The following is a 70312-nucleotide window of genomic DNA, read 5'->3' on the forward strand; positions in this document are numbered from 1 at the left end:
TTCTTTTAATCACTGCCTGGCCCATTAGTTTCAGCCTCTTATTGGCTAGCTCTTACATATTGATCTAGCCCATTTTTAATATTTTGTGTAGCACCATGAGCTGGCTTACCAGGAAAGATCTTAACCAGCGTCTGTCTGGAGTGGGAGAATCATGGCGACTCCCTCACTCGGCTTCTTTCTCTCAGCATTCTCTTCTGTTTACTCCACCCACCTAAGGGTTGGCCTATCAAATGGGCCTAGGCAGTTTTTTTATTAATTAACCAATGAAAGCAACAGATTAATACAAGACCCACCTCCATCAGGAAGGCCTCCAGCTTTGCTTCTTTCCAAAGTGAACTCAGGAGCTGTTGATGCCCTAGAAGCCCACAGGGCCCAAAAGAGGCACAATCCCTGTTGTCCCAGACTTACCCCAAGTCCCTGACTAAGATGTCTTTCCTCAAGAGATGTCCTCAGGTCCTACATCGGGGAACCTGACCCAGAGCCCTGCCCCAAGCTCAGGCAACCCACGGTGTCAACAGGAATCAGACCGGCCCACACTCTTAGCCAGTCCCTGTGCTGCCTCCAAAGCTGAAAGACTTCACGCTGGAGACTGAGAGTGGTCTGGGTGCCACCTGGTACAGGAGCTGGCTGGCCAGTGGGGCAGCTGCATAGGTCCCATGCCCGTGCCCTTACCCTGCAGAGACCCTGGAGCAGCTGTACCCCTGGGAATGCTTCGTCTTCTGCCTGATCATCTTTGGCACCTTCACCAACCAGATCCACAAATGGTCACACACGTATTTGGGGCTGCCCTGCTGGGTCACCGTCCTACAGGACTGGCACGTGATCCTGCCACGGAAACACCATCGCATCCACCACGTGGCGCCCCACGAGACATACTTCTGTATCACCACAGGTGCGTGGTACCATCCCGAGAGTCAGGAGGGTGGGGGCATGTAGCCCTGGCCTAACCCGTGTTCTCAGCATGCACATTTATTGAGCACTTGCTGTGTCCCAGGTGCTCTTCTAGGTGCTGAGGACAGGGCCATAAGCACCCCAGAGCTCCTTCCCTACTTCAGGCTATGGTGACTCCAGATACTCACCCAGCCCGCAGACAATTGACTTGGGGCCTAGTTACTGCCCTGGGCTTAGGATCTAGCAGCTCTGCCTTTGCAAGTGCTGGGTGGAATGGCACGCACCTTTAACCCCAGCACAGAGGCAGGCAGAACTCGGATTTTGAGGCCATCCTAGTCTACATAGTGAGTTCCAGATCATCCAGGGCTATACAAAGAAACCCTGTCTCGAAAGAAAAAAAACAGTGGTTGAGGGAGGGCCCTAAGCCCCTGTTATGGGGTGTCCCTGTGCCCCACCTTCTTCAGCTTGTCTCCTAAGGACCCCACCCCAGGCAGGCTGGCTCTCTTCACATAACCCCCTGACTGTGTCTGCCGCAGGCTGGCTCAACTACCCCCTAGAGATGATAGGCTTCTGGCGTCGCTTGGAGGACCTCATCCAGGGTCTGACGGGTGAGAAGCCGCGGGCGGACGACATGAAGTGGGCCCAGAAGATCAAGTAGCGTGTCCAGCTGCCTGGTCGCCAACCTTCCCCAGCCTGAACTGAAGCCATCTGCCAAATTCCAGCCTCTTTGAGCTGCCCTTCCAGTGAAGAGGAGTCCCCTGGGCTGGGCCCGGGTACCCCTAGCCCACCCCCAGTGACACAGAATACTTGAGCCACCGAGTTTTCATTTCCTCGTCTTTTCTTTCCTTGGGCCTTCCTGGGCCATTGAGCTGCTCCAGGGCCAAGCCTGACTGCAGAAAGGGAGCCCCATCCTGCTGGCCAGCCCCACCCTGCATACCTGCCCTGCACGCCTGCCCCCTGCCGTGGCCCTCACCAGTATGGGGGTCACTGACTCACTTGGTCTGTCCCCAGTGATCCAGAGAGCCCCCAGGACATTTAAATGTCCTGCATCATGGTCCCCCCTCAGCCTCGCAAACCGACTCCAGAGGCCTAGATGGGCAGACCACCCCAGCTGCCACCCAAGGGAGGCAGAGCTGGCCAGTGGTCAGAGGGCAGCTGGCAAGGAGAGGCCAGAATCCCCTGCACCCGTATGGGTGCCCCCCTCCAACCCCCCCCCTGTTCTTCTGCCCACGTGTCCACCCACATCTGAGGTCTTCAGTATGAAGACATCTTCATGGGGCACAGCTCTTGTGAAGGGCTTGGTCATTTGGGGAGGGGACACTGTCCCTTATGGCCAGTGTGTCAGAGGAGGAAGGAAGATTAGGGCTTTTTTATTTTGGGGTTTGTTTTTTTTTTAAAGGTGCTTGCTTGTCAATGTAAATAATAGAACGCCTTAATACCTTTCTGTAACATGGAGTAATATTTTAATGTCATGTTTTGGATGTATATAATATATTTATAACAAAGGAAGAGTCTCCTTAACCCTGGCTGCCTCGTGATGTTTCCAGATGGCTGCATAGAGGGGCTTAGCTCTGACACAGTGACTTTTGGTTTTCTATGTTTTCTGTGTTTTGCCTGCATGTATGTATGTGTACCACATGTGTGCCTGGTGCCCACAGAGATCACAAGAGGGCATTGGATTCCTGGAACTTGAGTTACTGATAATTGGAAAACAGTGGTGCTGGGAACTGAACCAGTTCCTCTTAATGCTCTTAACTGTGGAGCCATCACTCCAGTCCTGAATCTTTGTGTTTTGAGGTAATGTGTTATTTATATACTCAGGGTGACCTCACACTTTTTATATAACCAGGTGGCCTTGAATTCCTGATCCCCCTACCCTCACAAGTGCTGGGGCTACAGGTGTGTGCCACCATGCACAAGGCAGTGACCTTTTACCAAGGCCTTGCTAGAGCAGTGCTGGCTGGCCCGTCCCAGACTCCTTTAGGGGTCATTACCACCCGATGTATGTCTTGACTCTGACCAGGACCCAGACCAGCAAAGATTGGGCCTTCATGGTGGGAACTGACCTAGAAAAAGAGGCAATAAATGCAAAGGAACACAGTAAAGTATCTTTATTATTTATTTATTTATTTTTGCTCTTTTTTGTTGTTGTTTCTTTTTTTTGAGATTTATTTATTAATTATGCGTATGGCATTCTGCCTGCATGTATCCCTGCAGGCCAGAAGAGGGCACCAGATCTCATTACAGACGGTTGTGAGTCACCATGTGGTTGCTGGGAATTGAACTCAGGACCTCTGAAAGAACAGTCAGTACTCTTAACCTCTGAGCCATCTCTCCAGCCCTATTTTTGCTTTTTTTAAGGCAGGGTTTCTCTGTGTAACAGCCCCAGCTGTCCTGGAACTCTTTGTAGACCAAGCTGACCTCAGACTCACAAAGATCCTCCTGCCTCTTCCTCCTGAGTGTTGGGAGTAAAGGTGTGTACCACCACTACCACCTGGCTTTATTATTTTATTTTTGATCTTTATTAGCAGGGTCTCACTATGAAGACCTGGATGTTCTGGAGCTTGCTGTATAGACCAGGCTAGTGCTCACAGAGATCCGCCTGTCCCTGCCTCCTGAGTGCTAGGATCAGAGGCTTGTGCCGGTCCCCCCCACCCCCACCCACACACAGTAATGTTTCATGCGATCTTCTAAAAAGGAACTAGCTGGAGCTGCCTTGGAGAAGCAGAGTGGAGGCTGCTGGGGAAGGAGGAAGTGAGCAGAGCTGGAGGAGGGGCACAGACAGCCAAGGCTGAACAGCAAAGGCCTCTGGGACAGCAGGTTAGGAGCCACTGAGACTGGTGGCACTGATCCCTGGACAAAGGGGAGGTGAGAGCTGAAACTGTCACGCGGCCTGTGCTACCCCGAGGACATTTGAGCACGTTGTCCTTTGAACAGACACTTCCCAGCCACCAGAATTCAGTGGCAAATGTACGTTATGGTGTGTTGTCAGGCTTTCTTTGGACTGCTAGCTTCCAAGTAATGACACAGAGAGACTTACTATGAAAGCTTGGTCTTAGGCTTGTTCCCAACTAGCTCTTATAACTTAGATTAACCCGTGTATGTTGATCTACTTTCTGCCACATGGCTAGTCACCTCTCCTCCATACCATACATCTGACCTCCTCCTCTCACTGACTTAAGCCTGCTCGTAGGCCCCAGATTCTTCCCAGAGTCCTCTCTCCCCGGAAGTCCCGCCTACCTTCTGCTGCCTAATTATTGGCCATTTAGCTCTTTATTTAAAAAAAAATCAGAAGATGCCTTAAGCAAGACACATCTTCACAGTTGTACAGAGAGATTGTCTCACCGCGGTGTCTATCTAGTCAAGCTGTTCTGTGACTCCCAGATTAGAGGTTCAAGGTCATCTTTGGCTACATGGCATGTTTGATACCAGCCTAGCCTATATAAGAACCTGTCTAAAAAAAAAAAAATCCCTAGGGTGATTTCTGTAATATTAACAAAGGAGGAGAAAAGGGGGGCCTGTTGACACAAAATGAGAATATTCTGAAAAACAGCATTTGTGTGAGTGTATGCACACGTGTGAAGGTACACCACGGGGCCAGAAGGGGCCACCACATGTCCACTAGTCCTTTGAGGTGGGTTATTTCCTGAATCTGGGGCTCATGTCTTTGCTGGGCTGTATCCCAGCAGGCCCCAACAATCCTCTTGTGCGTCTTCCTGCTCTCAGACCTGAGGTTACAGGCATGCATGGGACACCCAGCTTGTTAATGGGTGCCACACATGAGTTCTGCCTCATGACTGCTCAGTGAGTGATTTGTGCGTGGGGGAGGGGGGATCCTGAGACAGTGTTTCTCTGTAGCTTTGAGGCCTGCACTGAAACTCGCTCTGTAGACCAGACTGGTCTTGAACTCGGAGATCCACCTGCCTCTGCCTCCCCAGTGCTAGGATTAAAGGTGTGCGCCCAGCCCAGTGAGTGATTTTTTAACTGCTGAGCCACCTCTGTACCCCCGCATTTATTTGTCAGATGTGACCCATCTCTCCATTGTCCCTAAAGTTTGCCCACATTGGCGACTACATCACAGGAAGGGGTGTTAGCATGTTAGCATGTATCAGTGCATGAGTGAGAGTAAATGAGGCCACGCCTGGCGGCATGAACCTGACTGGCTATTCTAGAGGCCCAGGGGGAGGATTTCAAGCTCTGGATAGAAGGAGTTCAAGGCTAGCCTGATCATTTATCAAGTGTCCAAAAGTGAAAAGCGACTGGAAATAAGCTCAGTAGAAATGAAATCCTAGGTGCCTTGGTGGTGAGTGGAGGGAAGCCTGGATTTAGGTGGCTTGTGCTGCCATCTGGAGGCAGAGCCGGGTTGGTGACGTTCAGGGCAAGCATGCAGGGGTCTGGGTATGTGCTTCCCACCTAGAACTCCCACCACCTCCGATGAAGTCCGAACTTCCAAGACCACCTTTAGGATGGTGAAGACCATGAGCTGAAGGGTAGGAAGGCTAGCACAATCAGCTAGCTGTGGCCAAGGGCCCATCCAGACCACCTGGTTGTCTGAGGCTCAAGAGCATTCCTTAAATGACAGCAGGTGACAGGGTATATCTCACAACTGACCATGGTGAAGTGCAGCTGTCAGCCATTCCTTCCCACACCCTCCCAGCTTCAAGTGGATGCATGCAGCAGAGACCACACAGCTTCCAATGCCTACGCTACTGTGGCCTTTTCAGAAAAGACTTTGAGCTCTCATGTAGCCTAAGAATAGTGTTTCCCAAGCCCTCAGTTTCTCTCCCCAAGGCACACATGCCCAGGGTGTGGATGTGAGTATTGGGGGTTCTTTTGGTTTTTGTTTTGTTTTGTTTTGTTTTTTTGAGGCAGGGTTTCTCTCTATCCTGGAATTCACTCTGAGGACCAAGCTAGCCTCAAACTCAGAGATCCACCTGCTTCTGCCTCCCAAGTGTTGAGATTAAAGGCGTGCGCCGCCACTGCCCATCTTGGTTTTGTTTGTTTTGAAACAAGGTCCCAGTCTGCAGCCTGTTTTTAGGGAAATTTAGGGAAAGGTGCCTGACTCTGCAGAGTACTGGAGTTAAAGGTGTGTACCACCACACCTGGCCACTGTGTGTGTATGTGTGTGTGTGTATGTGTGTGTGTGTATGTGTGTGTGTACATGTGTGTTGGGGGAAGGGGGAAACCAAACTTTGATGCTCTGAAAGCAAGGCCGTCACTTTGGTTTTTTGTTTTGTTTTAAGGCCATTACTTTGACAAGACTTTGGAGTCTGGTATATAGGCACAGAAGTCTGCCTACTCCCCCATCCCCCCCACCAAGGAAGTCATTACAAATGAACAACTTGTTGAGAGACAGAGGCAGGCAGATATTCAAGTTCAAGGTTAGCCTGGTCAATGTAGTGAGTTCCTAGGACAGCTAGGGCTACATAGAGAAACCCTGTCTCGAACAAAAACAACAAAACAACCGACTGATCTCTACCTTCCCTTTTCTCATAGAACATGTTTTAGAGACTATTGCGTTTGGTGATTGGAAAGGTTTCTTCTGTTTAGAGCTGTGTAAAATTTCAGTTTTAGAAAGGGCTGACCTTGGGGGCTGGAGAGATGACTCAGAGGTTAAGAGCACTGACTGCTCTTCCGGAGGTCCTGAGTTCAATTCCCATCAACCACATGGTGGCTCACAACCATCTGTAATGAGGTCTGGTGCCCTCTTCTGGCCTGCAAGCATACATGGAGGCTGAACACTGTGTACATAATAAATAAATATATCTTTAAAAAAAAAAAGGGCTGATCTTGGGGACTGGGGAGGTGGCTCAGCAGTTAAAAGCACTGGCTGCTTTTCTTGAAGAGCTGTGATTCCCTATACCACAGGATGCCTCACAAGCGTCTGCAACTCCAGTCCCAGGAAATCTCTCTGTAGGCCAGGCTGGCCTCGAACTCCCAGAGATCCATTTGCCTCTGTCTCCCGAGTGCTGGAATTAAAAGCATGTGCCGCCACCACCTGAACATGGCAGACTGACTGGTCAGCAAGCCCCAGGGATGTCCCTCTGTCTGTCCCCCAGCACTAGAAGTATAGGGATGCTGGCTTTGTGTGTGGGTGCTGGGGATCATCCTCAGTCAGGTCCTTGTGTTTGCACAGCAGGCCAAGCACTTTCTGAACTGAACCATCTCCCCAGATCCCGCCTCCATTCTTCAGATCCGGCTGTCCTGGGATGAGATCGTTTTCAGGCCCAGGAAGTACAGATATTCCGGTGCGGCAAAGAACCTTGCCTTTGCTCCTGAGTGCCGGGGGCATGCGGGATCAGTTCCCAGGAAAAAGGTCAAGGGTGTTTGTGCTTTCCATTTTAATTGCTCTCAGCAAAAAGTCCTCCTCCCGGCTGTGCCGTGTCTCAGCTGCCTGTTTCCCCACAGCCCTGCCAGCTCGGTGTTATCAGATGCTCGGTTCTCTGCCCATCTGATAGGTGCTCCAATTTGCATTTCCCCTACTGTATTTCTCTGAATCTGGTATGTCCTGAGTCCTAAAAGATGTCCTGATTCCCAGATGCTCTTTCCAGTGTAAAATACGCATTTCAGAGTCCCAGAAATAGATACACCAGCCTCTGAATTTATGAAGTGTTCAAATTCCTTGTGGTCGTTTCTGATTTTCTGGAAGACAGTGCAGCAGCGGTGTGGTGATGGTCAATCCTCTGGGGGGGGGGGGCTTGAGAAAGTCTTAATTGGTGAAGGGAGAGGCCAGCCCAGGCTACATAGTAAGGAGAGATGTGGGAGGGGAGGGAAGAGGAACTGGGAGAGAGGGAAGAGAGAGGAGAGGGCTTGGGGTTCAGGTCACAGCTCTGCTGCTTACAGGCTGTGGCTCAGGTCTCTGTCAATCCGTGACGGCTCGAGGGACGTCTTCTCCATTCCACCACAGCCGGCCCTGGTGTGGCCGAGGATGACCTCACGTTTGTGATCCTCTGACCCCTGTCTCTTCAGTGTATGCTCCTGCAAAACACAACCACAACCAGCTCACTTTCTTCTCACTTATATCTCTCAATGTGCTGCAAGGGCAGTCTCCCATCCTGTGCCTCAGACGCCTGACTGACTTTCCCTTCCTTCCTTCCTTCCTTCCTTCCTTCCTTCCTTCCTTCCTTCCTTCCATCCTCCTCCCTCCCTCCCCCGCTCCCTCCCCCACTCCCTCTCTCTCTCTTTTTTCTTTCTTTCCTTTTTATATTTTGTTTTATGAGTGTTCTGCCTGCACATCGGTCTGACCATGTGCATATCCAATGCCCACAGAGGCCTTAAGAGGGCATTGAAGCCCCTGGAAGCAGAGTTACAGACCATGTGGGTGTTGGGAAGTGAACCAGGGTCCCCTGGAAAAGCAGCCAGTGCTCTTAAGTGTCAAACCTTCTCTCCAGCCCTTCCTTCCTTCTCTCTTTCTCCCTCTCTTCCTTCCTCTCTTCCCTCCCACTCATTCACTCTCTCTCCTCTCTCACTCTCTCTCTCATAGCGGAACTTGAACCTTGGGCCCTACCACACATACGAGGCAAATGCTCTAAAGTGCTCTACAACCATGGCTCTCGACTCCCGATTGCCTTTCCTAATCCCCCAACCACAAAAATAGGACAAACATAACCCAGACACTGCACAGACTGATGTGTACCAAGAAACCACAGGCTGGGCCTCAGGGTGTGGCTCTGCAGCAGAGTGCTGAGCTGGGGCTCAATCCCAGCACCAAGAAATAGCTAGAAAAAGCCCCAAATGTTCATCAGTGGAGATGTGGATGGACGGTTCCATGGTCCACCCTGCCCCACCCTCTCTTACTTCTACAGGGCTGTGTAGCAATGAAATCACTTATTAAAATGTCTTCCAGACACACTCAGACAGCCCCCAGGGAGAATCCGAAGCCATTAAGGAACTGTCACATACACTACTAACCACAAACCTCTTTCATCTCCTTGGTGTCTGTGGCCTTCCTGTAAATAGCTTGCTCGCTTTCCTGTCTGGAGTATTCAGAAGCTGGGGCATGAGGTTGTGGCTATCAACATAAGCTTTGTTACCACTTTAGGAACTGATTTTAAGAGATGCGTGCTTTCCTGTCCAGAGAGTCCCCCGGACTCCACTGGTTTCCCACCTTGGTAGAACGGAAGAGAATTTATTTTATTCCCCTCCCCCCCTTTTTTAGACAGGATCTCACTCTGTAACCTTGGCTGGTCTCAGGCTAGATATGCAGACCAGACTGGCCTGGAGCTTGCTGTGTAGACCAGGCTGGTCTTGAACTCACAGTGCTCTGCCTGCCTTGGCCTCCCAAGCATTAGTATTAAAGGCATGTGACTTATGTCCAACCTGTTTTTCCTTTAATAAAAACATATGTATTCTTTATTTGTGTCTGTGTGAATGTTGTCTGCCATGTGTGTGCTTGTGCCCACAGAGATCAGATAAGAAAGTCATGTTTCCTGGAGCTAGTGTTCCAGGTGTTGAGTGGTGTTGGTGGGTGCTGGGAATGGATATTGGGTCCTCTGAAAGAGCAGGAAACCAGCAACTTTCTTAACCACCGAGCCATCTCTCCAGCCTCTCATTTTAAATACAACATTTTATTATTATTATTATTATTATTATTAATTATTATTATTATTATTATTGTAGGGGGACACATTAAACCGTCTTGGTGGTCTTCCTTTATTTTTATTTTTGAGATTTTTTTATGAGTTTTGCCTACATGTATATATGTACCATGAGTGCCCGATGCCCGTGGAAGCCAGAAGACGGCCTTGGTTGCCCTGGGACTGGAGTTATGGATGGTTGTGAGCTGCCATGAGATACTAGGAATCAAATCCAGGTCCTCTGCCACATGCGCTCTCGACAGCTGAGCCATATCTCCCTGTTTGTTTATCGTTTGTTTCGTTGGGTTTCCTTTCTTTCTTTTTGGCTGTTTGTTGTTTGTTTGTTGAGAAGGGGTTTCTCTGTGTAGTCCTGGCTGGCTTGGAATTCAGAGATCTACCTGCCTCTGCCTCCTGAGTGCTGGGATTAAAGGTAAGGGTACAGGCCACCGCTGCCCAGCTTGCTTTTTTCTTTTCTTTTTTTCTTTTCCCTTCCTTCCTTCCTTCCTTCCTTCCTTCCTTCCTTCCTTCCTTCCTTCCTTCCTTCCTTCCTTCCTTCCTTCCTCCCTCCCTCCCTCCCTCCCTCCCTCCCTCCCTCCCTCCCTCCCTCCCTCCTTCCTTCCTTCCTTCCTTTCTTTCTTTCTTGAGACAGGGATTTCATATTTCACAGTCTTGAACTCCTTGTATAGCCAAAACGTCAAAACTCACCTTGAACTTTGTCCTACCTGACCCCATTGCTGAGATTACAGGTGTGCACCACCATATCTGACTGATGCGGTTCTGGATTTATGGGGGGGGGGGCGGCTTCATGTATGCTGGGAGAGCTGTCTACCAACCAGCCACATCCTCAGTTGTTGGGAGGAACCTTGTTAGCCAATCATCTTTAAGAGGCGGGTCATAGTTAAGGCGGGGTTTCGCTGGGACCCAGGGAAAAGTCTGTGCACCGGTCAGGTGCTCTCTGCACCTTTTCCTGCGGGACATTACTGTGCTTGGATTTCTCATTTCCTGTTTCGTGAGTTTTCCCCTTATACTAAATAAAATATAATTGTTTTATCCTTAGCTAGCCTGGTTATTTTCAACACTCAGTCCCTTTACTTCTTCCTTTCCTCTGTGTGTGTGTGTGTGCGCGCGCGCGCGCGCGCACGTGTGTGTTCATGTGGAGGCTTGTACATATGTAGGAGTGCATATGGAAGCCAGAGGTCAGTATCAGGTCTTCTCTTCACTTGCTCTCCGCTTTGTTTGAGACAGGGTCCTCTGGCTGTCCTGGAACGCACTCTGTAGACCAGACTGGCTTCAAACTTACAGCAATCAGCTTGCCTCTGCCTCCCAGGTGCTGGCATTAAAGGTGTGCACCACGCTCAGCCTGTGCCTGCCTCTGCCTCCCAGGTGCTGGCATTAAAGGTGTGCACCACCATGCTCAGCTCCACTTTCTATTTAGAGATGGTTGGGAAGCCCCCAGGATTCTCCCTTTTTTGTCCCCAGAGCTCAGATGGCAGGTCCCATCACTAGTTTGTGAGTGGTGTGGGCAGTATATAGAATTCTCTGCAGACAGAAACATCCCCTCCTGGAGGGAGGCAGGGTAATATTGGGGAACTTAAAGCAATTTTTGTATTTTGTTTTTGAGATAGGTCTATGATGTAGCTCTAGCTGTCCTGGAACTCTATGTAGACCAGACTGGCCTCACAGAGATCCACCTGCCTCTGCCTCCCCACGCTGAGATTTAAAGGTGTGCACCACCACACCTGGCTAAATGCAGTGTCTAAGGCTCTGGCATTCAACAGTTTACAAGAAGTTTCTGAAACTGACAAGGTTCCCAAGCCTCCACCCTACCACCAGCAGCTACTGATCAGTGGAGTTTGCTGAAGCCTTGCAGAGAGCGCCAGGGTTGGGATGATCTTTTGTGCACTTGGACACATACATGGACACACATACAGTAAGTTAATAAGCACAAGGGGCTGGAGAGACGGCTCAGTGGTTAAAAGGGGGCCCAGGTTCTGTGCCCGCCGCCTGCTTGTGGCAGCTCACGACCATCTGTGACTCCAGTTCCAGAGGATCTGATGTCTTCTCCTAACTTCCATAGCCACTGGGCACAAGAGTGGGTACACAAACATACTATACAGAAAAAGCACCCATACACATAGGAAAAATTTAAACTTTTAAAAATTAGAAACACTTAAAATTAAGTACACAATCTGATTTCACTCCTTGATGTGTGACGCAGAAAAATATATCCCTTCTGGGCCTCAGTGTCCTTATCTGACAAATGTAGACGGTAAGCGCTACTTCGCGAAGCTTCCCTACTAAGGTCATCGAGGATTAAATAACTAACACTTGGATAGCACTTAGTGCCGAGCACTCGTCTAAATTCGGTAGTTAACAACTTTAATCTTCCCACCAATCCGATAAACAGGATTCTCTCATGCCCATCAGCTGAGCTCAAACGCACTGAGCACGGGTAAGTGGCAGGAGGAATCCCATTCAGGGACCTCACTGTGACGTCAGAAAAGGGGCGGGGTCTCCCGAGGGAACGTGTGCCCTGAGTACTACAACTCCCAGCAGGCCACCACTGAACTACAATAACCAGCATGCCCTGGGGCGTCCACTTTAACCTCTTCCCCTTGCGTCATTCTCGTGGGAATTTGCATGATCACTTTTGCTTGCAAAATGTGTCTGCTGGCAGAGGATTTGTGAGCGTAGGGGGTAGAAGGCTGTTTTAGCCGTCACTCCAGCAACTGGCTCTGAGTACCCGTTTTCTCATCTTTCTTTTGCTCTCTTTTCTGAGACAGGATTCTTCTGTCGTCCTGGAGGGCTGGCCTGGAACTTCCTATCGGATCCTTATTTTAAAAGATTTTTTTACTGCTTTTGTTTATGAATATTTGCTGCATTTATGAATATTTGCTACATGCATGCCTGATGCCTAAGAGGCCAGAAGAGGGCTCGGAGTTTCTGCTGCTGACAGTTGTGAGCTGCTGTGTGGGTGCTGGTCATGGAACCCTGATCCTCTGCAAGAGCAGCAAATGCATTTAACAGCTGAACCACCTCTCCAGCCTCGTCTTTAAAATGGGACTATTCTTAAGAGTGCCTGGGATTTGTATGTGACTTAATGAATGCCAGCCTTCCCGGTGTGCCTAGCAGGCCTTAACTCTATCCTCCTGCCTCAGCCTCCCTACTGCTGGGACTACAGAGGTGTACCATGTCCAGCTGTCTTTACAAACCTCTTAGCAGAAGCCACCCAAAAAGGTAAACAATGCAGGCTCAAACCCTGAGACTCTCACTTCTGAAGTGAGTCAACCCTGGGAGCTAAATGCTCACTTTTGGTCCCAATGCTTTTCGGTTTTTTTTGTTTTTTTTTTTTTTAATATTTATTATGTATACAATATTCTATCTGTGTGTATGTCTGCAGACCAGAAGAGGGCAACAGACCTCGTTGTGAGCCACCATGTGGTTGCCGGGAATCGAACTCATGACCTTTGGAAGAGCAGGCAATGCTCTTAACCACTGAGCCATCTCTCCAGCCCCGGTCCCAATGCTTTTCAGTGACCCAGAGACCAGAACAAATACTGCCTGTGCTTCCACAGATTTGTGTCACGCGATATGTAAAGCAAAGGCGAATTGCATGGCATGTAGCTGGAAAGCTTGGCAGTCTGAGAACCAGTTATAGCTAAAGTGCTCTGGCTGGAGAGTCTGGAAAGTCTTTCCAAAGAGATTGGCGGGAGTAACTGGAGGGCTAGATGGCCCTGAAGAGGAGACCAGGTGAGGCTCCGCAGCCTTGAAAAGTGTGGGTGGAAGCTTTACTCCAGCCCCTGGCATCCATATACCCAGAGAGTCTGGAGTGTTCCACCCCAAACTCGCTTCCCTGGAGTGGCCTCTGTCTAGACTCTGCCCCTGAAAAAGCCATTGTTGACTCCACCCCTGGGAGGCATTAAAAAGCCCCCACTTCATGGGTTTTCCTCGTGGTTTTTTGTTTGTTTTGTTTTTAAAGCTTTTCCTGTGACCACCCAGGAATGTTTTGCTCAGAATAAACCTGGATTTATCAATTTGGTTTGACTGACTTACATCAGCGGCAGCAGATTCCCAGTAACCAGGGGTTCAAAGTAACAAAAAGAGCCAATACCACACTATGGAGGTGCTGCATGTGTTCAGCATATGTAAGGACAAGACTAGAGAGAGGCTAGTGTGGTATTGTGGATGCAAACCTGGAGCCACATCTCAGTAAGCAAATACAGCATTGGGACAGAAGGACAGCCTCCTCCGTAAAAACAATGCCACCGACACCTAATGAGCACCCCCCATTCCAGAGCAAAGTTTTGTGCATTGTGTAGTCATCCATCCGAATTTGTCTAGAGACTTGGTTCGCTCTGTGTTCTGAAGAAATGGGAACAAACTCCTTTTCATCTGGTGTGCGTCTGTCTTCTGCATGGATGGTAACCCTGAGCTTACCACTTACTTTCTCGAGAGGGAATGCAGTGGAGATGCTTAGTAAACACCAAGCAGGTAACTACTGTGTGAGTTTCCAGCACCTGGAACCGGCTACTTCCCCTTTCTCAGTCTCGGTTTCTACATCCACATAGGTGCTTCCCAGCAAGGATGGCCTCGGGATGCGGATATGTGTCTCTAAGACCTTTGCATATGCAAGTCTGTTGAAATGGGATTGCCAAAGAGGCCTTTCCTGATTGTTTCCTACTGCTCCTTCTATCCTATTATAGGTAAAATGTTTGTTTATTTATATTCATTAACTTGTTCTCTGTCCAACTAGAACGCAAGCAAGCCCCTGAGAACAGAATCTTGGCTCTTTGGGGATGTTGCCATCTCCAACACCTTCCACCATTCTCCTACATAATAGGTGCTTAGTAAGCATCTGAATGAGTGAGTTTAATTTATTAATTAAATTAAGAATGAAAAGATGCAGAACTGGGGATGCATAGCAGGCACAAAGCCCCGAGTTCCACCCCTAAACACTTCTAACACCAGGTGTAACACAGGTCTGCAACACAGGCATTTGGAGGTGGAAGCCGTAGAATCAGAAATTCAAGGTCATCCTCCTCTATAAAGTAAGCTCCAGGTCAGCCGGGCTACCTGAGATCCTGTAGCAAGCAAACAAAACCCCCTTAAAAAAGGCTGAGTGCATGCCTCAGGAAGGTTCTCAAGCCCCGAGCAGCGTCCAGGCCGGAAACAAGATTGTAGCGGCCTACAATTTGACATATTGAGGCCTCTCGGGTGTTTTTAGTTCTTAATTCAGGTACCCCATAACAAAGATCATCTACCCTGGGTTCATATTCTGACTCAGCACTTGAACTGAACTTCATCTCTGGGCGTCTTAATTTTCACATTAACGACCTGCTCGCTACGTGAGGACGCAGAGAGGGGAAGCCATCGAAGAAAGGCTCCGGGCTCCGCAGCCCTTCCCCATCTTAGCTCTCCCAGCACAGCATGGTCACCCCGTGCCCCGGCGCCGAACACCTGCACACCTCCCCCGCGCCCGGCTGGGAGGGACACGCAGGTTGTCCCGCCCTCGTGCTCGCTCACTGAAGACCAGGGCAAAGCCCTTCCCGCCCGGCTGGTGCGAACCCGAGCGGGCGTCAGCGGCATCGTCTGCGCCTGCGCTTGCGCCTGCGCACCAGCGCTCAGCAGAGCTCAAGGGGGGTGAAGAAGGGGCCGGCCTTCGAGCGACAGCGACGCAAGATGGCAGCCACCACAGGCTCGGGTGAGCGGAGGCGCCGGGCGTGCTAGCGGAAAGGGTGCGAGCTGGCTGGGCCGGGCCCGGGGCTTGCGGAGGCCATGATGACCCGGCCGGGGCTCCGCGCTCTGCCTACGGCTGCTCTTGGCGGCGCGGCCCGGCCCGGGACGAGCAGGCGGCGGCCGGAAGCCCGGGCGGGGGCAGTGGGGCCGTGGGCGGTGCGGCCAAACCGGAGGTTCCTTGGGCGCCTCCGGGGGGGTGGGGGTGGGGGAAGCCGGCCGAGGGGCCGAGCGAGCCCGGGAACGCCCGGACGAGGCCCGGCTAAGCCGGCCCGAGCTACGGGGATCCGGGGATGCTTGGTGGGGGACGCGGGCGCAACCCTAGGGAGCACGGGAGGAGACGGAGCCTCGCGGGCCGCAGGCGAGGCCACCTCAGGGCCCCGCGCCAATTTGGGGTCGGGGCTTCGAGATGGAGAGCTCATGGTGGTCGCTTCCTGGGGAAACCGGGACATCTGCACAGGCCGAGGCAGGGCGTCCGCAGCGGGAGCAGGCCTGGGTGGTGGAGACCAGGGTCTGCCCAGATAGGTTTCAGAGGGCGCGCTGGGAACGGTGCGCAGTGTGGGGTGGGCACGAGCAGGTGCCTCAGGAGCCCTGACGGGGGGGGGGGGTCTGTTGGGGCGTGTCATCGGTGGGAAGCCTCCTGCAGTGGGGAGCATGGGATGGGTGCAGTCCCGCAGATGTTTCTTTTAAAGAAGAAAAACCTCTTCCTTCACTGGGCGGATGGAGGAAATGCCTGTTTGGTGGAAGCGGTCACTTCGATAATTGGAAAAAAAACATATGGGTTCAACTCAGAACCTCCCCACTATCTGGATGGGTGGGAGAGGAACCTTTGGATGACACGGAACGACTAGCAAGAGGGGGGAAAGGGTGGTTCTTTAGGGGAGAAGCTCTGCCAGCCTCTGGTGGGCTAAGAGAAGCCTGCAGGGTCTGCCTCAGCGCTGAGAACTTACACTTGGGTATTGGAGCCTGAGCTCTGTCGGTCTAGGGGTGGGGTAGGCATTTGCGAAGGAGATCCCCTGGGGTCTGGGCAGGCAGGAGAGCCTGGCTCTTCCAAGTGAGGGATTCAGGAGAGACTGGGTGCCCCATTTTGATGAGGAGCTTCACCTTCAGGAGTCTGGCGGTGGAGGTGGGCAAAGGGTAAGGATGGGCCACCAGCCTGGACACTGGTTGGCTTCTTGGAGCTGTGGGCAGCCCCAACAGCAGCAGAGTTAGGGGTGGGTTTGTTGGAGGGAAGTTTGTAAGGGAGCCATCTTTGCAGGGTCCTTGCGATTGTATTCCAAGGAGCCCTCCTTGTGTGGGGCGGGGGAGGGGGGGTGTAAAGGAATGCAAAGCAGACAGCCTCTATCTGGGGTCTCCTGGAGAAGGCTGTGCCCAGTGCTAAATCAGTTCATTCATCACATGACAGTGGACACTCCAGGAAGACCAAGGCTGAGGCAGGCTGGACTGGGTTGAGGCAGGAGCAGTGTCCCTGCCAGGCCTGGGAGTGCAGTGCCTGGCATCTAGTATTGGGGTGGCACTGGCACTCGGCTTGTAGCTACTTGAGACCATCTCACAATCTGGTTTGACAGCTACTTCTGACTTCTGAGACCCTGCCAGTGCTTCATAAGCACAGGGGAGGGAAGACACAGACAGCAGCAGCTGCGGTTGACTGAAATCCGGTTGACTGGAATCTGAGCGCCTGGGCTGGAATGTGGCTCAGTGGTAGCATGTTCATCTAGCATGGTGGCGGTCCTGAATTCCATCCCTAGCATGGCAATGAAGCAGAGTGCCTAGCTGCTTAGACACCATAGGATAGGCTTTGAGGTGCAGCTCTCCTCTCTTCCACAGATAGCTGCTGGGCCCTGTTGTGTCCTGTTGTGGGCAGCAAACGAGGTAGAGGCAGTGCTATCCTTGAGTTTCTTTTATTTTATTTTTTTTAATAAACATTTATCTTTGTTTTATGTATGTTGGTGTTTTGCCTACTCGTATGTCTGTGTGAGGGCATCAGATCCCCTGGAACGGGAGTTATAAACAGCTGTGAGCTGCCGTGTGGGTGTTGGGACTTGAATCCAGGACCTCTGGGAGAGCAGCCAGTGAGTGCTCTTAACCACTGAGCCATCTCTCCAGCCTGCTATCCTCAGAGTTTCATTCAAACCAGACAGAAGGCCATTCAGGGTGTTAATAAAGTGACTCCAAAAAGCAGGAAGTACTGTGAAGAAAATTGTGTGCTTTGATAATCGGGCAGGCTTCTGGGGCAACATTTGAATAGACCAGTGGTGGGGAAGGACTGGTGCAGTGGCCATAGTGGGGACAACTTGTAGAGGTGAAAGATCAAATTAAAAGGCATGGAACCAATGAGATGGTTCAGCAGGTAAAGGTCTTTGCTGAGCCTTGGGCCATGAGCTTGATCCCCAGGACCCACATTGTTTGAGGAAAGAACCAGCTTCCACAAGTTGCACTCTGATCTCCATAGGTGCTCCTTCCCCCTGTAAATAAATGCCAGGGGAGAAGATTTAAATGCCTTAGTGTTGAGCTGGAGAGAGATGACATGACTTTGGGTTTTACTAAGTGCAGAGGGAAGCCATGGAACGGAACAAGTGTCTGGTATGAAGCAGGTGCTCGTTGTATGTTGAATGAATGCTTGCCTCAAAGAGAAGGAATGATGGGGTCTGACCTGTGCCCCAAGGCAACAGAAGGCTGAGTGTGGAGTGTTAGAGTGGAAGCAGGAACTTGGTTGGTTAAACTGGAGCTTAGCCTGTGCTCCCCTCTACATCCTTCAGGTACGCTCAGGCCTGTCCACCTTTAGACTGAGCCTTTTCATTAATCTGTGCTCTGGTTGCCAGGAAACCACTGTGTAGCCTTGTAGTTCCTGTAGGGGTTGAGCTCGGGTTTTGTGGTCACTGCTGCTGGCACCTTCCCACATGGTTTGCTGCTGTGATCTTGGCCTCGGTCTCAGAGAGAGGCTGAGACAAGCACACTGCAATCATCAAGATGTTTGCAGTGGCAGGTAACTTCTGTGGTTCCAGGACTGCAGGGTATCACACAATGGCCCTTGGCTGCCAGGCTCTTCCTCTCATCCAGCAGCCCACATACTGCCCTGCCCTGCCCTGCCCTGCCCTGACAGATAACCAGATACCAAATGCCAGAGTGACAAGCCTTGGCAGGGTGCCACTGTAAATATGCATGCAGGGGCGTGGCCTCATGCACACATCCAGCTTCTAGAAATGTCACCATCTGGGCAGTAGAGATTGTAGTCTTTCCTTCCATTCACGGGTGTCCCCAGGCAGCTGAAGATGGGAAAGGAGCCCCAGTTCCCTTGGGTCTCACTGTGAGCCATTTCAGGTCCCTCACAGCCAACATCTTTTCTCCTCCATGGCCTGCCCTCAGGATAGCTGCTTCCTAATATGTTCAGCGTGAGAAGCAGAAGCCTGCCCCAAAGTGGGGTCTGCTTGGTGAGCCAGTCCAAGGGGGATTTCTTTTCTTTTTTGATGTTATTTTATCCTTTTATTTTAAGACAGGATCTCATGTAGCCCAGGTTGGTCTTCAACCCCTGTGGAGTTGAGGATGACTTTGACACACCCCTGATCCTCCTGCCTCCATCTCCTGAGTGCTGGGGTAACAGATGTGTGCTACCCGCTACCATTGTATCAAGACTTACCACTTGAGGGCTGGCGGGGTTGCTGTGTGGTGGGAGCACTTGCTGTTCTTCCAGAGGACCAGAGCTCTGCTGTCAGCACCCACTTAGGGCAGCTCACAACTGCCTGACTCCAGCTTCAGGGGATCTACTGCTTCTCTTTTGGCCTGTGGGCACTTTGTACATATGTGTCGTATACACAGACATATACATATAAATAAAAAAGGCCAGGATAGAGCTTCAGAAGAGAATTGCCAAGTGAGTTTTCATGGAGCTTTTGTTCTTCATGTTAACTTACGGGGCTGAGAATTTAGCTCATGTAGCATACCTGCCTAGCACAGCCTTCAGTTTGGTTCCTCACATCAACAGAATGACAAAATCATATTTATCTTCCTCTACCTCTGCCTTCTCCCTCTCTCTCTTACTCTGTGTCCCGAGTTGAAACTGCAGAAGTTTGATGACAGTGGAATAAACACAAGCTAGGAGTCCTCAGCGTAATCATGAAAAGGCCACAACACCTAGAGATCCCTCCTCCCCAGAGGGTCTCACTATGTAGCCTCCTGGCTGTCCTGGAACTCACTCTGTAGACCAGGCTACCCTCAAACTCAGAGATCCACCCTGCCCCTGCCTCTGCCTCCCCAGTGGTGGGACTTACAGGTGTGCACCTTTGAGTAATCTGCGCCTGCTGAGCTGGGGGCAGCTGTGTGCCCACATAGAGAAGTAGGTCATTGTCCTCATCTGTGCGCAAGCCTTCAGGCTTCTTGATTTTGTTGGGGTTTGAGTGTAGTATTTTTGTTACTGTTGTTTTGCCTCATGATCTCACTATGTAGCCTAGACTGCTCTCATACTCAGGCGTTCCTTCCTGAGCCTGGGATTACAGGTGAAGCACTGCATGCCTGGCTCTAAGACTTGAACTTGCGCTTAGAGGGCTTACTGGGTGCCGGGTACTGGCTTGAGCACATCTTTTCATTTTGCCAAACCTGTTGAGGCAGATACCTCTTGGGATGGTGAGGGAACTGAGGCCTGGGTGACATAGCAGGTATTCAGTAAACACCATGGGCTATCGTAATGAGTTCTCTGACCAGACGCTTGCAAGGGAAACTGACAAGGTGGTGAGGAGGTGTAGAAATCAGGTGTGGGACTGTCCCTGAAGATAGGGACAGAATTCAGTGCTCCTTTTGAACTGGACTTCTGGCTCCTTCTACCCCATCAGAGAAAATCTGATCTTGGTCACTGAGCTACCAGCAGTCTTCTGTCCTGTCACACTAAGCTGTAAAGATTGGTAGACTGTGGGGACTGAAGAGATGGGCTCAGTGGTGAAGAACACTGACTGCTCTTGGAAACCACCCGGGTTGGACTCCCAGCACCCACAACCATCAGTTCCAGCAGATGCAATGCCCTCTCACTTCTTAGGGCACCAGGCACACACATGGTTCACTTACATACATGCAGGCAAAACATAAATAAATCTTAAAAAAAAAAAAATAACAGGCTGCCATGGAATCTTCCATAGAAGACTCTCTATCCTCAGACAGTCTAGAGGCCTGTCCTAGACATTGCTGGGCCACCCTATGAAGCTCTTCTCCTGGATTCCCGGAGGACATCCCAGGCCAGCTCTCAGGAAGACTGGCTATCAGAACAAAAGCCATCGTTTGGCCGCTGTGCAGCTTCAGTAATACTGCCTCCCAGGGCACCTTCCAGGCCTTGTCACTTCTGAGGCTAGAGCAGCTTTCTAGTCCTGGTCCCTGAACAAGCACCTAAATAATAGCCAACAACTGGTCTCTCAGGACCCAGAAGTCCACCCTCATAAACTGGGGCCTGAGCCAGGCAGTTTAATTCCAACACTTAGGCAGACAGATCTTTGTGAATTTGGAGCCAGATTGGTATACAAACTTAGTTCCAGAACAGCTAGAGCTGTTACACGGAGAAATCCTGTCTCAAAAAAAGAAAGAAAGAAAGGGGGGGGGGGGGCTGGAGAGATGGCTCAGAGGTTAAGAACACTGACTGTTCTTCCAGAGGTCCTGAGTTCAATTCCCAGCAACCACATGATGGCTCACAGCCATCTATAATGAGATCTGGTACCCTATTCTGGCCTGTAGGCAGACATGGAAACCAACACTGCATACTAAATAAATAAATAAATAAATAGTTTTTTTAGGGAAGAAAGAAAAGCTAAAAAAAGTTAAATTGAAAAACAAAAAAAGGGAGGGGCTTGGGTAGGACACACAGTCTGCCAGAACTAAGAACCATGGCTATATGGTCACCAATTCTCCAAAAATATTTGTATTGTAACTATTTGTTTGTTTATTTTTTTTTTTTAGGCAAAGTCTTACTCTTTAGTTCAGGCTGGCCTGGAACTTGTGATAATCCTCCTGCTTCAGCCTCTTTAGTGCTGCAGTTACATATATGAGCCACTGCATGAGGTTCCCAAAAGATATTTTTATTTTTTAGACAGAGTTTCACTGTACAGTTGTAGCTGACCTCAGACTCAGATACTGCCTCTGCCTCTCGGGTGCTGGGGTTAAATCCATGTGTGTCCTTGTCTGTATAAACCGGGCTGGCCTCAACTCACTGTGTAGTCCAGGCTGGCCTCCAACTCAGAGATCCGCCTGGCTCACCTGAATTTTTTTTGTGCATTTGTTTTTGAGGCTGTATTTCATGATATCAGACTGATCTGTGCTTTCACCTCCTAGATGCTGATGTTACAGGCGCACACGCTACGCCTGGCTTTTGTTGGTGCAGACTCGGAACTTGCGTCCTCAGGCTTGCACGCTAAGCTCTTCACCAGCTGGGCCTGCTCCCCTCCTCCTTTTTAACCTTCAGTTTGTTTTAGAGACAGGATCGTGCTGTGTAGCCCTGGCTAGTCTCAGTCTTCCTGCCTTAGCTTCCTGAGGGCTGAGATTGTAGATGTGTAGGCACACCCCAGAATCCTTTTCCCAAGATTTAAAAATGTTTTTTTTCTTTTCCTTTTATTTATTTTTTTTAAATAAATCTTTATTTAAATCTATTTATTATGTATAATCTTCTGTCTGCATGTATGCTTGGATGCCAGAAGAAGGCACCAGATCTCATTACAGATGGTTGTGAGCCACCAAGTGGTTACTGGGAATTGAACTCAGGACCTCTGGAAGAACAGCCAGTGCTCTTAACCTCTGAGCCGTCTCTCCAGCTCAATTTAATATATTTCTGTGCTTTGAATTACTGTGTTCGGTGTTACCCTAGGATACCATGTAAAACATTCAGTGCTTTTTCAACCTGCATGTCATACTTTTTTTTTTCTTAGGAGAGTGGTATATGTTGTGGTATACTTTTGGAGGTCAGAGAACAACATAGTGGTAATTGGTTCTCTTCTTCCGCCACATCAGTTTCAGGGATTGAACCTCGAGTCAGGCTTGGTGACAGCTTCTTCACCTTCTGAGCCATATTTCGAGCACTTAGGTTATCACTACCTTTTGATTTTAGCTACTTTGATTTGCTTTGTGTGGTTACATGTACCTCATTGCAGGGTTGGAGGTCAGAATCCGCATGGACTGACTCTTCTGCTGTGTGGGATCCAGGCTAGAGCTCGAGGAGTCAGACTTGGCAGCCGGGCCTTGACCCTCGATTTCACTTCTTGATGTACCTGCACATCTCATTTTGACTCAGTCAGTGCTTGATTGTGCCCTGGGGTCCCAGGACTGAAGTGCCCTCAGGCCGTATGGTTCTCAGCGCTTTGTAGACTGCTGCAGAATTAGCTGCATTAGCTTCCTGTGCCCTTTCTAAGGTGTGAGACACCAGTGACACACTCACGGTTTTGCCCCGAGGAACCCTTTCTAGGGGTTGGGCATTGTCGTCTGGGTACCGTGCTTTGGAGAAGCTCAGGCCCAGCACAGAAAAGGGCCCTTCTCTTGTGAGGTTTGGTGAGGAACCAAAGCAAGGCCTAGTGACACAGACTGGTAAACCAGTCCGGCTGCCGGAAACGCAAAGGCAGGAAGATCAGAAGTTGAAAGCTCACTTCAACTGTAGAGGCAGTTCAAGACCAGCCTGCAAACCAGTGAGATGCTGCCTCAAAAGAGGTGATGTGATAATATAGTTCCACCGTAGAATACTTGAGTGGTCAGTTTCCAGCACTTCCCCTCCATTCCCCCAAAATACATTTTACTCGGATTGCTAGATTTTTTTTTGTTTTTTTAGTGGAGAAGGCTTTTGGAACCATCTGTAGTGTCGCACATCTTTAGTTCTAGCACTGCTGCTGCAGAGGCAGGTGGATCTCTTGAGTTTGAGGCCAGCCTGGTCTACAGAGCAAGTTCGAGACAACCAGAGCTATATAGAGACCCTCTCTCAAAAAAACTAAATATAAATTTTAAAAAGCTGGGCAAGTTATGACATATGCCTTTAATCCCAGTGCTAGGGAGGCAGGAGTAGGTAAATCTCTTAAGTTCAAAGCCAGCCTAGTCTACATAGCAAGTTTCAGTCAGGCCAACCAGGACTATAAGCTAGGCTGGGGACTGGGAATGAATTGCAGAGGAAAGGCTCTTGCGGCCAAGACTGACAACCTGAGTTCAATCCCAGGACCACATGGCAGAACTGACTCCTGGGTGCTACCACATGGCCTGCTGTGGCACCAGCACATCCAAACACAATATGCATGCAAAATAAGTAAAATGTAATCATTTAAAAAGCTACCAGATTTTATGATAAAACCCTCTGAGATGACTCCGTGGATAGAGGTTCCTGCCACAAAGTCTGGTGACCTGAATTTACTCCTTGGAATCTACATGGTGGAAGAAGAGAGAGCTGGCTCCTGAAAGTTGTCCTGTGACCGCCTCAAGTGCATCATGGTACACAAAATGAATAAAATGTAACTGAGAGACAAAACCCTGAGATGGAGCCAGCGAGATGGCTCTGTGGATAAAAGCATTTGCTGGCTACACCTGGAGACTTGAGTTTGATCTCCGAAACCATGTAAAAGGAAGGAGAGAATTGTGTTCACAAAGTTGTTCTCTGACCACACACGCATAGTAAATTGAAGACACTCAGATACCTCAGTTGTATGATGTTGTCATCTAGTGTTATGGTCTCGTATGTCCATCCTGGAAGCATTTATTGAGCACCATGGCTTGCCAGGGAAGGGGCAGGTTGAATGAGTCACCAGGCGCAAAGATGGTGTGAGATAGGTAAAGAGCAAAGTGGGGGAAACAGAAAGTGCTGTGTTGTAAGGAGCCACTCGGCCCCAAAATAATCACACAGAAACTGGTTCATAAATCACTGCTTGGCCCATTTGCTCTAACTTATTATTGGCTAGCTTTTATATCTTAATTTAACCCATTTCCATTAATCTGTGTATCGCCACGTGGTTGTGGCTTACAGGCAAGGTTGCCATGTAGAATTTTGTGAGTCTGAGGGCTTGTCAGCACACATCACATACCTGTTGGAGAAGACAGTGAGCAGACAGACTGACCTGAGCTCTCATGAGCAAGTGTGCTCAGATGGGAGGTGAGACGGATGTGTTGGCTTACGTTTGTTTGCTGAACAAGAGACAAGGGAATGCACGTTGAGGATGAACTCGTAACTAGCAGTCCTCTGGCCTGGGAGCGACCACAGTGAGCACAAAGGCTGGAAGAAGACAAGCTTTCTGCAAAAGCCTGAGGAGCTGCTGCTGTAGCGGCAGTGGGGCAGACCCCGGCTGTACAGGGCGGTCGGTGGTGGCTTCATATAAGGAAATGACAGTGTCCTGTCCATGGAGAAGAGGCAGGTCCGCCCGCAGTCATGAATGAGGTGATGAGCATGACAAGAAGACCGGCCTGAGATGGAAGGAGCCTGGGGATGACAGAGACTGGGGTGGGAAGTGTCTAGTGCCTGAGGCCTGTTGGCAGGTGTCTAGGGGAGGAAGGCTGTTGGTGTCAGTTTATTGGGGGTCATGGCTCCTGTGGAAGCACTTGAGCAGTGGGGCCTATCAAGAGCTCAAGGAATGGATTCATGGGCCAGATTGAGTTTGGAGGCAGGAGTTGAAAGGGCAGGGGCATGGAACTGACTATCTCATCTGATGGTCAGGGACTTAGGTGCAGCATGTCCTGATGTGGATGACCCGGTGGAAGGCGCAAATAGAGCTCCTGCATGAATGACCTTTTAGGATTGTAACTGCTGAGCGGGAGACGGTACGAGTCAGGAGAGGCTTGTTTTGGTATTTAGAAGATGCTACATTATACTGAGGGAGGGGGTACTACGGCAAGGTGGCCGTGTACCAGGCATCATCTCCACAGAACTCTCAGGGCTCACTCCTTCTGTAGAGTATTGTGCCCCCTGCCATACTGGACGGGGGGAAAGTGCTCAGCTCACAGCAAAACTGTTGTGGAATAAACAGACTGCACACACATGCGCACTCACACACTAACCGACCCATCTCAGCTCTTGCAGCTAGTCTGCTGCAGCAAGAGGATGCCTCTGGTCTCTTGGTTCTCATTGGTGACAGCATGGGTGACTCTGATCTGTGCCCGGTGGCTGCAGTGGAGCTCAGTAGAGAAGTGCTTTCCTGGCACGTGCTGCTGTCATATATGCTCTGCACGCTTTTCTTTACTTTTCAGTCTTGGGTGTGTGGCAGGGGGCGAGTCTCCCTTTGTAGCTCATGCAAGTGCCACCAAGCCTGTCTTCTCCTTTTTGGTGCTGAGTGAAACCCGGAGTTTCACACAGGCTGTATGACACTGTTTTCTGAACTATTTGTACCCTCACTCCACTTCCCACTTTTTAAATATTTTGAGATGGACTAAGTTGCCCAGCCAACTCTTGAACTTGCCAAGTCTTCAGCCTCAGCCTCCTGAGCACATGGGTTGCAGCCCTGTATTGTCACACCAGCTTCGGTTTTATCAAGTGCATATCTGAAGCCTGTCAAGTCCAGGATGAGGGTGTGGGAAGTATTGCCCCTTTGGTAACCTAGGAGTGACGCCTTGCACAGCACATGCCTCCCACCACCTCCCCACCATGGTGTACACATCCTGCTGACTCAGTTTAGATTCCTCCTTAATACCTGCCAGGCCTGCAGGGAGTCAGTGGCAGGTGATTGTCACTTCCTCTTCTGGCAGACACCATCCTAAGCCATGGTAGAAGCAGTCCAAAGCTGGGCCATGCCTGCTGGCTCATCCTGACACTGGACAGAGACTTGGTTTCCCTTTTCTCTGCTTCTCCTCAGAGCCACGTGCAGCTCCCCACATATCCTTAAGGGGTGGCCCAGTCATTGGGGCTCCCATACCTGTCACTTCAAGAGCCTACCAGCGTCCATGGTTAGGAAGGCTGCTCAGTGGTAGATCCTGTTTCTCACTGTTTCCTCCCATTGGCTGCAGTTGAATGTTGGTTTTTGTACTGAGATTCTATGTTCTTTCCTGCTTCCCATGTTGTCTGGTGCTAGACGCAGAGCTGCCACACTGAATGAGAGTGGATACTCTTGTGTTGTTGATTGTTTTTGAGACCAAGTCTTATTAACTAGCCATGGCCGACTGGAACTTGCTATATACACCAGACTGACCTTAAACTCACAGAGATCCTCCTGCCTCTGCCTCCAGAGTGCTTGACTAAAGGTGTGTGCCACCACATCCAACATGTTGATAATTTACGTAAAAGGATCCTGTTGTTTATAGACAGGGTCTTGAGTAGTCTAGGTTAGCTTCAACTCCCTTTTATGCTGAGGATGACTTTGGACTTATGGTCCTACTACGCCAGCCTCCAGAGTACTCGGATGCAGGCATTAAACACTTCTCGGCTGTCCAGAGGTGAAGAGTCTAGACAGTTTTCCTCTGTAGCCCATGAGGGGTTGGCACAGGAGTTCAGTGCATCCTCAGGCTAAATGGGGACCCTCACTCCTGACTTCAGTCAGCTGTCACTATTTCCCCAAAACTTTTAATCAAAATTTTAATGAGAATTAAAATTTGTTTAGAAAATAGATAAGTTGTAGCAAGGCATGATGACACACACTGTTGATCCCAACAGAGGCAGACAGATCTTTGTGAGTTCAAGGCCAGCTTGGTCTACATAGTTCCTGGACACCCAGGACTATGTAGGGAGACCCTGCCGCCCAAAAAAAATTGGGGGAAGGGAATGAATTGGAAAGTAACATACTAGCCAGAGACAATGGTGCAAACCTGTCATCCCAGTTGCTCCAGCTGCTGAGGCTGGAGGATCGAAATCATCGTCGGCTTTGTGGTGAGTTTGAGATCAGCCTGAGTTACAGGAGACTGTCTCAACAGATATTTTGGACCCGCTTGGTGGGCGGGGGGATACCAAGGGCTGGTGGAGTACTTGGGGTATATGTGTATGGGCATGTGTGCCATGGCATGAGTGCAGAGGTCAGAGGACAACTTGTGGGAGTCGGTTCACGTGGCTTCCAGGGGTAGGTCAGATGGTCAGGCTTGGTGGCAGCCACCTTTACATGCTGAGCCAGCTCACTGGTCCCCAGCCCGACAGAAGAAAACAGATTACTAAGATCAAGTGTCCTAGATCTGAGTCCCCGGAGAAGGTGAAGGAGTCTGTCTTAGGACTGTCAGAAGGACGTCGTCTATAGAGACTAAGAAGTGCAAAGGCCCGGTGGTGGGACCTTGCTAGGAGTGCTGTGAGTGCACACGCTTGCACGTGAGCTCACACACACCGTATTTTCAGCTAAGGAGGCTGAGGCAAGAAGGTAATGTAGATCTGGGCCAAGGTGCAGAAGGAAGGAGGGAATCACTGCAGCCATTGTGTCCACAGATGCCTCTGCAAACATCATCCCAGTCTGTATCCTTCCCGGCTTTATTGAGTTATCTTCCACCATCTGAACTGCTGTAACCGTTCTCGCTCTCTCTCTCGCACGCTCTCTCTCTCTCTCTCTCCCCCCCTCTTCTTCCCCCTCTCTCTCACCCCCCCTCCAGGAAGTCCAAAGTCAAGCCCTCTGATGTCTTCTGAGACCCCTCCCTTTTGCTTGCAGGTTGATTCCTGCTTCCTGTGTCCCTACGACCTTTCTCCCAAGCTGCCTCCTTCTTAGTTCAGGAGGAACAGGAGTTAGTTCATGAATCCATGACTGTCTTACCTTTACCTTGGCAGGGTTGAAACCCAGGGCCTCATGCCCACTAGGCAGGAACTGTTGCTGAGTTGGGCCTGGCCCATAGACTGTCCACTAGTAAAGCCTTCAGATGGGGCGGTCATGGCCGTCTAGCAGTGTAACTGGTGCTCTTTGGTCCTTCGTTTCTGCTCTTGTGGACTTTAGTGACACTCAGGAGTGATATACAGTCATTTGTATAGGCACGTTTGTATTATTATTAAACATTTAAGTTTAGGGCTGATTTAAATTTAATTTTGGAGGCTCACGACCAGCTGTAACTCCAGCTCCAGGGGATCTCTCTTCTGGCCTCTGTGGGTACCACACTCAACATGCACAAATACACTTTATCCATATGGTTTGGGTTTTTTTATTTGTTTGTTTGTTTATTTTTTGTTTTTAATTTGGCTTGGTTTTGTCTTTGTTTTTTTTGGTTTGGTTTGGTTTTCCAAGACAGGGTCTCTCTGTATATCCTTGACTGTCCTGGAACATGATCTGTATGTCAGGCTGGCCTTGCAAACTCAGAGATCTGCCTGCTTCTGCCTCCCCAGTGCTAGAATTAAAGGTGTGCACCGCCACCACCCGGCTATATGTGATTATTAAAAAAGAAATTAAGACCGGGCGATGGTGGCACATGTCTTTAATTTCAGCACGGGGAGGCAGAGGCAGGTGGTTCTCTGTGAGTTCAAGGCCAGCCTGGTCTACAGAGTGAGTTCCAGGGCTGGCTCCATTGATACTGAGAAACCCTGTCTCAGAGAGAGAGACAGAGACAGATATATTAAGGGCCGTGAAGGCAGCTCAGCACTTAAAGGTATTCACTGCTGACAGACTGGGTTTGATCCCTGAGAAGAAACTTGTGCAGGTTGCCCTCTGACCTACATACACATACATGTATGTTAATGTTATAAAAAATTAAGAGTGACCAAATGTGGTACACGCCTTTAATCCTAGCACTTGGGAAACAGAGGCAGGAGGATCTCTTTTGAGTTTGAGGCCAGCCTAGGCTACATATGAAGACTCTGTTTCTAATAGCAGTAGTAGTTAGATTTAACTCTGAGGTGTGCAAGCACATGAGAATGCAGGCACGCACACCTGTCCACACGGTACAGGACACAGTTTCACAGTCAGAAGCTCGCCTGACTCCATCCAAGTGATGGGGTCACAGGCACATAGGCTTGTTCACCAATGCCCCAATGTCTACATGGATGTTGGGATTTGAACTCAGGTCCTCGTGCTTGCAGTGCAAGTGCTCTTGCCATTGAGCTGTCTACCAATCCTCTCCTCTAAACAGAATAATTGTGTTGTTTTTGTTTTGTCTCTGATATCCAAATCTCTTTTAGCTTCATGTGTGCTGTAGAACGTCACCAGCCAGACCGTGCAGTTGGCTCTCCTGAGTGTGACAAATGCGGGTGGTTCCCAAGCCCGTGAGTCAAGTATGCTTTTAGATTTTTGCTGTGCCGTTTGTCGTCACCCCGCCCCCAGGACCACGTGTGCTGTTGTGTAGTGTTCTCAGTCAGATGGCTCTTTTGCTTGCACACTTGTCCTGAGGATGGCTCGGGTGATACTGACTTGTAAGACTTGGTTTTGAGCCTCAACACTCAAATAGAAAGCCAGGCAGACAGGCATGGTCTGTGATCTCAGTGTTTGGAGGTGGGGGCAGGATCCCTGGGGTTCAGTGGCCAGCCTTTGTAGTCTGTCGTGAACGTCGGGCCACTGAGAGATCCTGCCTCAAAAACAAAACAAAATAAAAAATAAAAGCGAGGTGGCCAGCTCCTGTGGAATGACACTGAGGTACATGCATGTGCACAGTTCTTTGAGACAGGGTTTCTCTGTACAACGCTGGCTGCCCTGGAACTCACTCTGTAGTCCAGACTGGCCTCAAAATCTGCCTGCCTCTGTCTCCCGAGTGCTGGGATTAAAGACATGCACCAGCATTCCCAGCTTCAAGCATGATTTTTTTTAAAAAAGGACCTTTACTGTTCCTGTAAATGGGAGATAGGATAATGTTATTTGCCTTAAATAAATTCTGTAGTGCTGGAAATAGAAGCGGGAGCTGCCTGCTGGGCCATGCTCTGCCTCTGAGCTACTGCATCCCAGCAGTAAGAAGTCACTCTCGCCAGGAGGTGGTGGCACACACCTTTAATCCCAGCACTCGGGAGGCAGAGACAGGTGGATCTCTGTGAGTTCGAGGCCAGCCAAGGCTACACAGAAAAACTCTGCAAAAAAATATAAAGACACTCTTATTTTAGTGAGAATGGAATCCAGGTCCTTTCAACTGGTAGGCCCTGTACTGCTCCTAGCCCAGTAAGTCACAATAATTGTGGCTCTAGCCGGGCGGTGGTGGCACACACCTTTAATCCCAGCACTCGGGAGGCAGAGACAGGTGGATCTCTTGTGAGTTCGAGGCCAGCCTGGTCTACAAGAGCTAGTTCCAGGACAGGAACCAAAAGCTACAGAGAAACCCTGTCTAGAAAAATAAAAAAAATAATAATAATAATTGTGGCTCTGGAGGATGAAGCACTCCATCACTGCCAAAGTCATCTCTTGGTCCATGAGCAAGTTTGTTCCAGATACTCACACCAAACCTTTGGATGCTAGAGTTAACCTCTCTTAAACACCACAGGCCACTTGACAGAAATCCTGTCTGCTTGAACCATGCACTCCTTGCTACATGGCCACTGGTCCTTTTCGGCACCCCCATCCCCACCCTCAATAGCACTTGGGGTCTGTCTGAATTGGGAGAAAACCTCAGGTCACTCTTGAGAGCTCCAGTGGCCTCTCCTGTTCCCCAGGTACTGCGCTGTCAGAGCCGTTTCCTCTGCTGGGTTGGCATCTGCACTCTGCTTCTTGGCACTTAGAAATATCAGAACTTATTATGTCTGTCCCATGCCTCCCCAGTGGGCTCCAGGAAAACAGGCACCGCTCTGCCTGTCTCCCATGGCTGCCACAGTGGGGCAAGTGAGCTGGTGCTGACCTGTGCTTTGCACGTGAGAAAGCTCAGGGCGCATCAGGACCTCTCTCTTCTGGTCTCCTCGGCCTTTCCCCACTGTGCTACAGAGTGAGTGCTGGAGTCAGGTAGGTGAGGGGCTGGCTCAGTGTTCAAAGAGAGCCTGTGGCTTGTGTAGATCTTTTTTTTTTTTTTTTGGTTTTTTTTTTTTTTTGGTTTTTCGAGACAGGGTTTCTCTGTGGCTTTGGAGCCTGTCCTGGAACTAGCTCTTGTAGACCAGGCTGGTCTTGAATGCTTGTGTAGATCTTAAGGGTCCCCCTCCCCCCAGGGAAAGTCCAGGGGAGTCCAGGAGTGAGCTGTCAACTGTCACCGCTGGCATTTGTGCCCCCAGTTTGAGCTCTGTACAAGACACCTTGCTTGACCTTGACATGGTTCAGGGCTCTGGCAATGTTTCTGTGTTGCCTTCATGGACAGCTTGCTGGGCTTTGGGACTAAAAAGTTAGTCAGAACCAGCTGTTTTTGTGGCATTTTTTACAAGCGAGGAAAGGAGCCCTGGCTTCCCAACTGGGAAAGCCTTGAGAGCCTGCCTTTGGCACCTCTGCTGACAGCCGCTTGTCGGAACAGCATTTCTTGGGGTACAATGCTTGTGCCTCTAAGGCCACGTGAGTCATCCCAGCTAGGAGCATCTCCAAGTTTCTGCAGCCTCCAAAATGTGCCATGCTGGGACCAGGTGAAAGAAAGCGCTATGTTCCAGGCCACAGTTTGCATTTGGTGTGGCCTTTCCTCTCAGCCAGCTCTTGGACCCGAAGGAAGCAACATCTAGACTGGGAGTTGGGATGGGGTGTGTGGAAGGGCTGGGGTGACTGAGCACCCCTCCGGCTCCCCAGGGCTCAGTGTGTGCTGCCAGTGAGACCTGGGAGCTGCGTGCATGCTGCCCTTGTGTTGAGACAGCGGCAATGAGCAGCCTGCTCTAGGCTTACAACTTCCCCTGGACTTGCTAGCATCTTGAATTTCTTTCCATTTGTTTTAGGAGTAAAAGTCCCTCGAAATTTCCGACTGTTGGAAGAGCTGGAAGAAGGCCAGAAAGGAGTAGGCGACGGCACAGTTAGCTGGGGTCTAGAGGACGACGAAGACATGACACTTACAAGATGGACAGGGATGATAATTGGGCCTCCAAGAGTAAGCACCAAGCCATGACTACAGCTGTCTTTGTCTCAAGTGCACTGTGCCTCCTTCTAAAGCAATGGTAGCCTTGTGGGCAAACACTCACCAGCAATGTTTTCTGAAATGTGGCTGTTCTTTCTCTGGCCAGTTTCAGTTTATACATTTGAGCCCCTCTGGTGAGGTATGACCCTCTTGGGTGAGTCAATCCTGTACAGTCTGTAGTATGAGTTTACATGACAGTGTAGACCTTTGAGCTGGTGCGTCTCAGGCTGAACAAGCTCTGAGCACCTGGGCTGCCAGCACATTCCTGAGACAGCAGCCACCACTGCCCAGCTGTACTGTGCCTTTGTGTACTGCTCGTCAGCTGAGCATAGGTTCTGTTTCCGCCTGTCAGTGCTGCTGGGTCCAAAGGTATTTTTTAAAGCCAGGGCCTGTGAGAGCTCTGGTTTGTGAGGTCCTGGCCAGTTGTGTCTGAGTACATAGCCCTCCAGAAGTGAATTTAGTGCTCAAGGTTGCTGTCAGGTCTTCCTACAAAGCCACATTCCAGGTCACAGGTGGGGAAGCTGACCCAGGAGTGAAGTCACCTGCCCTGGGTCTGGTTGCCAAGCCTGTGCTCCCTGCCTGCTAGGCCACACTGACACGCTCCGCTTGAGAAGTTGAGTTTTCATTGGTCAGCACTGGGGGGTGGGGAGTAGATATACGTCTACTTCTTGGTGCAGGAGAGAATCTGGCAGAAGGAAAGACCCTAGAATGGGACACTCCTGCAGATGAGCACTGGGAGGTGTGGCCTGAATGTGGCTAGACCTATCTAGTGTGTTTGTGCCTAAGGGTGACAGCTTCCGTCCTTTTTAGCTTGAGCAAGGTGCTGCCTGTGCACTTTGGAGATTGGAGGAGTCCAGATGTAGGCAGCAGGAGCTGACACCTGCCTCAGGCTCATTAGCATTCAGAGACTTGAAGTTCCTTTTAGAGGATCATTGATACTGTTGGGGAATGGCCAGCCTTGCACCTTACTTGCACCTTCCTAAGTCATGTTCATGATTCTGTTGCCGGGTACAGAGAGTTAGTACAGTCTGTTGTGCCCATTTCCCTTCTCCCTGTGACAGCAGCATGCTGACTCCCTAGGGCACCGGGGTGCTCGTATAGATGGCTCTGCAACCCTTTCTTTGCTGAGGGGATCCAGCCTCTAGAGAGTCCTTCTCCTCAGAGTATCTGCACAACTGTGGGAACCAGCTGACAGGTTCCCAGGCTCAGCAGACTGAGAGCAGAGCGCGTGCGGCACTGAGCCACCGCTGCACTAGGTGCTGATTCCTGTTGAGGCTACAGTTGCCTGAATCCCCGCATGTGGCAGTGGAGGCAGGAGGGTCAGTCGTGGTAATCTTTACCACGTGGGGAATTTCAAGCCAATCTGTATCCTTGATGCTATCTCAAGAGACAGGTGGGCTGAAGGTGACTCAGAGGTCAGGAGCGCTCGTTACTCTTGCAGAGGACTCAGGTTCCATCCCGGCACCCATATGATGGCTCACTCCAGCTCCAGGACCCACATAAATGTGAGCAAAACGAAAGGAACAGGTAGACAGAAATCTAGAACAGCCCATAAATGGTATTGAAAATACTCTGCTCTGTTTAAATGCAGGCTGGGTGTGGTACAGCGCACATCTGTAAACTAGAAGGGGAAGCACGAATGCTACAAGTTCAAGGCAGCTTGGGCTACACGCCAAGGCCCTGTCTCTAACGAGCAGAAACTGGTGGATTACCCTTTTCTGAGATGGGCATAGAGCCGAGAGAGCTGCTACAGCACTGAGTGCTCTCTGTGTGCTACTATGTGCACCTGCCCTGCAGCCCTGGTATGACAAGGCCATATTAGACCTCACAAATGCTTGCTTGGCAAATCATGCATCGTGCCACTGAGCCACACCCCAAACATGCCTGCACATCTTTTATTAAGACAGGGTCTTGAGCCAGGCAATGGTGGCTCAGACCTGTAATCCCAGCTCTTGGAAGGTTGGGGCAGGACGATCACTATTGGTTAGAGGCCAGCCTGGGCTACATAGCCAGACCCCATCTCAAAAATAGAGCAGGATTTTGCTTTGCAGACTACACTGGCCTTGAACTTGGCAGCTTCTTGCCCCAGCCTCCCAAATGCTGGGGCCTAGAACTTTGCACAAGGCAGGCAGGTGCTCTGCCACGGGGCTTTTCTTAGTTTAACTGTGTGTTTGGTATAGGGAATGTGTCTGCAGATGCCCAAGGAAGCCAGAGGTATTGGATTCCCTGGAGCTGGATTTAACAGGAAGCTATGGTCTGCCAACAGAGGGGCTGGGAACTGAGTGGGTCCTCTGCAAGAACAGAATAAGCTCTTAATAGCTAAGCCGTCTCTGGCCCGCAGTCCTTGATTTCTGAGATACAGGTAGACAGTGTAGTGCGGCTTTAAACCAAGACTCTCTTGCTCTGCTTCTGATGTACTGAGATTACATGTATGTCACCGTGCTTGGTTTAGAGTGTGCTCCTAATGTGCATAATCTTCAAGTTTTTCTCAGTGCCCTGACAAAAGGAGGAGAGGATTGAGAGCTGGTGCTCAGTAAGTGCCCTCCATGTGGTCTGGGGCCCCAGTCAGTGATGGTGTTACAATGTACAGAGTAGCTCAGTGAGCAAGGAACTTGCTGCCATGCCTGGCAGCCAGAGTTCAATGTGTACACATGTACGCACACACAAATTAGTGAACAAATGGCATTTAGCTAACAAGACCACCACAGTATCCGTCACTTAACATGCTGGCGGTGACTTCTTCCCCCTCCCACCCTGAGCTGCACCTGCAGTACTTTGTACCTTTGCACTGCCCAGAGGAACTTTATCCTGGGTGTGCCTGCTTAGTTTACCCTCTCATTGTGGTAGCATTGGGACTGACACCTATGGCTTGTGATGGAAATTTTTGTGTTTTCAGTTTTTTGGGTTACGTACCTAGGACTGGCATTGCCAGATTAGTGACAGCCGTTCAGCGCCTGAGGAGCTGCCTGTCCCACTGTTACTAACACGCTCTTTCCTGGTCCTTTTCTCTTTTAATGTTTTATTCGAGACAGGGCATCTCTGTGTAGCCTGGTTGTTCTGGAACTCGCTCTGTAGACTGGGCTAGCTTGCCTCGAACTCCAGAGTTTCATGTGCCTCTACCGCCTAAGTGTTGGGAGTGCACTGGGCATGCGGCCATCCCTGCCCAGCTGGGATGTTTTGCTTTGTTTCTTTTCAAGACAGGGTTTTTCTGTATAAATGGCCTTGAACTCAGGGATCTGCCTGCTTTCACCCCCCTAGTGCTGGGGCTAACGCTGTGCTTCCCGTCTACCCAGTCAGCCTGTTCTCCTTTTCTATTCATTTATTTTTTGAATTTTATTTATTTGTTTGTTTGCAGAGTTTTTTGTTTTGTTTTGTTTTTTGAGACAGGGTTTCTCTGTGTAGCTTGGAGCCTGTCATGGAACTCTCTCTGTAGACCAGGCTGGCCTGGAACTCACAGAGATCCGCCGCCTGCCTCTGTCTCCTGAGTGCTGGGATTTAAGGCTTGCGCCACCACCAGCCAGGTATTTTTTTTTTAATGTGTGGGTACTCTATATGTACAGCTGCAGGCCAGAAGAGGGCATCAGATCTCATTATAGATGGTTACGAGCCACATGTGGTTGCTGGGAATTGAACTTGGGAACCTCAGGAAGAGCAGCCAGTGCTCTTAACCACTGAGCCATCTCTCCAGCCCCTGTTCTCCTTTTAAAACCTATGCCTTCATTGTTTTGCTTTAGGAGACATTTTAGAGTCTGTAACCCAGATTGGCCTGGAATTTAGAGCAATCCTTCTGCCTCAACCTCCCAAAAGCTGAGTCGTTGTCATGAACCACCACACCTGACATTCCAATAGTTTTGATTAAACTTGGTTCTCTGATGTTAAAAACAGAGTCATACAAGCAACTATTTCTAGGTTCCTGGTGTGGGTGTTCTGCTCTATGATTGGTTCATAAGGCGTGTGCTCTGGAACTAAGAACCGACTTGGTGTTTTGAGTTGGGATCTTATGTAGTATAGACTGATCTTGAACTCCTGAACTTCCTCATTCTACCTCCTAAATTATGGGTATGTACCATAACCCCCACATAATCTCTGACATAATCAGATTTTTTTTAAGATAGGCAGAGGCAGATGGGTCTCTGAGTTTGAGGCCAACCTGGTCTACAGAGTGTGAGTTCCAAGACAGCCAGGGTTACACAGAGAGACCCTATCTCATAACATCTAAGATAGGGTCTCAGGTCTCAGTCACTGCTAGCCTGGAACTCACTATGTCAGTTTAAACTGGCAGAGTTGTGCCTGCCTCAACCTCCTAAGTGCTGAGATCCAAAGTGTGTGCAAGCAACTTTATTTATTTTTAGCATTTAGTTGTTTATGGGGCTGGAAAGAATGGCTCAGGAGCTAGAGAGCTTGCTACTCCAGAGGATCAAGATTCCATCCTGGCTTCCATGCTGTGGTGGTCTTGTTAACTGAATACCATTCGTTCACTCACTAATCGGTGCGTGCATGCGTGTGCGTACATACACTGAACTCTGGCTGCCACCTCAGGCCTTTCTGGCTCCCGTGGGCGTTTCACACACATACACAAACAAATTTTTATATATATATATATATATATATATATATATATTCATAATAAATTCTTTACACATATTTGCCTATATATGCATTACATGTATGTGCATTACAGCGTGCATGGGGTCAGAGGCCACTCTGAAGTTCTCTTACCCTGTGGATCCCAGGGAAGTGAGCTCAGGTGTCAAACGTCTTTACCTGCTGGATCAGCTCACTGGCCCTTGTCAGAGCATCTCAGTAGAACCCCTGAGGGACTCAGCTCTTTGCTTATTCATTTTAGTGTTGGGGACTGATGTTAGGGCCCCTGCATGCCAGGCAGGTGCTGGGGTTTTTTTTTGTTTGTTGGTTTGTTTGTTTTTGTTTATTTTTGATTTTTCGAGACAGGGTTTCTCTGTAGCTTTTTGGTTCCTGTCCTGGAACTAGCTCTTGTAGACCAGGCTGGCCTCGAAGTCACTGAGATCCACCTGCCTCTGCCTCCCGAGTGCTGGGATTAAAGGCGTGCGCCACCACCGCCCGGCCCAGGTGCTGTTTTTGAGACAGTTCGTCAACACACTGCCCAGGCTGCCCTTGAAAACTCTGTAGCCCTGGCAGGGCTGGAACGTAAATCAGTTGGCCTCAGCCCCCTGTACCTCAGTCACAGGTCTGGACTTCCTGGCCCAGGTTGCCTGTTTATTTTTGCTAGTTTGGTTGTTTTTGTGTGTGTGTATTCATTGAGTTGTTCTGTGTTAGATGAGACCCCCTTGCACAGAGCTGCAGGTGCACACCACTGCATTAATGAAGCTGTAACTTGTGTTGGTTGGAGTTTTCTGCTGTGGTGGGGACGGAGCACAACACCGTGTACACTAAGCAAACCATACCCCAGCTGCTGGGTTTTTAAGAGGGCTAGTCTTTTATTCTTTTTTTTTTTTTTTTTTTTTTGGTTTTTTTCGAGACAGGGTTTCTCTGTGGTTTTGGAGCCTGTCCTGGAACTAGCTCTTGTAGACCAGGCTGGTCTCGAACTCACAGAGATCCGCCTGCCTCTGCCTCCCAAGTGCTGGGATTAAAGGCGTGCGCCACCACCGCCCGGCCATGAGGGCTAGTCTTTTATGTGATGTATTAGCCTGCATGTATGTCTGTGTACTATATGCATATCTGGTGTCCACTGAGGGCATCCGATCCCCTGGAACTGGAGTTACAGGCAGTTTTGAACTGCCATATGGGTGCTGGAGCTGAACCGCGGTCTTATGCAAGAGCAAGAGCTCCCTTGTTTTGTTTGTTAGTTTGTTTTTGAGGCAAGGCCTTACTCTACGGCTCTTACCTGGAATTTTGCACTTCGGCAATTTTGCCTTGGCTTCTCCTGGATGTCCCTGGAGGTTACAGCTCTTCGTGGAGTCTGTGCTGGGAGCTGAGAGGCTAACATTGCAGGCTTAGGGAGACCTCAGCGATGTGAACCCACAAGCTGTGAGGGCGCTCTTCCACCCAGACCCCCAGCCCTGCAGCTAGGTTTTGGTTGATCATGCTGGATAGATGGGTGACAGCACTCCCTAGAGAGGAAAGGAAGGAAGGAGAGAGGGGAGAGGTTGAGAGTGGCAATATCATGTTTGAGCACTGGCTTAGTCACTTGGCGTGAGAATGGTTTGCATAGGTAGGTGGGTGACCTGTGAAGAACTGACTTCTTAGACATGTCCAGTGGTTTTTAAAAAGACCCTGAGCCCAGTAGATGCCACTGTTTGCATAGGAGCAACTGTTGTGCATGCAAGACTCCTAAGGAGGGGACACTGCCATATGCGAAGGGCTCACGAAAGAAGGGCGGCCCCTGGTCCAGGGCCAGGCTCCCATGGGGGAGGTCGTGGCAGTGTTGTCTGAGGGCGCAGTCAGTGGTGCTAATGTAGGGGTTGGGCCTGCCTGTGTTCTCATGAAGCATGATTGCCTTTTTAGAGAGCAGCAGACATCTTTCATGCTCTTTTCCTCCTTTCGCCTTGGCAGACTTGCATAACAAGCACCTCTGCCCACCAAGCCATCTCCACAGCTCTCAACAGTTGACAGTTTGTTTATTCGAGACAGAGGCATACATAGCCTGGATTGGCCTCAAAGTCACTGTAGTTAGAGATAACCTTGCTCTTGGGGCTACAGGTCTGCACCACGATGCCCAGCCATAGCTGCCATTTCAGAGTTGATGCTGCTGGTGATCCGGTGCATCAGCTGCATGGCCTTTCTCACTAGATGCTGGTGGCTTCTCATGTCAGCGTTACTACGACATAGAAGGTTCTGTGGCCAGGTGGTACATGCTGTAGGAGACGTGACCTCGGGCTGGACTTGTTGGCCCTTACACCTGGGCATCACTAGCTTCGTAGTTCTGTCCTTTGCTTGTTTCTTCAAGGTCAAGGTGTGGTCCAAGGACAACAATGTCTCAGAAGTTGTCACAAGTTGTACGTCTCTTAGCTCTTTGTAACTGATATCTCTGTACCCTTTTTTTTTCCAGACAATTTATGAAAACCGAATATACAGCCTTAAAATAGAATGTGGGCCTAAATACCCAGAAGCACCCCCATCTGTAAGATTTGTAACAAAAGTCAATATGAGCGGCGTGAGTAGTTCAAATGGCGTGGTAAGTCCCTCCTGCCCACGGTGCTCTTCTGGCTTATCCTCTGCAGGTTATCACAGTGTGTCTGCAGCACTGGGGCAGGGCCACTTCCATTGTGTCTTGTCACTCCTCTGAGCTCACCCCTGGAGCCCTGTCCTGTCGCTGATGAGAGTGTTGACGGGTGCAGAAACTGAGGCAGAGGCTTGGCCTTTCCGACATCTTTACATGGCCTTGACCACTGCCACGCGACGGCTTTAATATTATTTATTTATTTAATTTATTTATTTATTTTGTGGCATTGGTGTTTTGTCCGTTTGTCCTTGTTACAGTGTCAGGTCCCTGGACAACTGAGGCTACAGACAACTGTGAGCTGCCATGTGGGTGCTGGGAGTTAAACTCAAGTCCTCTGGAAGAGCAGCCAGTGCTCTTAACCGCTGAGCCTTCTTTTTAGCCTGTTTGCTTTTTCTTTCTTTTCTTTTCTTTCTCTCTCTTTCTTTTCTTTCTTTCTTTCTTTTTTGTTTTTTGAGAGGATCCTGTTCTGTAGCCATGTCTAGCTTTGGAACTCACTATGTAGCCCAGGCTGGCCTCTACCCATGGCAGTCAGTCCTCCTGCCCCCTCCCAAGTGTCTAACTGGGACCTTAACTTTCTAAGTGCATTTTTTTTTTAAAGATTTATTTCTTTATTATGTATACAATGGTCTGCCTGCATGTGTTCCTGCAGACAGAAGTTGGCACCAGATCTTATTACCAGTGGTTGTGAGCCACCATATGATTGCTGGGAATTGAACTCAGGACCTCTGGAAGAGCAGTCAATGCTCTTAACCACTGAGCCATCTCTCCATCCCCCTCTAAGTGCATTTTGACAACAGAATCTCAAATCTAGGCCTTGCCCTGGACTTCGGTGCATGAGAGCCCAGGGCCTTACTCAGGCTAGGGACCTGCCATGGAGCCACAACTCCTGAATCTCTGCTTGCCAGAGGCTTGGGGGCACCATGCCTCTGTCCTTGAAGTCTTGAGAAGATGGGCCAGAGAACTAGAAATGAACTGCCCTGTGTGTTGCTGTATTGGAGCCACCAACCCCTTGGTAACCTGAGAGACCTGGCTGCCCTGCTGCCACTCCCATCTTTATCAGCCCCACCCTGGGTGGATAGTGGAGAAAGCCAGGGTGTGGACGCCCAGGTGCTGATCCATCAGGATGGCCTGAGTTTGACCAGGTTAAGACTTCCCAAGTTCCACAGAGCTCTATTCATTCTTCTGTGCTGGGTGGGACCCAGAAAAAGGAGGCAGGCTGGCTACAGGGCAGGGAGGGCGGCTTGGCATGGCCTCTGTGTTGATGGAGTCATGTGGGCTCAACATAGCAACCTCGGGGAAAGCTTTGCTCTGGCGTCCAGGGTAATGTAGTTGTTTCCCCTCTTTGCAGGTGGACCCAAGGGCCACAGCAGTGCTGGCAAAGTGGCAGAATTCCCACAGCATCAAAGTCATCCTGCAGGAGCTTCGACGCCTGATGATGTCAAAAGAGAACATGAAGCTGCCACAGCCGCCAGAAGGACAGTGTTACAGCAATTAGACACCAGGCCAGGCCTCCCCCCCAATCCAACCTAAGTCTTCATTTTCCACAGTAGTGAATTTTCTAGATTCATCTTGTAGACCTCAAAGTCCTGGAGAGGAAACTCCACTGAGACTTCATCCTGAGACACTGTTCTGATACTAATTTCTGTCCATTTGAAATACCTGAGTTGTGCTGTGTAACATCTTCTGTCACGTGTAACCGCTGGCTGCCTAGTTGAACTTCTGGGATCAAGAAGGTGTGTTGAAATCAATTTCCTTTGGGAGCGGTGGGCACAGCTAACGCAACTGTGAACAGACACGTCACACAATCACCTGCTGCTGACACATGGCCTGGGTCTGCCTTTGCCCGCCCCACCCTCCTGCCACAGCTGTGTGGTGGCCCTTAGACTAGATGGAAAGGCTTCAGGTAGCAGCCGTGGGACTACTGCTGGGCTTGGGGTGCTTTGGCTGTACCCCTGCTCCCTTAAGTCTTAAGTGATGCCCCGTCCAAGCCATCATCTCCCCATTCCTCCACTCCCGCCCTTGGCCAAGGCTTAGATTGTAACCCTCCCCTCCCTCTGAAATTGGCCGTGGGTGAGGAATTCAGGGCTTCCCGTATCCCCACCTTTATCAAGGGGTGCTGCTTTCCCCCTCCTCAATTCCCTTGTTGCCCATCACCACCCAACACTTGCTGTGGCCAGAAGCCATCAGATGAGGTTGGAAGAGCCTGGCCTCCCTCACTTAGCTCTGGACCACACATTCACTTGCCACCAGCCTGGGAAGGGGTGCTGGGTCCTCAGCCCTGCTGCCACCATCAGCTGATGCACTTTGAGCTCAGGTCTCGAGGTGAACAGAGCAGTCACGAGGCAACAAACCTGCCAGCGCTCAGGGTCCTTGGTGATTCCGCCTAGAGAAAGGCCATGCGGAGAGTCCTAAGCGCACGGGGTTCTGTGTCGGTTCCTTTTCTCATAATCGCTTTGCTTTTACAAACTGAAGAGGTTTGGACAGGGCTCCCTGACCACCTATCCGGTCTGATGTGGAGCCTGACAGCTGGAACAGAGGCCCTGACCCTGTGGACTCAGGTTTCAGTGTTGCTGCTCCTCAGACCCTCGGCAGGGACCTGGAGGAGCTCCGTGTCATGAGTTTTCAGTGGGCCTGGCCTCCTGGCTCGTTGCCATGTTCCCCACTCTGTTCAGGACCACTAAATGTTGAAAAATGGATGCATACCGAAATAAAGGCAATTTGTTGTGTTGCAAGGTTTTTTTTGGGTTTGGGTTTGGGTTTTTTTGGGGGGGCGGGGGGTTGAGCATATATGTGAACCCACCTGTTGAAGCAGCAACTATCAGGTCTGAAGTGTGGCTCCTGTGGCCATTGATCTTTCTGGGACAAACTGTAGCTGTCCGGGCTAGGCATCCTGTATGTCAAGTTTAACAGTGTTCCATAAGCAGTGTGCTGTCGGTCATTGCCTGGTTTTACTATAATAAACAAGTGTGCATTGATACACAGCAGGCTGTGCCCTTTTTCCGCCAGGCTTATTCAGCCAGAGGGTCAGGTGCTTTAGATGCTCTGAGAAGAGCGTGTCTGAAAGCATCAGGTAGAACACTCTGGGTGTTCCAGCCAAGTCTGGGCTCTTGATCGCTGCGCTTGAAGTAAAGGGACCCTGCCAGGGGCATCTGTGGGTGAGGGTTGCCCTTCACTTGCAGTGGTCAGAAGCAAGCAGTGGTTGGGTTGGCCTGTGCACCAGTTTGTTGTCCTGTCTCAGAAGAACTGAGGGTTTTTTTGTTTGTTTTTGAGACATAGTCTCTGTTGTGTAGCCCTGGCTGTCCTGGAACTCACTTTGTAGATCAGACTGGCCTTGAACTCTCTGCCTCTCAAGTGCTGGGATTAAAGGTGTATTCTCTACTGCCAGTCAGAAGATGAGTTGTTAAAGGTTTTTATTTGGGAGGTGGCAAAGGTTAGGACTTTGACGAGACCCTGAGGGAGACAAACAGCTGCTCATAGTTGTGCACACCTGTAACTCTCATATTTAGGGGTGGGGGCACCGGTGAGCCCACCATGCCTCAGTGCATGACCCTGGCTAAATCAAATGACCCTCACCAAACACTGGATATGAAAGGGGCACTTCTTGGTAAAGGCTAAAAATGCCAAGGTGAGTTTGGGATCCTCTGCCTACTCGATTCATTGGGAAGAACCCGCAGTGGCTGAACTTTCAAAGCCAAAAGTAAGAATACTAATGCATTGTCATAGCTGTGATGTTGCAAACAAGAATTTTGATTCTTGTTTTGGCAACTGGTCCACAGCCGTCCACTACCACTATGCAAGGAGTGAGGACATGTGTAGCTGCCTTGACCCAGGAGCTAAACTTCATCCCGTGGATCTGCTGTCACTGGAAACAGGCCAACCTGCAGGAGCCGGCCATGGGGAGAAGCTGGACCAGACCCTGGGTGGATAACCACTTTGCCCTCTCTGGTGCCTGCCAATAGGTCCCTTGCCCTCAGGGGACCCCCCAGGGAGCAAGAAGATGCTGACATGTTTCTTCTTGCCTGGGTCTCTTTTGCTTCCTCATCGGTGCCAGGTGACTTGAGATTCAGTCTTGGGGTTCTCAACACTCAGAAGTTTGTAGAGCATCATGTTCTCTTTTGGCAGGTGACACCATTATGAGCCAACAGGACCAGCTCTGGGCGATGGCATCCACATGGGTCCCTTGATGTCCACCAGTTGCATTGACTTGGGGGACAGATCCTCAAGCTGGAGCCAGCCTTGCAGCTGCTGCTATCAGCTGTCATTGAGGGGGCACTGCCACACAGCTGTGAACATCAGACCTCTGTAGAAGCGGATGTCATGTGACATCTCCCCGCAGCCTCTGCACAGGGCACCTACCAACCCAGGTCCCCCTGTGATGCCTGACATGCCTTTGGCTTCTTGGGAACCATGGGCCTAGGAGCTCTTTGAGGAGCATGTTTTGGCCCCAGGAGCCTGCGTGTTGGTGCCTGTGTTCACAGGCTCGGCCCCAAATTGCCCCGCAGATTCCAGAAGCTGACCGAGGTACCATCCATTAACAGCTACAAGATGCCGGTCATTGTGAGAAACTAGGCATGCCAGTAAGAAGATGGGCTCCAGTGTCATTTTTAATTTCTTTTAAAATAACATGAACAGTAAATGGGTTTCATTATGACATTTTCACACATACTGATAATCTTAATCATAGGGACCCAATGACTCGTGATTGTGAGATAAGGTTTCATAGCCCAGGCCTTTTGAGCATCCCCAGCGTATCCTGGGCAGATACAGAGCTAGACCATCCCCACTGGGGACTAGCTTTATCTTGGAGGTCTCAGGGGTACCCCTTCTGGCTGTCGAGGACACTGGGTTCTGAGCACAGTGATAGGACCCCATCTCAGATGTTTCAGGTTGGACACGTGACTGAAACTGGGACAGACTGAGGCTCTATCACACCCGATAGGGATATATTTACTCCTATTGTTTGCCCGTACCATCCCACTGAACGTCAGCCATGAGCAGCAGGGCAGGGCCTATTGTGTTGGTACTGTCTGAGCTCACTCTGGCATTCCCTAGGAACTCCATAAATAATAGTGATTGGGAGTGGGTGGGTGGGGACAGGCATTGTTGAGGACTCCAGGCTAGGCTCTGCTGTGTGACTCCAGGCAGGTTCACTAACCCCTCTGTGTCTTTCTACCTGCACAAGTTATTCTAATGCTTAGACAAGATTTTAGGAAGAGAGCGCTCACACACAGCTGGTGTCAAAGCTCTCCTTCCTGGCTCAAGTCTGCAGTTCTGACCTCCAGGTTCACCTCAGGCCTTTGTACCCACTGGGGCCAGCAGAGGGCGCGCTTGCGCTGCAGAACTGCCCTTTGCAGCAGTTACCCCGGCTGTTGTACTAAAACAGGGAAAGGTGGGGACAGATGTGGCCACCAGGCAGGAGATGAACTGGTGGCTCCCAGGTGTCCTAAAAGTCAATACCCCCAGGACCCTGAAATTCCAGCGAAGGTGGAGGCGGGGATGGGGGTGTCCTCCGATGGCCACTGACTGCAGTCAAAAGCAAAACCCAGAGGGCCTGAGAGAAGGCAGAAAGTGAATGAAACACAAGCCCCATGGGCCAGCCTTTCCCCTCGCAGAGAGAAACCAGGCTACAGGTCTCTTGCTCCGTGGGAACAGTGGACTGAGGGTTTTTATTTCTGTTGCCATCACTTGGGCTCTCGCCCCTGAGCTACCTCGCCCACCCCTGAGGCCTGCTTTCCCACCTCCATTCAGCCCTTCCCCAGGCCACTGGCCTGACAGTCCCTTAAACATCCAGTAAAGCCCCAGCCCTGAACTGCCCCCAGGACCCTTGCCTCCCTCAACACACTCACCCAGCAAGCATTTTTTTGTGTGCTTACTGTATGTCAAGGCCTGTGCGGTGAGCAAAAGCCATGAGCTGGAAGAGGAGGCAAGATGGGAGACAAGGAAACAGGTGCACACAGTGTGACTTCAGAGGTATCTAGCAAGTGTCCTGTGGGGACCGGGGACCCAGAGTGGAGGAGCGCACAGGCTGAGTTCTAGGTGGGGGACTGCTGAGAACAGAGGCCGGAGTTGAAGACTACAGGTCACACTGAAGTCCCCAGCGTGCAGCACTGAGCAGGCATCCGAGGAACAGATAAATGAGCCTGTGACAAGCTGGGGGTCCCCGCAGCCCCCATCGGCTCGGTGTCATCCTGACACGGCCAGGATGCTGCCCATCCCCCACAGCAGGAGCTGGAGCGGCCACACCCACCCACTCACAGTTTGGGGGAAACCTCTCCTCTGGCCCAGTGAACTCCCAGCATTCCTGACCCTGTAACTTGAACCCATGCCCTTCAGGCGGGTGGGATCGTCATCTTCCTCACCAGCCTCCTACCACACCCTGTGGCTCTGGCATTCGCTTAGAGCACAGCTTCATGGGAACATAACTATTCCTTCTCCCAGATAGTTCAGGCTGGGAGACTCCTGGGCTCCTCCAGCCACACTGCCCTCGCGTGACCCCTGACACCTCCCTCCCTGACTCCTCTGGCACGGTGCCTGCTTCAGGTTAGAGACTGGATGCCCTAAAGGCCTCTCTTGGCCCAGCCCCAAGAATTTGGCTGTGTCCACCCAAGACCTCCAGAAAGCATGGCACTCTACAGTTTAGACAGTGACCCACATTACAGTGCCTTTGCTTAGCCAGGAGCCTACTTCTGGGTTCACCTGCTCCACCAGGGTTCAATGAGCAGCTACTGTGGGGGGAAGGGTGCTTCCAGAGGCCCAAAAAGTATACGAGAAAGCTGCCCAGCAGACACCCCCGGTGCTGGCACAAGTGACCTGGGACATCAGTGGGCACTGCAGGGACAGGAAAATGATAGTGGCAGATACTATCGGGGCATAAGGCCGGGAAAAGGCTGAGGTGTCACTGGAGCTGGAGGAAGCCAGCGAAGGTGGCATTTGAACAAAGATGTAAGAAGAGCAAGGGAGTCTGCCAGCATCTAAGGGAGGAGGCGTTGGAGAGATGAAATCAGTGCAAAGGCCCTAGGCAGGAGCAGGCAGGAGTAGCTGGGAGGCCAGCATAGCTAGGAGGGAGGAAGGAGGTAGGGGACAAGGAAGTGACCATGTCCCTCCCTGCAGCAAGGCTGGAGTCTACTGGTGACCTGGGAACCAGGTGTTCCCTATAGCCTGGTAGAGCAGAGGCCCCTGGGGACTCAGTCCCACAGGTCAGCCAGAGCCTCGCAGATGCAGGGTTAGCATGGCAACCACTGAGCCCCACCCCATCACTACTTGAAGTCTGCAAACCGGCTGAGGGCGAGCAGGGACTCAGATACCCAGAGAGGGGCGCCCTTTGCTCAAAGACAGCATGCCTGAGTGTGAGCGTGAAAGCGGGGAGCAGATCTCCTGCTGGCTGATGCGCCCTGTCCTCCGGAGTACCCTGGAGCAGCGCACTTCCCTCCATATGCCGCGACATGGCTGAGCATGGGCTTTGGATTCAAATCACAGACTCAGACCTACTGCCGTGTCCTATGAGTGACAGCGGCCAAAGTGTGACAGGGCCTCCAGAATTCCTCACTCGCAAGAGCTATGTCCTATGGCTGCTACAGGGGACTGACCTTCTCTCCTGCCACCTTCCCTTCTTACTTGACACCCCTTGACCCGGAAATCAGGACTTTCTACAGGCACTGGGTCAGAGGTCATCCAGATGAGTACTGGAAGGAGACACCTGGTACACAGCCCAGGGCGTGACACTCACTCCCCATAACAAGTCACCTGTGTTCCACAGGACTCAAAGTTGTCTCCCCAGTAACACTAGCCAGGGACTTCCTGCTGTGAGAAAGGGGGTCTTTAAGGGGCTGTGAGTCCTGTCACATCAGAGCAGCCTCTCCAGGGCCACTCGGCTGTCCCAGCTGGGGGCTTCAGTGGGCAGAGTCAAGGAAGCTGTCAGTCCCAGGTGCCCAGGCAATGTCCCCACACACACAGAGGATCTGGACCCAGCATAGTCTACGCCAACACAGCTAGCAGGCAAGGTTCTCTCCCGCCAAGCTCTACACACAACCTGGAGGACCAAGTGTGTGTAGGGCAGGGTCTGTCCCAACGTCGGCTGTCACTGCAACTCAGAGCCAGCATCACCTGGGAAGAGGGACCCTCAACGGGAGAATTGCCCAGAGCAGATTAACCTGTGGCCACATGTGTTAGGCAGATGTAGGAAGACCCATCTCACTATGGGCGGTGCCTCTCCTAGGCAGGTGAGCCAGGGTTGTGTACGAAAGGTTGCTGAAACCAGGCATGGTGACACACACCTTCAATTCCATCACTCTGGATGCAGAGGCAGGCGGAGCTCTGTGTGTTTGAGGCCAGCTTGAGCTATAGGACAAGTTCTAGGATACCCAGCCCTACATATAGAGACCATGTGTCAAAAAAAAAAGTAAACAAATAAATAAATAAAATGAGTATGGTGGCTGGGAGTGGTGGCCCATGCCTCTCTAATCCCAGCACACGGGAGGCAGGGGCATGCGAATCTCTCTGTAAATTTGAGGACAGCCAGGACCACACAGAGAAACCCTGTCTCCAAAACAAACAAATAAGAGTATAGTGGTTTATGCCTTTAGCAATCCCAGCAGTCGGGATCTCTGAGTTTGAGGCCAGCTTGGCCTGCATAGAGAGTTCCAAGAGAAACCAAAACCAAAAAAAAAGCAATTGGGGCCAGAGAGATGGCTCTCAGCTGGTAAAGGCATTTACTGCCAAAGTTAATGAGCTGAGTGGGTACCACATGATGGGAGGAGAGAACCAAGTCCTGCAAGTTGCTCTCTGACTCCACACATGTGTGTCCTCGTGTGCACATGCACACACACAGAATGAGTAAGTGTGACAAAAACATTTCTAAAGCCCGGGACGGTAGCTGAGCACGTGGCAAAGGTGGCGGTAAGCAGACGCTCCAGGCCCACTTGGTTTCTGCTTCTGCTGCAGGAGGGTGGACTGTCTCCTAAATACACCCCGCCCTCTCCAAGTTGCTTTGGTCACCATGTTTATCCCAACAACAGAAGGAAAACTAGAACAGGGTTCGAATCTCAGCCATGCCTTCTACCGCTGTGTGCCCCAGACAGGTGTCCTGCAGTCTCTCATCATCATCATCTGTTTCCATGACGACAGCCAGGGCCTGTGCCGGGGGTGGGGTGGGGGGGCCCACCTCAGTCCGGCTCCACGGAGTTAGAGAAGGTAGAACAACCCACAAGGGCAGAGCACACTAGCACGCCCCATGATGTCATTCGTCACCTTCATCCCAAGCCTGAGGCCAGGGGCACCCTTTCCCTCCGTTTGGTGAATGAGGAAGCTGACACACCGAGAAGTTAGCAGCCCGTCCAGCACTATACAAGTCCCGACGTACAGTGTGGACAGAGCCCGGCCTGATGTCCGCATGCCAACCAGCCCCTCCCTGCCTCTGTTACCACAAAGGTGCATCTGTGCCACTTGTTGTCCAAAACTTGGGGATTTTGTCTCCCAAATCTGACAGAACTCAGTTGCTCCTAAGTTAGCAGCTGACCCTTTCAGCTCCCCCCTTCTGCTGCCAGCAAGTCCCCCGGAGGGACAGACACCAAAATTTCACACCCCCTTCCCCACCCCAGCCTCTTCAGAACCCTCCTAGCCTGAGCCAGCTTTAATTCTAGGCCTTTCCACAGCAGGAAGCAGACTGTCCCTCCAAGGGCAGGGCGCCTGTGCCTGTAGCCCTGTGAGGCCACTGGACAGGCCTCAGGACAGGCCTCAGGGCAGAAAGCAGATCCAACCTTGGCAAGTCCATTCCTGCAGCTGGGGAAACTGAGGTTCAGTAAGGAGTAAGGGAGTAGTCAGGACTGAGCCTGACTTTGGGTCCTTTTTTGAACTGTCTCCTGCTGACTTCCAGAACCACAGCAAGAAGGACTAAGGGCAGACAGGTGGGGAACTTCCCTCCACCTGCCTGACTCTGGGCTGTGCCTGAAGGGACCAAGTACTAGCTGCAGCTTCTCTAGAGGCGTTCGTTCGTCAGGAGAGTACAACCCTGAAGTTTTCAGTGGGTACGGGCTTCACTTCTGTGCTTGAGGGGTGGTGTCTGTGTCACCAGGTGGCCCCTATCCAGCTCCCCCAGGTCATCAAGTAGGGGAGCAGCCCTGTTCCATCTCCCCTGGCCCCCCATGAGGGTCTCAGCCTTGCCTGCCTGGTTCTTCCTGCCGAAGCTCTGGGTTTCGGCCTCTATCCACTCCTTCATGGAGACGCCCCCTCACCCGCGACTAGGGTAGCCACAAAGAACTCCCAGGATCCACGACTTAAACCTAAAGAAACGCTTCCTGAAGCACATGCTGTAATCGTGTGGAGGCAGGAGGATCCTCAGCTACGTAGGGAGTCTGAGGCTAGCCTGGGCTACATATGACTTTATCTAAATAAACAAACATAGAGACCCACAGAGACAGAGAAACATTTCTTCTCATGTTTCTAGGGCCAAACTTTGAAGCCCAGCTGGGGTACAGTGCTGCTCCCCCGAGACTCCATCTCCTGGTCCAATGGCTCTCAACCTTTCTAACGCTGCGACCCTTTAATACAGTTCCTCATGTTGTGGTGACCCCACAAATTATTTTTGTTGTAGCCCCATAACTGTAGTTTTGCTACCTAGTGGCGTCTCAGCTCCTAAGACCATGGGGAATGTGTCTTCAAGGGTGACAACGAGGGTGACAACCTGAGGCTGTGACAGGCTGCCCCAGAGGCACCTGGCTCTCCCTGGCTTCCCATAGCGCCACACTAGACTCCTGCTGCCCCATCTCCAAGCCAGGTCTCTGTCTCTGTTCTCCCTCTCTCAGTGGTATCACCGTCTGCCATTATGTAACTGTGTCTTGAGACCCTCGGTTAGTGGGTCTATGAGAGTCTGCTAACTAAGTCCCAAATACAGCCCCTTCTGGGGTTCCAGGTGCACACGGATCAGGAGGAAACACAACCCAATCAGCTACAAGCACCCTCTGTGTTCTCTCGGACGGACTGGTAACTGGGCAGGCTAGCTGGGGTCCACCTTGGAGATCCAGTTCTGGGAAGGGGACGACAGGGGCAGAACCAACAATTACAGAACTGAATGTGGCTTTAATTATAGCCTCTGAGACCCCACAGGAGACATGGCTGGCCTAGTCAGGCCACCAGGCAAGAGTTGACCTTGGAGTGGCTGGGGGCTGGGCCCTCCGCACGGGTCAGCTCCTGTTCCCTCTGCCCTGGGCTTCCCTAGCTCCCCTGCCTCCCTCCATTTTCTCCCAGCGTCCACAGGGATGGTACATTTTCACTTTGGGCTTGGGTTCTGGAGATGGAACCCAGGGGCCCGTACAAGTTAGGCGCAGGTTTTTAAGCCACACCCCCCAGCGCCACTTGGAAATGTTTACTTGCTAACAACAAGTGGTTTCCGGGCTGCAGAGTCGGCCCAGCGGTTGAGAGGATCGGCTGCTTGGACTCAAGTTCAGCTCTCGGTTCCCATGTCACGCAGCGTGTAACCGCCTGTAACTCCAGTGGATCTGATGCCCCCTCCTGCCCCTGTGGGCAGCTGTGCTCATGTGCACAACAGCCATGCCAGGAATGATAAACTAATAATAAATCAACCGGGCGGGTGGTGGCACACACCTTTAATCCCAGCACTCTGGAGGCAGAGGCAGGCAGATTTCTGAGTTTGAGGCCAGTCTGATCTACAGAATGAGTTCCAGTGTACACAGAGAAATCCTGTCTCAAAACTAAAAAAAAATATATACATATTTTTAAAAGTTTTTATGACTGGGTGTGGTAGCTCATGCTGTTAATTGAAACACTTGGGAGGCAGAAGTAGGGAGATCTCTTTGAGTTCGAGACCAGTCTGATCTACACAGTGAGTTCCAGGCCAGCCAAAGTTACACAGTGAGACCCTGTCTCAAATAAACAAACAAAAATAAGAAAGGTTCTATGGTGTGGCTTTTAGCAGGAGGGCATCTCCATCCCACTCCCATGTTCTATCCGGCACGGCGGCTTTGGTGACAAGAGATCCCACTTTTTAGCACGGGTAAGTCTGGAACTGCTTTCAAAGGAGGAAGGACATCGCTTGCCCCGCTGCTAAGACTGGACTCCCAAAGCCCAGAAAATACTTCGCCATCCCTGGAACAGAAAGAAACACAGTGAGACCACTGTGGGCAGTTACGGTGTGTGCCACGGAGGAGCGACCTAAACGCTCATCACCACAGGCCTAGGAATCAAGGAAATTCATACTGTGGAACACTACACAACTGTGAAAATTGCTTAGCTTTAGAGCCTTGGATGGGTAGACTCGCAACAGGGGTATGAACGTGCAGCCCGCCCCTCTCCATTGGCAGAGCAAGGTCCCTGCCGCCTTGCCACACTCCCAGCCTCGAACAGTTTGTATTTTATACAAAAAAAAAAAAAAGAAAGAAAGAAAGAAAAAAAAAAAGCCTAACTAGGAAGAGGCGTGTTAGAGAGTGGCTCATGGCAGCAAGCAAGGCTGAGGCTGAAGCCTAGGCAGGAGTCCTGGTCTCTATTCATTTACTTTTTGGCTATAAGTTTTAGTATTACCAGGAGCCAGAAAAGAATAGCACCCTCGCCAGCTCCATCCAACCAGAGAGTGGAGGGGACCTCCTGCCCCAGAAGCTGGCACCCACCCCACAGCCTTGCTCTCTCCCCATCTACTGCCCCCCACCCCCCAGGCAAGTGGGAGCTCCGTCGGTGCTGAGGGGCGCTGCTGGCTTGGGCCCTGGCTGCAGCAGCCGGGTGGGGCGCAGAGCCAGCAGGCTGGAGCCAGGCAGCCTCCCGGGCCTCCTCGCAGCCGCTTTTGATAAAGCCCCTCTGTGCGTGGGGTGGGGGCCCGGCCGGCTGGAGCCAGCGCACATCTGGAGGCCAGCAGAGGCCCAGGCAGCCGGCGGCCGACAGCGGCGCCATCCCGAGCCACACGCCCGTCCCTGGGTAAACACGCCCGCGCCCACCCAGCGGCTCACCTTTCGCCCACAAGGCTGCCTTTCTTCTCGGACCCGGGCCCATGCCACCGCGAACATTCCTCCCGGGCACAGGGCAGAACAGGCCGCTCACCCCAAGGCTGGCTGAAATCCGAACCGGAGAAGGCGCAGGTTGAGGTAGAGGGGGTACTCAGGGAAGAGTCTCCCGCTTGCCAGGCCCTGACTGTGGTTCAGACCACCCCCTCCCCACGTCCCCCGGAGTGGGGACGTGTGGGTGAAGGTGATCCACGAATTCCTACGGAAGCCAGAGTTGAGATCCTGGCTCGAGCTGCGTGCCCTTCTGAAAGTCACTCGGCCTCCCTGAGCCTCAGGCTGGGGCACACAGCTGTCCTACACGCAGAGGACCCCGTGGGTTTCAAGAAGTCACCATGGGTGTAGTGCTGGGAGAGAAACTGACTGACGCCTCCGGCTTTCCAGGTAGTTAGTCCTGCCACACTCTCCAAGGTCACTCCGTGCCCGGCACAAAAACAAGGTGGTAGAAGCTGAGGCACAGGCCTTGGAGCCTTGTCATCTCTCAGAGGAGCAGCCCCCCACCGTCTCTGGCTGCTGGCTACCTCAGGACAAGACTACTCCCCACTGGGGCCTGGTTGGGAAACTGGCAAGCTTCTCCATCCCTTCCCCCGGTGGGTTACCACACAGTTCCAGCCACGGGACAGCAGCCTGGGACATCACCGTCCGCTCCAAGAGGAAATGGGGTCTCCTGGCTTCAGCCTCAGCAGGTTCTGCCACCTCCACGACTCCTTCAGAGAGACTCCTAGAGAGTGGGCCCTGCTGGGATGGTGGAGGCCACAAAGGGCTAGCGGTGTGGGAACTAACGGTCAGGGCGCTTCCTGGAAGAGGGGGCCTTGGAGCTTTCAGGTTGGAGGTTGGCAGCCCTGTACCTAGCATGGCTTGAACACTTACTTCGTGGAGTTTCAGCCTTCCCCGCTGACCTAAGAGGAAACTGAGGCACAGGGGGCAGGTGCTTCATTCACTGGGGAGGGTAAGGGGCCATGGGCTTCTTCCCTCCTGCCCATTAGTACACAAGTCTACTGTGTGCCTGGTCCCCCGTGCTGAAGTATGCTTCTCTATCTCCGCCCCGTCTCTTCTGGCCTCTGTTTCCCTCCTCTGAGCAAGGGCTTTGCCCTCCAAGGTGCCTTTCTGGCCAGGGTCCCTGACGGCTAGGGCACGTGGAAATAGAAGCTGGTTGGTGGGGAGGGTCCTCCACCTGCTGCCCCCCCTCCCTGGTCCCATGAACCTGCTCGCCAGGCTGGAGCCAGCCGCCATCTGGAATGCCGGGCGGTTTATGGAGCCAGGCGGCTGCGGCCCTGGCCCTGACCCGGCCAATCTGGAAGCGATTAGCAGCTGGGCCAAGGGGTATTAGGAGTTCTCATGAATGGTGGGGTCCACCGCCCACCTCCCCACCCCTGCACCAGTGGATCCCAGGCTGTGCTGGGGGTCTCTGGGAAGTCTCCCCCAGCTCCTGCTCCACGCCAGCAGTTCAGAATCCCATGATCCACAGTGGCAGGAGCTGGACCATATGCAGGCCAGGGGTCTGGGTGGAGCTGCGGGCCAGAATCTGGGACTTTCCCCGGGGAAGAATGCCTTTTTCAGAATATAATGTACTCAGGAAGAAATACTAACCCCATCAGCAAAGCCCAGAGGCAGACAGAGAGAGCCGCTGTGACCAGGGTCCGGGGTCTCTTGCTGTGGCCATGGAGACCAGCAAGTCTTTCTTCCTTGTTTCTGGGAGGAAGGGGAGGTGGAGCTAGGGCCTCATATATCCCAGGCTGGCCTCAAACTCCTTATGTAGCTGTGGATGACTTTGAACTTCTGATCCTCCTGCCTCCACCTCCTGCAAGCTGGGATTACATGTTTGAGCCACCCATGACAGGTTTATAACGGGCAGGATGGGATCCAGGGCTTTGCGCATGCTCGGTAAGCACTATACCAACTGTGCTACTCCTACAGCCTTCTCCCTTTTCGTTCAGTGCTGGGAATGGGTCCCAGGGACCTGCTCCTGCCGGTGTCGGGCAAGCTCTGTACTTCTGAGGCCTGCCTGCTGGTTCGTAAGCTCTCCCTGAGGAGCTGAGGCTGGAACTGTCTTCCTGCCTCTTCTGAACTCTGGGATTCAAGGCCTGTGTCACCACACCTGACTTCTCTCTTTTTTCATTCAGTGACAGCCCTCTGTCCTGCCCCTGCCTTGGCCCCAAGATGAATACACACTTCTGTTCCTGCAGCTCATGAGAGTGAAGCTAGAGACTGCGGCGTAGAGGGGAGGGTGTCTTGCTGCGCACCCCCTATGTCTGAATGTTTCCCGTGCATTAATCACATGGTCGGGAGGTTGTCCACATCATCGCTGTCCCCCATTAGAGGAAATAGAAGTGCAAAGGTGAGGTACCTGCCTGGTGTCACACAAGATGACAGACAGAGCTGAGGTGCAGGATCTGGCTGCCAGCCTCCAGGACCGAGTTCCAAGCATCTTTACCACGTTGCCTCTCCCTGGGCTACAGAGAGTTCTGGAGAGATCTGGTATCTGGACAGGCCTCCAGTGGTGCACAGCTGGCTTGTGTCCATCGTGGGCTGGCCAGACTACATCTGTGGCAGTGGTGGGGGTGTGGGGGTGTTTCCATTCCCAGAAGGGGCTGTTTGTCACCATGGTGACCATTTCCTGGGCTGAGGGCCATCCTCCCAGTGTCCTCCGTGGGGAGGTGTTGCTGATGCCGACCTGGACCCCTGCCCTCAATCCCATGTCCTAGGCTTCCTTCCAGAGACCTCAGGGCACGAAGCCATACAGCTCCTTCCCACCGCACTGTCGTGACTCCTCCAGCTTCCCTTCCTCGTGCAGTCTTCACCCATCCCAGGCTCCCACCCCAGCCGGAGAGGAGATAGCAGAGGAGGGAGGAGGGGCTGGAGAGCCAGCTCAGCATTAAGAGCACTTGCTGCTCTTGCAAAGGACCGGGGTTCAATTCCCAGCATACATGCCAGTGGCTCACAGCCACCTGTAACTCTCGCTTCAGGAAATCTGACACCCCATTCTGGTCTCCCTGGGTCTCCACTTACACACACACACACACACACACACACGCACACATGCACGCACGCACGCACGCACAAACACATGCACGCACACATGCATGCACACACACATGCCCACACAAACAAATTAAAATAAAATAAAGCTAAATAGAAAAAAATAGAATCATCTCCCACCTGAGCCTCAGCTCAAGCCCAAGTCCTCCTCTGGCCAGCCCCCCAACCCTCTCCCATCCCCCCGCCAGGACACAAATAACCATGACCAGAGCGAATCCCTGGCAATGCCGTGCAAGGACTCACCTGTTCCTCATTCAGGTGTCTAAGGGCCTAGTGCCTGGCACGTGCGCTAGCGGTACCTGATGCTGTACTCTGTCACGCCACCCACTCAAGAAGCCGAGACAGGATTGCAACAAGGCCTGCGGGGGTTGCATACAGAGTAACTGTAAGGCTAGCATCTTAGGTCAAAATAAAAGATAAACGCAGGGTTGGGCCTAGCGGTGCATACCTTTAATCTCAGTCAGCACTCAGGAGGCAGAGGCAGATGGATCTCTGAGTTCGAGGCCAGCCTGGTCTACAAAGCGAGTTCCAGGACAGTCAGCACTGTTACACAGAGAAACCCTGTCTTGGAAAAAAAAAAAAAAAAAAAAGGAAAAGAAAAGGCTAAAGGCAAACCTGCAATCTTTGTCTTTCAGTTGTGGGTGTCCCTGATAGTGTATGCTCGGCTCACTGACAGCATATTGGATTCTCGGCTTACTCCTCCAAAGGAACGACTATTACCAGCCCTTCTTACAGACAGGCAAGCCAGGGCTCAGAATGGTACGAGTGGTTCAGGTACAGAGAGAGACCCAGGAAGACATACATACTGGTTATGGAGGAAAGAAAGGAGGGACCACAGAGGCAAGAGAAATTTCAGGATTCCCATGGCCTTGGCAGGCCTGCAGCTTTCTATCCTCTGGGAAGTGGGGGTGTGGGAGCTCAAACTCCATATTCCTGAACTTTGTTGCAAGTCAAAAGAGCCCGTCACAGCAAGTAACCACGTAGCCCCACCGCAAAATGACTAACAGTGGACACGGGGCAAGCCTTTGGTTAATTCTGTGGCTGAAGCTAGCCTGGGTGTGGGCCCTGCTTAGTCCCCCTCAGCCATGGGTCCTCCTGGCCCTTGGTGACGCAGCTGTGGCGGTATTTGGCAACTCCAGCTGCCCACAGTTATGACAGCTGGGGGTGGGGTAGCTGGGCAGTCCTAGCCTCGGCCAGTGACCCCTCCTGACAGACTAGCAAGAACTGGACATCCCTCCCTTCCCTCTTCTGAGACTCTGCCTCATGTGCCTTCTCGACAGGATTGTTAGCAAGGACTAGGAAGTCAAAGCCTTGCTGGCAGGACGCTGTCTGTCACCCTTCACCATTCTCCCTAGAACCAGATGGCACCTGGCCTCTTGTTTCTTTCTCCTAAGACATAGTGTTACTTTGTAGCTCACGCTAGCTTTACTATGTAGCCTAGGTTGGCCTCAAAGTTCTGGCAATTCTTCTGCTTCAGCCTTTTCAGTGCTGGGACTATAGGCATGAGTTACCAAACCTAGCACAGCTGGTACTTAGTACCAAATAAGGAAAGGAAAAACTGAACAGTCGCTGGGTGTGGTTTAGTACACCTGTAATCCCAGCATGGAGGATCAGGAGCTCAAGGCCAGCCTGGGCTACTTGTGATCCTCTTTAATCAAGTAAGTAGGAAAGAAAAACCGAACAAAGGAATGTAGTAATTTACCCCCCGCCCCAGGCCCCCTAATAGCTCTTAAGCACCGACTGTGTGTGGGGCACCAGTCTTAGCCCCGGGGTGTGCCAGTGTCTGGAACATTCCTCTGCTCAGAACAGAGCGTGTTGAGGAGCCGCAAAGGCACAGATGTGCGCGGTGCAGTGACAGGGTGGGTCACTCCCACAGGGCAGGTGAGCACCAGCTCAGGCACAACTCTGAGACTAAGGGACAGGGACCTTCGGTTGAGCAGGACATTCCTTATGAAAACGGAAACCCTCAAGGCTCTGAGCAAGTGCCTGGTCAGGAAGGTCCCTGAGGAAGTGACGTGTGTGCTGAACTAGGACGGTGCAGATCTGCAGGCCACTGGAGGAAGAACTTTCCCAGCAGGGGCAAAGCTGGGGCAGAGGCAGGAAGACAGTCTTCACCCAGGGGAGCTGGTGGTCAGCGGGAACGCCCCTTGGCCTGGCCTTGGGTTTCTCCTCTGTGGAGAGGGAGCAAGGGCCTTTCGGGCAGGCAGAAGGAAACATCTCTGCAAGCTGCTGGGATCCCCCAGGGCCAGGCACCTTTCCCCCAGCGGTCCAGTCCCCAGCTGCCTCAGTCTGACCCCACGGCAGGTGCGTGGGGAAGGTGTGCCTGTGGCTCACTGCCTTCCAAAAAGTCTGTTTCCCCGTGTGCGGAGAGTGCGGAGCGCTAAGGCTGATGTCCCCGTCTCCCGCTGGTAGTCAGCCCCTCTGAAGCCCCATTTGGACTGAGGTGAAAGAGGATGGTGTGGGTGGAGTAGACCCCGCTCTCTCAAGAGGAAATGCTGCTTAGTCTCCTGTACAAAAGGAGGAAATCAAGACCATAGAAGCAGCAGCGAGGCAGGTTCTGGCCCTTGCTGGGCACTCACACTGAATTGGACATTGGGCTGAGCCCTTTGGCCCCAGCTGCCTCCCCTGCTTCTCTCAGCAGGCAAGGTAGGAAGCAGCCTCTGGGACCCAAGCTCTGCAGGGGAGGAAGTAAGAGGAGGCTGAGAGGAAAGCCAAGGCCATGGGCAGGTCACTGGGAAGCCGGAAGAGCCGCCTGGACTTCAGACCCAGGGTCTCAACCTGAAGCTGCTGGCTGTGCAGGCAGGATGACGAATACACACACACATACACACTTGTACACATACACACACCTTCACACAAATGCACACACACACACTCACATACAGATACACATACTTACACAAATGCTCATACACATACACACACTCACGTACACACATACAAACACTCACAGCTATACATACTTACACAAATGCACACCTACACACTCACACATACACATTCACACTCATATACATGTGCATACACATACACACACTCATGTACACACATATTAAATGCACATTCAAATACACACATGTACAAGCACATACTGGCGGGTGTGGTCAACGGGGCCTTATCTAACTCAAGGCCTGTGAAATAAGCAATTGCAGGAGTGAGGAGCTAGAAGGGGCTGGTTCCACGCTTTCTTTTCTTCTGAAAAGAAAGGGTCCCACATAGCCCAAGCTGCCTTAAAATTCACTATGTAGCCAAGTACGACTTTGAATTTCCAATCCTCCTGCCTCCACTTCCTGAATGCTGTGATCCCAGGTGTACACTCCTCATGCCTGGGTTACCAGGTCAATTTTGGTTGTTGTTGTTTTTGAGACAGGATCTAAGTGGACAGCCCAAGTTGACCTCGAACTCACAGCTTTCCTCCTGCTTCAGCCTCCAGAGTGCTGCAGTGCCAAGATGAGAGCCAATGTTCATAGCTCAGTTTCATGGTTTTCTATCTGGATAGCCCAGCACAGCTGGGGAAAGCCCTAATCTCCACCCACCCAGCAGCCCAGCGCTCCTTCAGCAGAATTGCCGTGTAACTGAACTGACCCAAGACTGACGATAAATGTGGAAATTCAAAAAGGAAGGAAGAATCCAGGTGTTCTGGCCACACCTTTAATCCCAGCACTTGTGAGGGCAAGGCAGGCGGACCTCTGTGAGTTCAAGACCAGCCTGATCTATAAGGCTAGGAGTGTGGCTCACTATGGAACTCTCCGTAGCATGTATGCTCAAGGCTCTGCCTTGACCTCTGCTCTGCAAGAGCAAACACGGTAAAAAATATCCTCAGTTGTTGAGCAAATATTTATAGAGCGCTTAATCTGTTAGAAACGCTGTTTCAGACTCTAATGAGAGTGGATAAAAATAAGATCTAGTGAGGACAGAACACGGGGGGACAGGGAGAGAGACCAGCAGGTGCTGATGTGGAAGGTGACGGAGTCTGGAGAGGCAGGAGCTGGAAGAGGCCACCGCGATTGAGTAACTGCCTGGTGGGGGAAGGGCGGGAAGGGTTTGTCAGGCGGGCCACCCTGGAGCATAAACAGGACAGTCACCCTGTCGATGTGCTGGCTCTCCAGCAAAGCCAGCTGGGGTAGGCTGGAGATCGGGGCTTCCTCCAGCTGCTTGGGCCACCCAGGGCACAGACGAAGCTCCCCTCTGGGAAGGAGACCACGTGAGTCAGCCGCTGCTCTGCTAGATCTTTAAGTCATGTCGTTAGGTCAGTTTTCCTCCCATTTCACAGAAGTGAAAACTGAGGCTCAGAGCCATCGAGTAGGCGGCCTGGGGCCACACAGCCAGCCAATGGGTTTGGAGCTCTTGTATTGGATACCATCATGTGCCTGCTTGCTATCACATGGCCTCTTAGGGGCTGAGGATGGACAGGCCTCCATCAGCCACGTATCCTGATGCAGGTTTCCCCCTATTTCGGGTCTTAGTTTTCTGCCTGGGAAGCAGCACATGATGTCAGAGTCAAAACCCTCTGTTTGGGTAACAGCTCCCCAAATGCTGTGTGGACAATTCCTCAACTCATCCCCACAATGACACTGTTTAACAGAGAAGGAGACTAAGGCACGGAGAGGGGGTGCTTGTGGCCTTGTCAGCTCCTTGGATGGTTGGTCGGTAAATTCCCAGAATGGAGAAATCTGGGAGAAGGGGACCCGAACACCCAGCTGAATTGGGCTTAAGTGAGTCGGACCCAGGATGGGGGACCCAGTCCCTGCCTCCTTGATGCAGGCCTAGTTCCTGAGTGACAGGACTGTGGAAATCCCTGTCTCCCCTCTGGCTTTGCCTGGGCCCTGCCCAAACAAACAGGAAATGCCAGGTGTTCCCACCCCCACCAAGGCCGTGGGAAGACTCTGGAAGGGGCTGTGATGTGAGGCAGGACACCAGCTCTGGCCCGGCTTGTGCGGAGCCTGGGCCCAGGAGTGCTGCCTGACCTTGGGCGGAGCCTGCCCCCGCTCTGGGCCCCTGTCTCCCCATTGCTGCAGTTCTGGCAAACAGTCTCTGCTATCTCTGTGACCTGGGCCGTGGCTGTGGCTCTCTGAAGCCCAGCTTTCTCTTTCATGCTTCATCCACTGAATCACTTATGACCTTAGTGAAGACACGGCAGGGGAAGGCTGGGCTCTGAAAGGACAGTGGCCACTGGGGACAGCTGTCAGAACACTTGCCTAGCATGTAAAAGGCTCTGGGCTTCATCACAGCTTTGTCCCTAACCCGCCCTCTTACTCCCCCACACACAAATTACAGGGCCTCCACAAATGGTTTCCAAATCTTCCCTGGGCCACTCTGCTCCTCTCGTGCCTCAGTTTCCCCTTAGTAAGGAAGGTCAACCTGTGACTGATTTATTGCTGGAAATCATGGGCAGTTCAGGGAATGGTACTCACGGAGTGGCGGTGACAAAGCACACTTCGGGGTGGTCTGGGTCCATAGAGGACCAAAGACTCCGTAGAGGCAGGAGGATGGAACGTTTACCTCCCATATATAATGAATTTGAGGCCAACCTGGGCAGCTTGAAACCCTGTCTCAAAACAAACAAAAGGCCTCCTCCCCCTAGTCGGGGAACTCGCACAGAGGTTCTGGGGGCCTGTTCCCAGACACTAGGAATGCTGACAAGGGAACTATGTAATGAATGGGGTGGGCTGTGGCTCAGCCTCGCTGAGGGGAATGAAATACCAAGCTCATACATACCCAGAGGACAGAGGCACAGATGGCCAGGGCCATCCTGCCGCCACAGGAGATCTGTTGTCTTCTTCTGGGGGTTTGGGTTCCTCCCACAAGTGGTACCTGCACACCCGCCCCCCCACAAGGCTGAGTCTGTCCACGGCACGGCACTCAGATTTCTGCCTTTGTCACCATCTGTCACCTAGAGTGGGGTCAGGAACACAGTAGGTGCTCATTGTATATCAGCCATTGTCCTTACTCAGGGTGCTGCTCCCAAGACCCAGGGGCTTTCTTCCCAGCTCTGCTCACACACACACACACACACACATACACACACACACACACCCAGAGCACTTGGAGGGGAGCACCCACCACCCTGAGCTCCTGCCTCTTGCACAGACCCATATGTCAGGAACTGGGGACAGCCGAGGCCTTGTTGGTTGCACTGGGCATGGGGTTTTGGAAATTCTGACTTTGTGGATGGGGTAGGAGACAAGGGGACTCTGAGCAGAGGAGAGATGTGGTCTGACTCAATTTCTCCACCCGTGTGCACTGGAGGGAACAGAGGCATGGCCAGGAGGAGGTGACAGCTGCTATCCCAGCTGGGAATTGCTGTCTGAGACAGAATCTATATAGCCCAGCCAGGAACTCGCTGTGTACACCAGGCAGGCTTGGAACTCACAGAGATCTGCCTGCTTCTGCCTCCCGAGTGCTGAGATAAAGCATGCGCCACCACTGCCTGGCTCCTTTTTCTTTTTTTGTTTTTTGTCTTTTTGTTTGTTTCTATTTATTTATTTTTGAGACAGGGTCTTGTTCCTCAGCCCTAACTGATCTAAAATTCACTGTATAGTTCATGCTGGACTCAAACTTTGGCAATCTTCATGTCTCTGCCTCTAGAGTACTGGGAATATAGGTAGGTGCTACCATGCCTGGCTTTTAAGAAGACTTCAAAAAAAAGCTACCCAGGATGGTCTGGAACTTTCCATCCAGCTGCCTCAGCCTCCCCAGTAACTGGGATTACAGGTCTGTGCCTTCAACACAGCCCTTAGCTGTCTGCATCCTACCTAACAGAACAGAAGGGAGGTTCCAAGTTCCTGCAAGGCCTTCGGGCTTCCTGGAGTCCCCAGGCTGAAGCACAGACTCACCAGAGCACACCTAGAGAGCTCCCACCTCTAGGCCCCTCTGAGTGGCATGAGAGGAGGGACATTCATTTCTGTCCCTGCCTGCTGTGGACAACATACCCCTAAACTAACTGTGGGAACACAGCCTCTCCTCTTGGCCAGGACTTGGCCAGTGCTGTCACCAACCAACCAATAATGAACTATAACCATAAATCATAATGAGAAATTTCTACAGCCTGAGGCTGCTAAAGAAGGACCATGGCCACCCCCCATCTTCCAGCTAAGGGTGTTGGGGAGGGGTGTCGCTGCCTGAGGTCACAAGGTAACAGGGCTGTGTTTGAAGACCTCTCCCAACCTCTGTTCCAGAAAACAGGCTGTTCAGGGGCTGCAGGTAGCCAACCTCCTGAGACAAACCAGGAAACTGAGGCCTCATAGGTTCAGGGGGAGTCCCCTGGCCGAGAAAGGCTTTCCTGGGTCCCCTTTACATCCCCCACAAGCTGGAGGCACTGGGCCCCTGCAGGAAGTAGCCTGGACTGGGACAGGCCTGCTGCTTTGATCAACTTTATGAGCCTTGGCTGTTTATGGAGTGCCCGGCCCCCACCCTGCCACCCAGGGCTGTGTCCTGTCAGTGGCACTTGGAGATATTAGCTGTCCCCGGAGAGTCTGCTGCCGGGCCTCGGCCCCATTTCCTCCAGGCTGGCCCTTGGCCTTGGCTCCTGGGAACAGAGCAGCCCCTTAGACACATGTGGGGGTGGGTTGGAGTGGGGGTCCTGGAGCTGAGAGCTCATGCCCACCTCTGTCTTTGCCTTTGTTGCCCCAGCTGGCCCTGACCCTTGCCCACTCCCAGTGTTCCCCATTCTCCTCCCTGAATGGAGTGGCCCTCCCCTGCCCAAGTGACTGCAATCCCCCTGCCCATGTGACTGCAATCCATCTATTTCACTCTCCATCTTTGCCCCCAGGTTGGAAGGCTCTCGTTTATTTTGGTTTTTTTCCCCCTTCCTGTGGCCTTTCTGCCTTCCACCTCAGTGCAGAGACCTCACTCATCCCCCAGTACTGACCCAACGTGTAGCTGACACACAGTAGGTACATCCCCCAGTACTGGTCCAGCGTGTAGATGACACACAGTAGGTACATCCCCCAGTACTGGTCCAGCGTGTAGCTGACACACAGTAGGTACCCAACAGACGCTTCTGAAGAGAAGATACAATCTTAGGCTGGGTGTGATCAAGAAGGCCAGAAATTCAAGGTGTTCTCAGCTTTACCGGGAGTTCAAGGCCAGCCTGGGCTACGCGAGACCCTGTTTCATCCCCCTCCAGAGAAAGAGATGGGGAGAGGGCTCCAGCCTTCCTTGGAGACAGACCTGTAAGAAGCCTAAGCCACCATCATAGGAAGCCCCCATCCATGCATGTGCCTGGAAAAGCCACTTGGATGTAGATTCCCAGCTTCTCACAAGAGCCTGTAGCTCCTTTATGGAGGAGGGGACAGAGTAGGAGGCAACTGATTGTCCAGGGCCCCCGACCTCTTGGCCTTTTCCCTAGGCCCTGCCCCCAGTCCAACTCTCCACCTCCAAACCCACCCCACCCCCAGCTCACACCTGTGTTGGCTCTGGACAAGAAGCTACCGGGACAGGTGTCCGACCAGCTGGGCCGGTTCCGGGGGCACGCATCTGAGGGCACTTCCCTAGGGGCAATGCTGGGGGATGCTTGTGGACACCTGCCCCCACACCTGTCCTGCATCTGCCCCACCTCCCCTTCCCCCAGCCATTCACGCCCTATGGTCCCCTCTCAAGGTCTTCCCCCACAAGTCCTCCACACCCACGGGGCACAATGGCAAGCTATTCTCAGAGACACTCACCCCCTCATCCTCCTGAAGTGTGCTCTGTGACCTGGGGCAGGTGCAGGAATGGCTTGGGGAGGAGACAGCAGGTGGGTTCTCTGGCCCACCCAGACTCCACCAGCAGCGGTTCCCCATCGCCCAGCCAGCTGTGACCCCTCACTTCTGGGGGATCACGAGAATGCTTTCACACAGACACCTGCCAGGACAGGCTGCCCCTCTGCCTGCCAGCAGCCCCATGGTCTCCGATTCTACTAGCTGAGGCAATGGAAGTCTTGAAACAAAGGATAAAGCACCTGCCCACGTTGGCACATCAAGCAGAATTTGAACTCAAAATCACACGTCTTTCCGGTTACTCCCACTTATCTTTCTGTAGGGAGCTGAGGTCATGTTAGTGGTTTTGCTGAAGCCCATTCGATAGACAGGGGCTGCATGATAGAGGCTCACCTGATGTTCCAGCTGGGGACAGAGAATCTGCCAGCACAGTAATGGTCGTGTCATCTCAGATGTAAAAAGAAAAGCTAGGCTGTGGTCGGGGGCACAGGGGTAGGTGGGCTACTCTGAGGAGTGAGATCCAAGCTGTGGTGGATGAGTGTGGCAGGAGAGGGGGAAGGGAGGCTGAGGAGCCACTTCCGCAGGAAGGTAACCCATCGGAGTCCCGATCTCTCAGGACGGCTAACACTCAGCAAGTGTGGGCTCCCCAGACCATGGACAACAGCAGTTACTTCTGATGGCACAGGCTGAGGTAGGAAAATCACAAGTTCAAGGCATTCCTGGGTAATTTTGTGGGACCCTGTCTCAAAATAAAAAGTAAAAATTGGGCCAGGGGCCTAGCTCAGTGGTAGACTGCTTAGGCTTTGGGCACAGTGCCCAGCTCCACAGAAACATAAGCAAAGGGCCCAGCACTTGGGAGGCAGAGGCAGGTGGATCTCTGAGTTCAAGGCCAGCCTGGTCTACAGAGGAGTTCCAGGACAGCCAGGGCTACACTGAGAAACCCTGTCTTCAAACAAACAAACAAAAATTAATGAATTAAGCAAGTGCTAAGGAGATGGTTCAGTGGCTCAAGTGTCTGTTTAGCAAGTGTGAGGACCAGAGGTCAGACCCCTGCTCCCACAGAAGTAGGAGGTTGTGACTGGCTGGACAGGCGAACTCCAGTTCAGCTGGAGAGGCCTCAGTATGTAAGTGGAAAGTGATGGGGGAAGATACTCCATGTCGACCTTTGGCCTTCACACACGTGCAAGCACACATGCACGCACACCACACACGCAAACACGAAAAGGGCAGAGTTTTGCAAACTAGCTTTTGTGTTCGGGCCCTGGTTACCTCTTGCTAGCTATGTGGCCTTGGGCAAATTCCTCAGCCTCTCTGTGTGAAGTTTCCTCATACATAAAATGACTTTCCCTCACAGGGGTAGCCCAGGGTCCGAGCAGTTGGCATCTTATGCTCTTTTATTTTATAATTATTGGTTTTTGAGATGACAAAGGGTCTTACTCAGCAGTTCAGGCTTACCTAGAGCTCAGAGCTATCCTCCTGCCTCAGCTTCCTGAGTCCAGGAGTCACACACTTGACCCATCACACCTGGCTTATTTTACAAATCTGTTTTATTTATTTATTTGGGTTTTGGAGACAGAGTCTCTCTATGTAGCCCTGAATATCCTGAAGCTGGAGCAGGTTATGTAGGCCAGTGCTGGGATTAAAGGTGTGCCCCACTATGCCTGGCCTATTTTACAAATTTTTATGGCGCATCTACAGTGTGCCTTTGGAACTAGACATACAGAAGTGACCAAGGGGACATCATCCCTGCCCTCTGAGGCCAAGCCAGCTTCTTCTGGAACCCTGCCTCCCGGTCACATTCTGACACCTCCTACAACAGGGTACCCACAGCCACTGGCCTGGAGCAGACTCCACCCGAGCGGGCATGAGGCTTGCCCTTGCCTAAGACAGTGTTTTATTCATCAAGGTCCTGGACTGTGGCGCTGACTGTCCCAGGCAGTTGGCCCTTCCCTGCCATCTTGCCTGGCTCTCCCATGACCAGTTCCAGCTCTCCATGTGTAAGTCCCCAAGCCAGGCCTGGAGGAACTGGACTCAGAGGCCACCGGGGACTTGTCTAAGGTACCCAGCAAGCCCACAGTTCTGACCTCAGCCCACAGGCAGGGGCCATACCCTGGTAGTCCTCAGACCAAGCCAGAGCCCCTAAAGGGACAGGGGTGAGGGATGGACCCCTTAGACCTCAATGGGGCTTGAACTAAGTGTCCTAGCCCACAAGCTTTCCAGCCATACCCAGACTGTCTGGTTTCCATGGCAACAGCCACCTCCCCGTTGCCCCACCTTTCCTGCTCTGGAGCACCTGCAGGCTCTGAAGTGCCTACCTGACCCTGCTGAATGCAGGGGAAGGGACAGCAGGTGTGGGCCTCACTGGAAGAGGCATCCTGAGGAGCTGAGCCTAGCTGGGTAAGAGGGAGCCCCTGGGACCTTCGGGGCTCTGCTGAGCTGCCAGACCCACCTGGGAGTGCTCACTCGGCCTAACCCAGCATGTACACTTTGCACACAGGTGTGTGAGGATAGGGACTTTGGGAGGCTGGAGCTTCGGTTAGCCACTTCCTGGTGGACGGTTCCTTTCAGGGTCCTGGATTCTCAGAGGTAAAAATGAAGCCAGAGCTGATGCCAAATGTCCGGGCGTGACAGGATCCAGGTGTGAGACTTTTGTCAGCCCGCATTCCTCACACAGGTGTAAGAGACAGGACCACCAACCCGGCCAGCAGGACCAACCGGAACTCAGGCTTCTTGGCTTTAGGGCCCACAGGAACCCACATGGGGTGGGGGATGGGGAAAGGCAGCGTTCGCTGGCGGCTCTGTAATAACTGTTGCTGCTTTCAAGATTTAACTTGATTTTCTGTGCATTGGTGTTTTGTCTGCATTTATCTCTGCGTGAAGTCAGATCCCCTAGTTCTGGAGTTACAGACTGTTGTGGATTGTCATGTGGGTGCTGGGAATTGAACCTGGGTCCTCTAGAAGAGTAGACAATGCTCTTAACCCCTGAGTCATCTCTCTAGCCCTGTAACAACTGTTTTTGCTCTTTCAAGACAGGGTTGAAGCCAGGCATTGTGGCGCACAACTTTGATTCCAGAACTCAGGAGGAGGGGGAGGCAGGAGGATCTCTGTGAGTTTGAGGCTGGTTTGATCTACAGATCGAGTTCCAGGAAAGCAAGAGTGGTTATACAAAAAAACTGTCTCTAATGTGACCCCCCCCCGCCTGAAAAAAGACGAGGTGACCTGGGAACTCACTATAGTCCTCCTGCCTCAGCCTCCCAACCTCTGTAATTACAGAAGTGCATCACCAACTTCATGGGTTTTTTTTAATCCCAGCACTCGGGAGGCAGAGGCAGGTGGATCTTTGTGAGTTCGAGGCCAGCCTGGTCTACAAGAGCTAGTTCCAGGACAGGAACCAAAAGGCTACGGAGAAACCCTGTCTCGAAAAATCCAAAAATAAATAAATAAATAAATAAATAAATAAATAAATAAATAAATAAATAAATATTTGTCAACTAAGTAGACAACAGAATAGAAAGGAATGGAAGGTGCTAGAACCGGCCAGAGCCCACAGTGAAAAGGAAGGCAGAAGAAGGGCAGAGTCCAGTGTTTGGATGAGACACACTGTAAGGACCCACATCCCACCAGGGCTGCACTTGAGGCTCCAGTAGAGTAGCTGCGGTCTTCCCAATGCTGCCTTACGAGGACATCACAGGGCAGATGGTGAACCTGGGGTACGTTTTTGTTTTTTATGGTTGTTGTTTTTTGTTTTTTTGTGACAGGGTCTGTAATCCAGGTGACCTTGAATTTCTGATCCCCCACTTCCAGCTCCCCAGTACCCGGCTTATTGGGTGTGTGCCACCAGCACCTGTGGCTCCTTTAGTACTCGGACTCCAGGGCTTTGTGCACTAGGCAAGCGCTCCACCACCTGAGTCATAGCCTGGCCCTCCCTGAAGCCATTCTCCTTTCGCAGCTGAAGAGCACTTGGGAAGAATGGATGAGCAGCGCGGAAGACGGAAGGACCGACGGCGCCAGTCCTGGACAGCTGACTAGGTCAGGAAGGAAGCCGGAAGCCAGACCAACCGGGTGTCCAGGTCCAGCTCTGGCCTCGACCTGCCCACACATCCTCAGTAGTGAGCTGGCTCCTGGAGCTGACTGAAAAGGCAAAACGATCCTTGCAAATCTTTAAGGTGTGGGGAATGTTCAGACCGTGCATCCCCACCGGCCCCTTGTCTGTCCGCTTCTGCAGATGCTCTCTGAACACACCAAACACATTCCAGCCCCAGGGCCTTTGCACTTGCTGCTCTCGTTGGCTGGAAGCTTTTCCTGTCCCTCAGGTGTCTACTGGCCTTCCTCCTCCTCCCCACTCCCTTCAGGATTCTGCTCAATGGTGGTCTTGAGGCCATCCTGAGCCCTCTTCACTCAGGATGGGAAGCCTGGCCTTCTCCTTTGGCTCTCTCCACTTCTGAGGATGAGAACATTCTGTTTGGCTTCCAGGCTCCCCACCAGCTCCCAGGGACAGGGTCTCTGCCCCTCTAAAGCCGTACTCTAGTGTCAAGAGTGTCACCTGCAGTCAGGTGTGGTGATGTATGCAGCCAGGTGTGGTGATGTACGCCTTTAGTCCCAGTACTTGGGAGGCAAAGGCAGGAGGACCTGTGTGAGTTTGAGGCTATTCTGGGTTACAGTATCAAGTTCCAGGACAGCTAAGGCTATATGGAGAAGCTCTGTCTCAAAACAAAACAACACAAAAAAACAAAAAGAGTTTGAGACCATCTGGACTATAGAAAGACACTTTATTAAAAAAAAAATAAATAAACAATAAAAAAAACTAAACACTCACTGAGGCCAGTTGTGGTGGTGCACACCTTTAGTCCCAGCACTTTGGAGGCAGAAGCAGGTAGATTTTTGTGAGTTCCAGGCCAGCCAGGGCCACATGGTAAGATCATACCTTATAAGCAAACAAACAAATAAGTTTTTAAAACCCTAATCTCTGGAACATAATAGATGCTCAATAAATATTTGTCACCAGGCGGTGGTGGCGCACACCTTTAATCCCAGCACTCGGGAGGCAGAGGCAGGCGGATCTCTGTGAGTTCGAGGCCAGCCTGGTCTACAAGAGCTAGTTCCAGGACAGGAACCAAAAGGCTACGGAGAAACCCTGTCTCGAAAAATCCAAAAAAAAAAAAAAAAAAAAAAGAATAAATAAATAAATATTTGTCAACTAAGTAGACAACAGAATAGAAAGGAATGGAAGGTGCTAGAACCGGCCAGAGCCCACAGTGAAAAGGAAGGCAGAAGAAGGGCAGAGTCCAGTGTTTGGATGAGACACACTGTAAGGACCCACATCCCACCAGGACTGCACTTGAGGCTCCAGTAGAGTAGCTGGGGTCTTCCCAATGCTGCCTTACGAGGACATCACAGGGCAGATGGCGAACCTGGGGGTCTTCCCTGTGCCTATCCTTGTAGGCTGCCTGGCCTGAGCCTAGAGCTCTTTGCCATTTTTGTCCAGCTCCTGTCCCCCAGATGGTCAGTGGTGGTTTCCAGTCTGGACACGGAGATGCAGTGAGTGTCCCAGATGAGGGCAAGACTTAGTGAGTCACTGGCTGAGCTCTGACCAGGATCCCACATCCCACAGGCCTATCATGGGGAGGGATGTCTATCACAGGAGACAACCATATGTGTGTCTATCTGTCTGTCTGTCTATGTGTATCTGTGTGTGTGCCTGTGTATATCTGTCTATGTGTGTGTGTCTGTGTGTGTGTGTGTGTGCATGCCTATGTCTGTGTGTGTGTGTGCCTGTGTGTATATCTGTCTATGTGTGTGTGTGTCCCTGTGAGACAGAGCCCCTGGGCTTGGGTCCTGACCACCCTTGGAGGCTGAGCAAGGTGGAAGCCCCATGTGCCAGCAAGGCTGGGACACTGCAGATCCTGTAACCTAGCCTTCACAGCCCTTCACCCCAACCTTTCAAGGACACAGGTGCATCCTCCCTCAGCTCTCCTCGAGATCTAATTAGGTCTCAATACCTCTGAGGCTGCTCTATTAAGGACCATCCAAGGCTCCCATTCGTAAGATCAAGATTTCAATCCTGGTCCCTCTGCCTGCTCAACTGCTGACCTTGAGCCAGCCCCATTGCCTTCCTCTCCCAGCTTCAGCTACACTGGCCCAGCTGCCTCCCTATTATACCAGCCGCATCATCCCTGCCCCAGCCTTTGCCCTGGCCTCCTCCCTGATGACCTTGTCATGGCACAGCCTGCTCTAAACAAGCAGTTCTGGGGGAGCAGGTGGACAGCCCACTCCATTCCCTTCCATCTGGATGTCCGGGGCAGGGTCTGAGCACTGAATTTTCTCAGTAAGAAGAATGCGAGGAAAGATGAGCTGGAGGAGGTGGAC

The 70312-nt window shown here is 51.7% G+C and overlaps 2 protein-coding genes across 3 annotated transcripts in view; both read left to right on the forward strand.

Moving 5' to 3' along the window:
- The window catches only part of Peds1 (plasmanylethanolamine desaturase 1), a 19547-nt gene extending 17006 nt beyond the window's left edge, over nucleotides 1-2541 (forward strand). The window contains exons 5-6 of the mRNA XM_057780524.1: nucleotides 680-892; nucleotides 1428-2541. Of these exons, the coding sequence (XP_057636507.1) occupies nucleotides 680-892; nucleotides 1428-1549 (335 nt within the window). The 3' untranslated portion in view covers nucleotides 1550-2541. The remainder of the gene's footprint in view (nucleotides 1-679; nucleotides 893-1427) is intronic.
- Nucleotides 2542-15036: 12495 nt separating this feature from the next.
- Ube2v1 (ubiquitin conjugating enzyme E2 V1) lies at nucleotides 15037-41943 on the forward strand. 2 transcript variants are annotated; one of them, XM_057780525.1, is made up of 4 exons: nucleotides 15037-15168; nucleotides 31831-31979; nucleotides 39034-39159; nucleotides 40556-41943. In XM_057780525.1, the coding sequence occupies exons 1-4, from the start codon at nucleotides 15147-15149 to the stop codon at nucleotides 40700-40702; spliced, it is 444 nt and encodes a 147-aa protein (XP_057636508.1). In that variant the 5' UTR covers nucleotides 15037-15146; the 3' UTR covers nucleotides 40703-41943. The 2 variants fall into 2 exon arrangements, with proteins under 2 accessions (XP_057636508.1, XP_057636510.1); XM_057780527.1 differs by lacking the exon at nucleotides 15037-15168 and adding an exon at nucleotides 29202-29277.
- Nucleotides 41944-70312: the final 28369 nt, after the last annotated feature.

The sequence above is a fragment of the Chionomys nivalis genome, chromosome 9, assembly GCF_950005125.1.
Source record: "Chionomys nivalis chromosome 9, mChiNiv1.1, whole genome shotgun sequence".
NCBI classification, from domain to species: domain Eukaryota; kingdom Metazoa; phylum Chordata; class Mammalia; order Rodentia; family Cricetidae; genus Chionomys; species Chionomys nivalis.

Coding starts and splice junctions, on each gene's coding strand:
- Ube2v1 (XM_057780525.1), top strand. CDS start 15,147: ATGGCAGCCACCACAGGCTCGG. Junction 15,169..31,830: donor GGCAGCCACCACAGGCTCGG/GTGAGCGGAGGC, acceptor CATTTGTTTTAG/GAGTAAAAGTCCCTCGAAAT. Junction 39,160..40,555: donor TGAGTAGTTCAAATGGCGTG/GTAAGTCCCTCC, acceptor CCCTCTTTGCAG/GTGGACCCAAGGGCCACAGC.